The sequence below is a fragment of the Rhamphochromis sp. 'chilingali' genome (assembly GCF_963969265.1).
Source record: "Rhamphochromis sp. 'chilingali' genome assembly, chromosome: 8".
NCBI lineage: Eukaryota > Metazoa > Chordata > Actinopteri > Cichliformes > Cichlidae > Rhamphochromis > Rhamphochromis sp. 'chilingali'.
This window is the reverse complement of record NC_137935.1, coordinates 28,290,580-28,351,527: the sequence shown is the minus strand read 5'-3', so window position 1 is coordinate 28,351,527 and position 60,948 is coordinate 28,290,580. Positions and strand designations below refer to the sequence as shown.

Here is a 60,948-nt window from a genome sequence, read left to right as displayed (position 1 = left end):
TGTGTGTGTGTGTGTGTGTGTGTGTGTGTGTGTGTGTGTGTGTGTGTGTGTGTGTGTGTGTGTGTGTGTGTGTGTGTATGCCTTGTCCATGACGTTGTCCACCCCCTGGCACTGGAAGGGGTCTGAGGTCTGGGCACCATGGAAACTACCCACTGGGCCTCAGTGGGGAAGAACATCATGCACACACACGCTCTGTTTCTGTTGGACCGCCAAGCACGAATTCACTTATTTGTGGAAATGTTAAGAATTCAAGCAATGAAGCTTAGAAAATTGAACGTGAACCAAAAGAGCAAAAGACTTTCTGGGCTGTAGCAGTGAGGCTCACACTGGCAGCTCAGCGGGATGAGGATCTCAGTCCTGATCTGGTGCTCGATTCTCGGTTCAAATTTTTCTATATTTTTGTTACGCTGAATGGCGTGAAATTTGCCTAGAAGGAAGAAAAAGAAAAGATTTCAACCATTTAAAAACAGACTTTAATCCTAAAAATATAGACCTCACACCAGCTTTGAGTACGAGACAGCTCTCTTCCTTCTTCATTCTCTCCCTCATGGCTGGCTCTCGCTTTCCTTCAGCAGACAATGGCCTCTCTGTCTCTACTATTTAACCATTTTCTCACCTATCCCAAACACTCACACGCACACACACATAGAGGTGCGAATATAAACATCGCTCGGTGTAATTTTCATGTTTACGCCTTTTGAAGAACACGCACACATACGCACGCAGAGCCAAAAAAGGGGAAAAAGCAGCGATATCAGTGGTGTGATACCATCCCGAGGATGCCAGGGCAGAACTGAAGTGTGGCACATGCCTTTGATGTGAATCCAGAGCATGGGCATGTAACAAACGCAGATACCAAATTACACCCTGTCCTGCTTTGATCTCTAAAACCCCACACCTGCTTCTACAGAGGTAATAAGATTGTGTATGTGTGTGTATGTGTGTGTGGATCAGAGAGAGAGTGCGTGAAAGTCTTCTGTGGGATCTGTGCACATCTTCTTCTGCACAATCGGTGCTACAGATGCAGAAAGGTGCGTGCACCAGTGTGTATTTGCATGCCTGAGTGCAAATGTTTTATAGTACATGTTGTGTGTGTGTTGCAGAGTTGTTTGTGCTGTTTGTGAATTGGAGGGCAGCATTACAGCGCTGGGCCGTGGGGAACTAAACCCTGGCAGCAGCTTGTACGCGCCTGGTAAAAACATGTTCCTGGCGACCTTCTGCCGAGTTTGCCTTGTCGTCACGTCGTCCACAGTGGACTCCCCACTCTGCCTTCACAGCCACGATTTCCATCTTGAAGCACCCTCTAATCTTGTGACAGTGGAGCGTGAAGGGGGGGCCACTCCTCCGCCCTGTAAGGTTGCCTCTCCCCTGCCCGTGCAGGAATTAGCGCAACACATGTTTATGTGTCCCTCATTACCTAAACGTGCTGAGGGGTTTGTTTTTTGTTTTGGAGGGTTACGCTGACAGTGACAGATGAAGCAATCCGAATCAAATATTGAAGCAACATGATGTAACTGAAGACACAAGCTCTGTTTTTCAGATCGACACCGGGCTGCTTGGATAAATGATGACAGATGAGATCTGCAACCGTGAGATGAGCAACAAGAGGATAATCACAATGACTGCGTAGCTTTCGACCTGTAACTTCACATGTCATCGCTCTTGTGACTCACTTGTTTGCAGAAATCATCAGCGGCAGGAGGACAGGGAAATAACTTTATTTCACTCAAGCTTTTTGGAAATTTGCTTTTATTTTCTTTCATCACAGCTTGTTAAAAAAAAGGTTTGCCAGCATCAGTAGCAAAAAAGATGATCCATAAAATCCTTGCAAACCAAAATATGTTGTTGAAAGTACAAGAGCATATCATCTAAACTGCAAGAAAAGCACATTTCTGTGTTCAGAAATGCATTACAAAACATGATTGGCATTGTTTGGCACTAAGGTACGGTGGCCCTGAGAGGTCAAATGCACTGCAACTTAAGAAAACAGAAGCAGATAGAAAAACACAACGGAAATGTTTTCGGGGACAGAATAACGTGACAGATGAGCTGTGATGCGTGTCAATTTTAGTCACATGATTCATGTAATACTGTAGAAACATGTTTGGTATTAGCTATTTACTGTTAGCTTGTCACATCCGCGTCTGGTCCATCACCTTATTGTCTCCCCAAAAACTGTTCCGTTGTGCTTTGTGAAACTTTTTGTTTTGTTTTTGTTTAGTTATTGTGATGTTTTTTCTATTTGCTGGTGTGCGATACTGCAGTAGTAGTATGTACTGATCCAATACTAAGTATATACTAATACCAAGTACCAATACTTTTAACCTATAAAGCCAGCTTCTGTAGGGGAGCAGCGTGCCATTATTAATGAGAACAATCAGCATCAATTTGGAAATTCTGAGCACATTTTAATGACCACTAAATCACTGTGATTTTTACTTTCCACAATAATTATTTTACACAACAAAACACAACTTTTAGCTTTTTATGTATTTTAAATCTGAATGTTTTTGGAGACTGTCTTGTGCCTGTCTTTAAAGCAGTTTGGGTCAACTTCTGTTGGTTATTACATTCACAGACATTTTTGGAATTTATTTTTTCATTTTCAAAAACTAAAGTATCGATTCTATAGTGCCAGTATCGGTCGGATACCAATACCAGCATTGGTATCTAGAATATCGATATCTGGATCGATCTGCCCACCACTTTTCTTAAGTTGCAGTTGTTTAAAAGTTTATAAGTAAAAATAAGTCAAAAATAAGACACCTAGGGGATTCTGGTAGCCTAAAGGCCAAACCTGCCCCCCTGAAATCTGCTGTTTTCCAAGCAGAAGCTACAGTAGACTCTGCAACGATTGATTAGCAGTAACAGTCCGTTGATTTACTTCAACCTGAGTCTTCAGTCATGAATCAGAAGAAACTATGGATCCTCGTCTTCTCCACAACAATCTCTCTCTGAATGTGGAGAAGACGAAGGAGATTGTTGTGGACTTCAGGAGAATGCACACCCAACATGCTCCTCTGACCATTGACGGAGCGTCTGTGGAGAGAGTGAGCAGCACCAAGTTCTTGGGTGTGCACATCACAGAGGATCTCTCCTGGACGTACAACACCACAGCACTGGCCAAGAAATCACAGCAGCGTCTCTTCTTTCTCCGCAAACTAAGAAGAGCAGGAGCTCCAGCCCCCATCATGTACACTTTCTACAGAGGCACCATCGAGAGCATCCTGTCGAGCTGCATCACTGTGTGGTTTGGAGCCTGCAATGCGTCCTGCCATAGATCCCTCCAACGCATAGTGAGAGCTGCAGAGAGGATCATTGGTGTCTCTCTCCCCTCCCTCCAGGACATTTACAGCACCCGTCTCACTAAAAAAGCCCTTTGCATAGCGGCTGATCCCACGCACCCAATGCAAAGCTTCTTCAAGCTGCTGCCGTCAGGGAGGAGACTGCGGAGTCTCCAGGCCAGGACCAGCAGACTGAAGGACAGCTTCATCCATCAGGCTGTCAGGAAGCTAAACTCCCTCCCGATTCTGCCCCCCTCTCCCCTCTTCTCCACCACGGTCTCACTGAACTCTGTCACACACACACACACACTCACTCTCTGACGCACTCACTGGCCTGCTCCAGTCACTTTGTGGAGCATTGGACTGCTTAAGCATTGGACCTCATAAGCCTTTGTTGTTACACTATCTCTTACCGTACACTACTAAATCCCCATTTGCACTATTTGCCTATTTTGCACCACTATGCCTTCTTACTTGAATATTGTATATTGTATATTGCATAGCTTTTTTTTTGTTATACGTAAAATTGTATTGTATTTATTTAAATTTTTACTTTTTAATTATTTTATTTGCATTTTTCTAATCACTAGGGTTTGAGAGTAACGCAATTTCTATTCTGTGTATGTCCTGTACATGTGGCAGAATTGACAAATAAAGTTGACTTGACTTGACTTGACTTGACTTGACTTGACTTAAAGGCAACTTGTGTGTGAAAGGTTTTCTCAAACAGCCTACTTTTTGTTGTTGTTGTTGCTGTGCACTGAGCACAGTAACAAGGGGTTTGTGCATAAACAAAGGGTGATTTGAGGGGGCTGTAAAGGGGTTTGGCGTTGGCTCGATGGTGCCAGAAAATCTATGTTAACATGTTCTCAAGTGGAAAAAACTTTGTGCATGTACGACAATTTGTCTCCCTCGGTCGTTAAAATTAGTGAACGAGTCATCCAGTGCTTGTAAATACCAAAGCAGCGCGGGATAATGGGGATGATGATGATGAGTGCCGCGGGAGGTTGAGCGAACTCCGTGAGCGTCTGGCGGCGCTCAGTGGTGCGCTGAGAGACTTCATCAGCGCGACCCTGAGCAGGAGCTCATCAGAGGGGGAAAGAAGAAGGGCTCTTCAGAGGTCCCGTGTGAAACGTGGGCCACTAATAGAAAGGTGGCGCATTAGTGTGATGACACACAGCCATTATGGAGCTTGTTTACAAACACACGTAAACAGCTGCCTGCCAAAAATTGCCAAGTGATGTAATGGAAACTATGAAGGTGCTGGGATCTGCTGTCTCACCGGGAACAGAGGGCAAAGTATAAAGCCGCAGCTGCAGTACAATGTCAGCATGTTTTCCATCTGGGCATTAATACTGCAAGTTTATTTTACTGCAGCTACTAATGTCCTATTATGTTTGGCTGTGGCTGCATAATGAAATTATTTATGTGGGGAAATGTACTGAGGTTAAGGAAAAAGGGCACGCGTAAAAAGGTTTCCGAGGCACATAATTGAAGGCACTTCGATTTAAGGACATCTGTGCATATTCAAGTGTCCAAAATTCCTCCTGTGAGTGTGCTTAGAAAAGGACGCACAGCCTGGTTTTCCACGCAGTCTCTCGGTCGCGTTGGATGACCGCGGCGCTGTTCAGCTCGTCAAACACGCCGCTGTCAATCATCTCCTTCTGCCACTGCATGGACACTGCGCCCGTGCTGAACTCCCTGAAGAACTTCTCATCCTTGGTGTCAAACGTGACGTCCTTGATGTCAGAGTTGTCCTTGAACTCGTCCGCGTCTTTGGCGTAGACCACGTTGGGCTTTGGCACCCAGGGGGCCTCCAGCAGGCCCGCCTCCAGTCGGTGGAAGTTGATGCTGTTGAAGAACTCGTGGCTTCGTGGGTCATCGCCTCTAAAGGTGATGGATTAAGAGGAAGTGTTACTTTGAGGCATTCAGAGAAATGCCTTGTCCATTAACACAAAACATGTCAGAAATATGTGACGAGAAGTTATTGCCACGCATTCAGAATCATCTGCCTCGCTTCCCCTTCTGTTGATTTTTTATTTTTACACCCATATTCTACACCACTCCATCCAGCTTCAACCTTTCTGCACTTATCTTGACTCAGAGGTTATAATGAAGGTGACACATTACTGAGGAGTTTAAATAATTGAAATTATTGAAAACACGTAACTCCAGTGACCTAAAGTTTCACTGTCAATACAATAAACACATGTTCTTCTTGCATTTATGTAATTACAGAGCCGCTATGAAGCTATACCTATAAGCGGCTCTGTAAGTTTGTGCAAATGAAGCGAATTAAAAATAGCCTTCTTTGCTAACAAATAAAACTCAGAGCAGCTGAATGGCTTTAAAAATAGTAAAAGTAGAAAAATAAATGGGTCCAGCTGCAGATCAGCCAGCTGTGTTGGCAGGAAAAGCAAAAAAATCTGTTCGTGCTCTGTTGTTAACTTTTCTCATTGGCTCCTTGGGAAACTCAGGACTGACCATGAACGTTTATGCATCCAATATATAAATATAAACATATGAAATTTGTTTCATAGGCTACAAATTTTTATAATTGGAGAATGTAAAGAATCACACAAAGTACATTTTTGTCACATGGAGCTGCTGGAGAGGACCAAAAGCAGAGCTGATGGTCACAAAGTTCCTCTGAAAGGCTTCGAGGACACACCCTCCCTTTGTTGTGATGCTTGGAGAGAACTTAAGACGACAAGTTAAAAATATAAAAATAAACTGAAGCAGAGAAGTTTGAAAGTCACAAAATAAAAATCAAAGCACATTCAAGTCGGTGCCTTCGTTTTCGCTCAGGTAATAATTTCCTTTTTGAACAAATTTAGCGCCCCCTTGTGTTGGTGTGGTTGTAGTACTTCATCAGTGTTCACGTTGATGCTTTTTTCTATCATTTGTGGTCGAAATCGAGCAATCTCTACTCAGGATTGTCTTAAGTGCTTCTTATGAAGGCCCCTTTGGTTCGTGGAGATGTTTCACCTCTCATTCAAGAGACTTCCTCAGTTCTGTAAACTGACTGGATTTGGTGTTGGATAAGTGAGCGCAGGAAAATCTACAAGCAGGGGTTAAATATGTCGGACAGTTCTTAGAACTGAGGAAGCCTGTTTGATGAGAGGGGACAAAGCAAAAAGCAAAAAGAAATCCAGCTGCATTCGTTTCAAGCGCTTAAGACAAACATGAGCTGAGAACCCACACTACACTGTTTCTCCTCAGAATGCTGAAATATTTATTTCTGTTTATTAAAGACTTCCTGGTCCCATTTCTTGTAAAAACCACACCAAGAGCCATGGCATGTTTTCATAAGTAAAAAAAAAGGAAGTGAGACTTTTTCTGCTGCCGGGCGACTTCGCTCCATTACATCTAGACCATTCAAACTTTCAGTGTTTTTCTTACTGGCACCCAAAGCGACGCGCCACCCTCTTCTTGAGGAAGCGGCTGATAATATCTTTGGTGGGAGCATCGAAGGATTTGTGTTCAAACTTGCACTCGTCCTCCAGGGTGCGGCGAGTCACCTCATCGTTCTGCACCTTCTCCCTGAAGTCTCTGAAAGGCAAGCGGGCGGCCACCATCTCATAAATGCTGCATCCCAGGGACCACCAGTCCACAGAGTAGCGGTAGTTCTCCTGCTTCAGAACCTCAGGGGCCATGTAGCCAGTCGTACCAGCCTGACCACACACAGAGGGCACAAGAAGAGAATTTAGGTTTTCATTGTTTACAGGTTTTTGGGTTATTTTGTTGTGGCATTCAACTAAATTAAGCTCCAAAGAATTGTCAGTCATTTGCTGAGGTGTGTGAATGTAGTATGGGGTGGGAGAAATGGGGGGAAATGGATAATCACGGTAGGAAATTAACAAAAGGCGACAAAACATTGCTGCTTCCTTAGCAATTTATGATTCTGATAGGCACCTAAAGGCCCAAAGTGTACAAGCTGTTCAAGAGTGATTCAATATCAAAACATGACGTTGTTTCAATATTAAAAAAGGGTGCAAGAGTGACGTTCGGTCAACATCAGATTTCATCGTTGATTCAATGGAATCACCTGATATTGACTAAACATTGAAACCACGTCTCCTTGCTATCTGGGTTGATACAAGCCAGGATGGATCCAGGCTTCATGTCCTTCACACCAAAGTCTGTCGCAGCAGAACTCCACACTCATCAGACCAGGAAATGTTTTTCTCGTCTGATGCAAATTGTAGCCCCAGTTTCCTGGTCTCAGCTGACAGGAGGGGCACTCTGACATCATCAAAGTATTTTCACCCAGAGAACTGAGAACAGGATGTTTTCTCTTTTCAGACCATGCTCTGCAAACCCTGCAGATGTTTGAGTGGGGAAAATCCCAGCAGATCCAACAGCCTTTGAAACACTCAGACCAGCCTGTTTGGCACCAACAACCACACCACATTCAAATTTATTTACATCACCTCTCTTGTTCATTCTGGTGCTCAGTTTGAACTTCACTAGGTCACATTGACTCTCTCTCTGTGTCTAAATGCATTAATGATCGGCTAATGAGATATTTGCATCACTGACGGTCTTGTCAGGTGTTACAATTTTGTCAAAGGCTTCTGTGGGTCTGACTTCCTTTGCATACAGAGGAGTTGCCCCCTGCTGGCCATTGAACAGAATGCAGGTTTAGGGCACTTAAGTATTTATTATTTTGCTCAAGAGCTGGTTGTGGAGCTGACAGACAGCAGTCTCTGATAGCCAGAAATACTAAAGTCCGAGATCCAAAAGACACAACTGTTAACCCTTGTATGGTGTTCGGGTCTGTGAGACCCGTGTTCAGTTTTTTTCAAAAGAAAAATTAAACAATTAATTATTTTTTCACGTGTAAATGTGTTGTGTCTTTCCACTCACTCCACTTGATTATAACTGATTTATTTATAACATTTTATATAAAAGAAAAACGAGAAGCACATTAATTCATAAATGTGATCTAACAAAGGTAAAGGGAAAAAATTAACCATGTTTGCTGTTCATATGTCTTGTAATTGGGATGAAGTAAACATCTGTTGAGTAATTTAACATAAAATTGTTTGATAGTGTTAATTTGGAAAGCCAAAACTCTAGCGGGTCCACCAGACCCATGAACACTGGCTGAGTAACAAAAATACGAACACCACACAAGGGTTAAAAAAAGACCTTTTTCTGAAACCATTATAAAGCAGGGAATGAACGTCAACATGATAATCTACTCCAACAAATCATTTATAGTTTGAATAATTATTTCAGTTATCTGCAACAAGAAGAAGCTGGATAAGATATACAGCTTCTGTTTAATTGAATGTAACAAAAAACAATAAAACATCAAGATAAAAATGAAGATGCTAGAATGCACCAAAACAAGATAAAGAGAAAATGATGATCCTTTAAAGCGGGGGTGTCAAATGTAAGGCCCAAGGACCAGAATCGGCCTGGTAAACACTACAATCTGGCCCACTGGATGGCTTTGGAAAATTTGGAAAAAGGGTATAAATTTGCAATCTTTACTGCAGAAATGTAATTAAATAATCGATAAATAACTGAATTTCTGAATTTCCCGGAGGAACCCACCCGAGGGATTAATAAAGTTTCATCTAATCTAAATTATTAAATGACAGCTGTTTTTTCAATATCTGCTCTATAGATTGTAGTTTTTTTTTATTCAGTCCACAGTAAATAAAGAAAGAAAATGAGATTTTTTTTTGTAAATGAACTAAAGCTTTGAATTTTAAAATTACAAGACTGTCTGAAAAATTAAACAACCACACAGTTTTCTGTAATCTTACACATTTCTTACAAATTTAAGCCCAAAGAGAGATTTCATTTCCTACAGCAGCGTTTCTTTTTCAGGTAGAAAAACCAAGACATGTGATTGAAGTTGAACTTCTCTACTTATATTGAAACTAAATAAATAAACGAGTAGTTAAACTCTCTGGTCAGCAGATCGAATGCTTCTGATCAGACGACCCCACTCAGACGAGACCGGGTGTTCTCTTTGGTTGCTCCCAAACTGTGGAACAGCGTTCCCCTCACAGTCAAATCTGCTCCCTCCACTCAGTCCTTTAAAACTAGACCTAAAACCTCTTTTTACACACTGGCATTTGAGTCCTCCTGTACCTGCACCTGCCAACATATATTTCTTGCTTATTACTTTCCCTTTTTTTTTTCATTTTACATTTTGTACAACACAAGTTGTACACCTCAGATCAAAGTGGGCTGTATGTGACCATGCCTGCTTTAATAGGCACTTGTGAGACTCATCCAGTGAGTGGAGGCCTGCTCTACCTCTACCTTACATTTCTCAGGCTACGCAGCGTCCAACCGTGGATGAGGTCAGGCACCTTTTAATGAGATTCATTTGGGTTACACAGGGCTGTGCACTTATTCGTTGTTGGCCTGAGCAGGACTGGGAGTCAATAAATCTATTCCTGGTAAGCTCCTTGGAATGGCAGGTGAACACACTGTGAGAGAATTCAGTGTTAATGTCAGTGAGGATTTCCTTAGTGAAGCAGAAAAATAATACAAAGCATTGGGTGGCCATGCAGGACAATAAAACAAGAGATTCTCTGGTATGGAGAGTAGAATTTCTTACTCTTGCACAAACCACAGAGAGCCTCTGATCCTGCACATATCTGACACTGAAAGTCAAGGCTAATCTAGAGACACTCACCTTCTGGCAGATCATTTTGCCCTTGGACAGCTCCACAGCCAATCCGAGGTCTGACAGGCGACATTGTCCTTTACCATCCAGCAGCACATTTTCAGGCTTCATATCACGGTACACGATGCCCATGTTGTGCAAGTGCAGGAGGCCACTGGTTATCTGGGCTGTGTAGTAAACCACACGCTTCATCCGTATGCCTCTCTTCCCTAAGTCGTATATGTGGAACCTGAGGTCTCCTCCAGTCATCAGGTCCATTACCAGGCACAGGTGGTGTCTGCTGTTGTAAGCGTAAGCCAGGTTTACGATAAAAAGGCTGTTGACCTTTTCCAGAATCTGCTTCTCCACGAGAGCCATTCTCTCACCGCCTTTCTTCTTCAAACGCCTCTTATCCAGCTTCTTGCAGGCGTACATCTGGCCCGTGTGCTTCACCTGCACCGCGCACACCTGACGGACAAATTTATGACAAATCAATATGAAACATGTTTGAGCTACTTTCTGCTCTAAAGGACAAACTAGCCATGTTGCTATCACAACAGCCTAAAGGTGCTTTATGTTGCAAGATAAAGACAATATCATAGAGAAAACCAACAATCAGATGATTCCCTATGAGCAAGCACTTGGAGACAGTGGGAAGGAAAAACTCCCTCTTAACAGGAAGAAACCTCCAGAACAAGCCTCGGGGAGCGGCAGCCACCATTTAGGATTAAAGTGAGGAAGACAAGACAAAGGATACAATATAATACACAATAATAAATTGTACGACATAACATTATTCTGTAGAGGTGATTTAGGGGGATTATTTAAGTTAGTAGCCTGCCTCACTAATGTGAGTCGCACTTTCGTGCTATTGGGCTGTAGCAGGAAAATCCGTTGACTGTCCAAACACTTTTATTCTGACATTAATGTTTTTGGCACTCACCTCACCAAAGCCACCTTTTCCAAGAGTCCTGAACTCATAAAAGTATTTGTCAGTGATCTTCTGCCTCTCGTACTCCTTCCACTGCAGAAACCTGTAGAAGAACTGGCTTTTCAGGTACTCTGAGAAAGGTCTTCTCTTCAGGAACTCTCTAGTGGCTTCTCTCAGCTGGTCCAAAATCACCTCATCAAAGTTACTGTCTGATAAGTCCTTGCATGTTTCAGCATCCTCTTCGGTGAAGTAGGACAGGAATCCCGTAGACTGAGACTGGCAGAACTTGGCGAGGATCGTCTGTTTGGCTTTTTCTCTTTTTTCATCTTCGGCAAAGCTCCACTTGCTCAGCTCATCCAGAAACTCAGCAGCAGCCGCGTACTGGTCGTTAGAGGTCAGGAGAAACTGCTGGAACAGCTTGCTCCCGATAGGCTGTTGCTCGCAGAGTGACTCGTACATCTCTCCCTCTGCTGCCTGGAGAGCAGAGGTCTTCTTCAGCTTGGGCAGCGTCAGGGAGAGTCTCCGTTTCCTCAGCTCGTTGCGATCGATCTGCTGGGCCTTCAGGTAGGTGGTGTTGGCCACCAAGTTGTCCAATCCTAGCAGGTCACCCATGCTGGATGGATCCTGTGGCACACCAGCGGGCAGTGGATGAACTTAAAACGCTGACGTTAACCCATCTGCAAGTTCTACGCTCAACTGAGCACCTGCATCCTGAGCATCCCTCACTTCTTGGGCCATGCATGTTTGAGTCCTTAAAAGCACCACCGTCCTTAGGGATTTGTTGGTGGCTAAGGGTTTATTCGTATGTGGCACACGGGGAAAGCAACTTATGTGGTTTGAACTTAAGAGGCTTTATCCTGGTCTATTCATAGGAGTTACAAAGTGACTGTGTGCAGTAATTGGGCTGCCAGTATAACACGATGAGGTGGCTGATAAGGACCCTAACAAGTTATTGTAGAGTTAATGAACTCTTCATGAGAGTATAATGCCACTGACAAGGCTATATGTGCATGCAATTTGGTATGCACACTTGGTTTATTATAACTTTATTATAGTCTTCACTAAATGAGTCATAATTGGCTCAGTAGCAGCTCAGGAATTGATTTTTCCCAACAGCTAACAAAGCGTCTGAAGACTTAAACGCCACCTTGACTCACTTTAATATCTTTGCTTGTTTTAAAACAACCAACATGTGTACTAATTCTGAATATAATTTTTTTAAAACCTCAGATTATACATGACTGGATTTTCTGTTTCCTCTTTTACTTTATGGACAGAATAGCATGAAAAACTGGATGAATACAGTTTATAATTTATACCAAATTCTAACCCTACCATCTGAATGTTCGCAGCAGAAATTGAGACTCATCTGAACAGGGGACTTTTTTTCCCCCAACATTTTGTCATCACCCAGTTTGAACTGGAGCCTCAGCTTCCTGTTCTTAGCTGACAGAAGGTGGTGGTGGTCTTCTGCCGCTGTAGCCCATCTGCTTTAAGGTTCAGCACCTGCATTCAGAGATGCTCTTCTGCATACTCTGCAGTCTGACCAAACTCCTCTGACATCAAGAAATCTTCCCAGAATATTAGCATTTTGTGAAATACTCAGATTACCTTGTTTGCCACCAATAATCATGAGACATTCAAAATCACTTCACCTTTCTTCCTCATTCTGATGCTGTTTGAATTTCTGTAGATCACAGACTACACCTACATGCCTAGATATGATGATGATAACAAGCATCTAAACCTAATAAAGTGTTCAGTGAGTCATATCATATCATACAGAGTTTATTCAAACTTCTTACTGAAAACCCCCCACATATTACAGATCTTGTCTTTTTTTTTTTTTAAAAGAAGAGAAAAGGGTCACATATTCAAGGTGTGCCAAACACCACCACAGACACCAATGTAAAGCTAACAAGTGACCAAACAATTCAACATATTTCATCCATCTTCTTCAGGGCTCCATGAGTAACCAGTCTGTGCAGCTTTCATTTTGTCCTTCCTCTGGTACCGGGACTACTGAAAACATGCAATCAATAAGCAGGAGGACAACTGCGGTGTCAGCGGCTCCGCACAAGGCTCTGCAGTGATCACTGCCAAGTCTGTCACCGCTTTGGGGTGCACGCAGGTGTAATCCACCTGGATGTGCAGCTTATTTGCCGATTCTCTGAACCACCCAGTCCTGCTGGCAGAGGGGGCAGCGGTTGTTCTGCTTCACCCACAGGGACATGCAGCAGTTATGGAAGGAGTGGTTGCATTCTCCCCACACAACTGAAACACAAAGGCAGAGCATAAGTGGCACATATTGAAAAACCATTTACAATAAGCTAAAAACAAAACACGACAGTCCTATTCATTAAAGGCATTTACCATGCAAAAATAGCACCCCAAGGATTAGATTAGGTGCCCTTTGATACCTTATATTTATATCAAAATGCTAATAAATTGTCATATAAAATCTCTGCTTTATATTTTAAAAGAAAGAAGTAAAAGGTTATTATCTTGTATTTTGCCTGGCTCAACGAGTTTGTCTAACAGCTCCAACTAGCTACTGTTAGCTTCTTCTTTTTTTCCCCTTTTTTCTATAGATTAACCTGCCGAGTGTCTGTGCTGCTAATAAATATGTCAGTGCTGGCAGGGTCTTACCAACACAGTCCTCCTGTTTATTTTCCGCCTGGCATCGTAGACACGCATCTGAAAATGAAGAACAATGTTAGAGTACCTCCACACGCCGGGCCGTTCGGGTTTTAAAGGTACAAGTAGCCAAGTTAGCTCCGTTAGCTCCTTGGACTCACCCATTACTTGTACTCGGCAAATGGCACAAGTGTCACACTCAACGTCCCAGCTCCACATAGCTACAGCATTCCACTTCTTCAGGGAAAACATCTTGTCCCCACCCGACTTGGAGCCCGACGAAGTATTGTGAGAGAGGACTAAACCTGGCTCGTCGCCGTCATCCATCTCTGCCGCACTGTAAATACACGCAGCTTAGCTAGGCTAAACAAAATGGATGAAACAGCTGGGTGATGCTAGCGCCAATGCTAGCAGGTTTAGCATGTGTCTTGTCTCCATAGAGACAGAAGAGGGCACTGTTTACCAGGAATTATCCACGTCCCAAAGGAACCGCACACTGACTAGTCTCTGCTTCACTTTCTCATTTTGCAGGAAAAAGTTTAATCTTTGAAATACTGAATGTCCTCAATACTTTATGGTAACATAAAATAATTAAATCTTAAGAAGTATATTTAAAATACTGTGTAAAAGTCTTGAGGCGCTCCCATTTTTTATATTTCTCAAGAAAATACATTTGGAAAAAACAGCATATAAGACAAAAACAGAATTAGTACAGTTCTAGCGAGTTTAAAAGTCAACCTTTATTTCTCAACACATTCTGAACTCTCTTAGGCAAACTTTCTTTTAATTTCTTTAAGCAGTCTTCAGGAATAGTTCTGCAGGCTTCTTGAAGGACATTCAAATCTCTTCTTTGGATGTTGGCTGCCTGTGTGTAGTGTTCTCGGTTAAAATGATCCCACATTGCCTCAATAATGTTGAGGTTCGGGCTCTGGGGAGGCCCATCCATGACTGATGGTCTTACAATGAGTGAGTCCAATATGTTTTTTGTCAACTAGATGTTTTCCACGTGGTACTGAATAGTGGATCAAAACATGATGGTATTTTCTGAGTTCATAATTACACCTATTTTGGTGAGATTACCAACACTACTGGCTGAAATGCAACCCCAGTTCAACAGTCGTAAACACTCACTGTTATGCCTCTCTCCTGACCTCCCTGTTTCACTTCCTTAACAATGGCTTCCTGACAGCCATTGTTAAGGCACACACACATTGGCAAGCTACATTGTAGCCACAGCTGCCCTGGGGCGCACTGACAGAGGCAAGGCTGCCGGACACTGGCGCCACCGGGCCCTCTGACCACCACCGGTAGGCAAACATGGGGTTAGTATCTTGCCCAAGGATATTTGGCATGCAGCCAGGAGGCAGCCTGGGATCGAACCACCGACCTTCTGCCACCTGAGCTACAGCCACCCCACTGTAGCTCACCCCACTACCCAACAGTAGGATCAGCTGAAGGGCCAGTTGTCAGGTCTTGGTTGAATTTCATTGTTTATACATTTAACTAAAGACGTGTTTAAAAATGTTCAGGTACCAGGATTGGACTAAAAATAAATAAATAAATAAATAAATAAATAAATAAATAAATAAATAAATAAATAAGGGATAAGCAAGAAGCTGTTTGATATTTTTGCTAAACTGTGTTTGTGATTGTTTTTTTTTATAGATCTCTGCAATAACCAAGAAGAAACTATAAAAATCTGTAGCCTACATATTCCGGGAGCTTTGAACCTTCCATTTAGACCCATATACTGATCAGTAAAGTGTATACTTAGGTCACAGAGCAACAATTTCAAGGATCATTTTGTGCAGCAAGGTGTGCAGAAACTGTCAGTTTTTCACCAAGAGATTAAATACACACCAATCAGGTCATTATGACCACTGTCATGAATTACACTAATCATCTCTTCAACACGGCACCTGACGGTGGTTGGGATAGATCAGTGAGTAAACACTTTGTCTTCAAAGTTGATGTGTTGGAAGAAGGAAAAATGGGCGAGTGTAAGGATTTGAGCGAGTTTGACAAGGGCCAAATTGTGGGAGCTAGACAACTACGTGAGAGCATCCCCATAACTGCAGCTCTTGTGGGGTGTTCCCGGTCTGCAGTGCTAAGTATCCTTCAAAAGTGGTCCAAGGAAAGGATAGTGGTGAACCATCGACAGGGTCGCCCGAACCAACAGATAACCTACTGCTAAACTGCTGAAAAAGTTAATGCTGGTTTTGATGGAACACAGTCAGAATACACATTTTGTTGTGTAGTGGGCTGTGTAGCTTCAGACCGGTCAGGATGCCCATACTGACTCCTTTCTACTGCCAAAAGCATGAACAATGAGCCTGTGAGAATCAGAACTGGACCAAGGAGGAGTGGAAGAAGGTGGTCTGGTCTAATGAATCACGTTTTCCTTTACTTTACGTGGATGGCTGGTGCATGTGTTGCTCACCTGGAGATCACCTGGCACCAGGATGCGCTATGGGAAAAAAGCAAGAGCCAGTGTGATGCTTCAAGCACAGTTTTGCTAGGAAACCTCAGGACCTGCCATCCATGTGGATGATAACTTGACACACACCACCAATATTGTTGCAGACTGCGTACACTGATTCATGGAAACGGTACTCCCTGATAGCTGTGGCCTCTAGAAGCACAACAATGAGTTTGAGGTGTTGACTTGGCCTCCAAATTCCACAGTTCCTCAATGCAATCGAGGAACTGTGGGATGTGATGGAAAAACAAGTCTGATCTGTGGAGGCCTCACCTCATGACTTACAGAACTTAAAGGTTCTGTTGTTAACATCTTGGTGCCAGATACCACAGCACGCCTTCAGTGGAGTCCATGCCTCAATGGCTCAGTGCTGTTTTGGCAGCAAAATGGGGGCTGCCACAATATTAGGCAGGCGCTTATAATGCTATAAATGATTGGTGTATATACCTCTGTCAGAAAGATTTTTCTGTGTTCTGAATGCATGTTTTATAGCTGCAAATGCCTTTCACAAGCCTCCAACAACTAAACACAGATAACGTTTACCAAACAAAGATGGACTATGTTTAACATATGACTATACAACCTCCAATACACCAGTGCAAACACGCAAATGAAGAGAAGCAGTGAAATCATATAGTTCCTTTCCCATCCTCTTCTCAACTCAAAATTTAAAAGCAAGCAGACAAATGCTCCTGAAGGATTACATGTTTAAAGAATTTGAGGTGAAGCTGGAGCTTTGTCTGATGTCAACACTAGAAGGTCTTTAAATCACTTAAGATACTGCTTTTACCTCCTTATGTCACCTCATGTGACATCTCCATAAAATACGTTTGTTTCCTATATCCAGCTAACTGCTGGGATTTCTTTAACCACCGCTAATCAAACTCAGGTCGGTGGGGGACTGGAGCCTATCCCAGGCGTTACTAGGTGAGAGGCGGGGTACATTCTGGACAACTCAGCAGTCTATTATGAGCTAACAAGGAGAGGCAATCAGTCATGCTCACACTTACAAGTATGACCAACTTATAATCAGCAATTAACCTAACATGCATGTCTTTAGACTGTGGCAGGAAGTCGGGGTACTCGGGGAGAACCTGTGCAGACACAGAGGGAAGTATGCAAACTCCACACAGAAGTATCTGAACTGAAGACATCATAATGAGGTCAAGGGAGAGTGTGCTATCTGTGAGGTTCAATAGGACCCCAAGTATGAGACTGCTGCTCATCAGAGTGAGTAAAAACTCTGCAATCACAATTAGTGCATATACATACAGAGATTCCTTGATTTGTCAGTCAGATGTCACCTTGTTTGTGCTCATTTTTTTTGAAAGTTAGTTTAGGATTATGAACCTGAAAGGACCACATCAGCAGACAGGTCAGGCTCTTTATTGGTTCAGCAGCAAATCTACTGTCCTGTCTTGAAGAGGAATCCCCAGTTAAAATCTAGTATTAAAAGCTTATTGGCCTAATTAAAAGACAAACTGTTGTTCATTGAAGTAATCTTTCCTCCAGGGCTATGACTCAAAACGGGTAACTTCTGATTTTAAGTAGAACTTTTTATATATATATATATATTTTAAGATACAGAGATCAATAAATTTAGAAATACGAATTAATTACCTTGTATTTAAACCATGGATTTTAAACACTGATTCCACACTCTGTGGTTGTATTTAAATGGCTGTATGATTGATATGATTAAAAAAGACCATAAGCCCCCCACATCTTTTAAAAGACCCGCAGTCTTTCTGTGCAAGATTTTCCAACAGGTACCCTGCGCAATAGTGAGCACGCCACTGTAAACGTGAGAACAAAACTGAACCACATCGATATCAAACTCACTCTGAACTGCTCTTCATTTTAAATCCTGATGCATGCTCGATCATCCATTCAGCACCAAGCTAGCCAGCGCATGGCTTTAGCTTGCTATTTAAAAGCAGATGATAGATTTTAAAGGACTAATAATGTGTGACTTTTTAATACAACAACACATATAATTGCTCTGATCTATAAAAATGACAAAATACCTCCTCACCTCAAAGTTTTTTGACCGCGGTAAAGTGAGCCGTCATTTGTGAGCCGCGGTCAAGCCAGCCGCCTCCTATCCGCCGCATAAATTTCCTTGCGCTTTTACACCAGTCTTTACGGTAGCGCCTTTTCGCTTTATGTGCCGATTGAAAGCCTATACCCGCGCACACGTGCACGCATGCGCGCGCACAAATTACAATGTAACTGCCCGAGCAGGTGGGAGGTCAGCTTCACTCTGCTAACGGCCCGATACAGTCAATACAATTATGGAAATGTCAGAAATTCATTAAAAATCATCCTGAGTAGTTGATGTACAACTTTCAACACATCCCCCCTCTGGGACACCTACTGTACCTGTGTGCCAATTTTCATCCAGATTTACTGTAGAATTCCTCAGAAATTAAAGGAAACTTATATTCAATTCAGTACAGTCAATACAATAGAATTATGTCAATTTTCAGAAATTCATTAAAAATCATCCTGAGTAGTTGATGTACAACTTTCAACACATCCCCCCTCTGGGACACCTACTGTACCTGTGTGCCAGGTTTCAGCCAGATTTACTGTAGAATTCCTCAGAAATTAATGGGTACTTGTATCCAATGCAGTCGGCCAATACAGTAGAATTATGTCAATTTTCAAAAATTCATTAAAAATCATCCTGAGTAGTTGATGTCCAACTTTCAACACATCTCCCCTCTGGGACACCTACTGTACCTGTGTGCCAAGTTTCATCCAAATTTACTGTAGAATTCCTCAGAAATTAATGGAAACATTTATTCAATCTAATACAGCCAATACACTACAATTGTGTCAATTTTCAAAAATTCATTAAAAATCATCCTGAGTAGTTGATGTCCAACTTTCAACACATCCCCCCTCTGGGACACCTACTGTACCTGTGTGCCAAGTTTCATCCAGATTTACTGTAGAACTCCTCAGAAATGAATGGAAACATTTATTCAATTCAATACAGTCAATACACTACAATTATGGAAATTTCAAAAATTCATTAAAAATCACCCATAATAGTTGAGGTCCAACTTTCAACACTTTCTTACTCTGGGCGTCCTACCGTACCTCTGGGCCAAGTTACATCTCAATTCACTGTAATCTTTATCAAAAATTGAAAGAACAATTATATGTCAATGCTGGATGTGTGTCCTTTCAAAGTGACACTAAATAACAGAACTCAGGCACATCAGGGAATAATCCAAAAGGCGGATTTATTAAACAAAAACAACATACAAAATATCTCTAACCCATACTACATAACCTAAAAAGAAACAAAGGGACACTTAGAAGCACAAGGAAACAATACTGAAAGGGCAAGAGACACAGCCCAAACACAATCCACAACTAAAATGCCAAAAGAACAAGTCATCCCACATAGCAGACGGGTCTTGCCTGGATCTGGTGTCAAGCCGGCACTGCTGGCTGACTTCTGGCATGGTAAGATGGCACTGTTTATGTGATGGCATGCCACATTTGGCCTGATTGGGTGAATGTGACATGTTGTATAGAGCACTTTGAGTAATATGGGTGAGTAAAAAAGTGCTGTATAAGAATCAGTCCATTCACTGTCTGAACAGAGTTTCGTCATGTTACTTTTGCACTATTATGTTCCAGCACATGTTGTTATTACATGGCTTACATGGCTAAGGTACACATTAGGCTGACATCTGGGGCCAGAGCTGAAACTGTTCTGGGCCAGCACAGGGCCAGCAGTGTGTCTGCAACTGGCCTTGTGCTGGCTCATGTGTGGGCCACCTCTGGTAAACCAGATCTGGGCCACCATAGGGCCGTCATTCTTTGCAGTACGCAGGCCATGTGTAAGCACATTGTGTGGGACAGATCCAGGCCATACCAATTTTGCTATGTGGGAGGAATTATGTAAAAATAGAAACATCATAAAAATGAAAATGAACATAAAGTAAAATGTACTGAAAAGAACATCAGTATGGCCATCATTATTTGCTTGGAAAGTCTAAAGTTCCATGGCTTTGAACAGCCAGAGAACGCAATGCCCAGCTTAGAGTGACTAAAAGTAACTTCTTTTAACATTCTGTCATTCTGCTTCTATATCAAAAATCCACTAAAAATAGTCATTTGAAAAAAAATATTCGCCACTTTTCATCAGTTTGGGTTCCTCTGTTTATAGCAATTTTTAGAAAAGAACCCAATACCTTTGTCACTATACAGTTGTACAGTGAGATACAGAGCATCTCCTACTCATTGCAAACATGCTGGGAGGGTGGCTCTATCCGCCTTAGTGCAGCTGCTGTACCATACTGTGATGCAGTAAGTTAGTAGGCTCTCAATGGGCGAGTGGTGGAAGGGTGAGCTGTAGTCCACAAAGAGCATTCTGGCGTAGCTCTGCCGCTGTTCTAGGTGACTCAGCACCGAGTGGAGGGTGATGGCATCTTCTGTGAATCTGTTTGCACGGTATGCAAACTGGTGGGGGTCGAATTCTGGGGGGAGGTAATCCTTGGTGTGCTGAAGGACTAGTTTCATGATTACCGGTGTGAGGGCCACAGGGCAATAATAGTTCAGGCTGGTGATGGGAGACTTCTTTGGTACTGGGATGATTGTGGCTGATTTTAGACAGGATGGGATGGCTGCTTCATCCAGTGAGAGGTTGAAGATTCTGGTGGAGATGAGGGTGAGCTGGTGGGCACATGGTCTTAGCACTTTACCACGTATTCCGTCTGGACGCCTTCCTGGGGTTCACTGCTAGGAACACTCATCTGACATCGTGCTCCGTTACAGTGACTGGAGCGGTGCAGGAACCAGGTGAGGATGAGGATGGGAGCAGGGCTGAGGCAGATGAATGCTGCTGTTGTGGTGTTTCAAAGCGGGCAAAGAAGCTGTTTATGTCCTCTGCTAGCTGCACACTCAGGTTTTCTGTTTTCACAGTTCTGCCTCTGTGGTTTATGATGTCTATTATTCCATGCCATGTGTTGTTGCTGGACAGGTGGGACCCCTTTTCAGGTCAGCTCGAGCAGACCTGTACAGAGCTCTGTCAACAGACCTACAGGGAGTGCAGAATTATTAGGCAAGTTGTATTTTTGAGGAATAATTTTATTATTGAACAACAACCATGTTCTCAATGAACCCAAAAGACTCATTAATATCAAAGCTGAATGTTTTTGGAAGTAGTTTTTTTTTTTTTTTTTTTTTTTTTTTAGTTATTTTAGGGGGATATCTGTGTGTGCAGGTGACTATTACTGTGCATAATTATTAGGCAACTTCACAAAAAACAAATATATACCCATTTCAATTATTTATTTTTACCAGTGAAACCAATATAACATCTCCACATTCACAAATATACATCTCAGAATCAGAATCAGAATCAGAATCGTGTTTATTGGCCAAGTACAGTGGGGCAAAAAAGTATTTAGTCAGCCACCGATTGTGCAAGTTCCCCCACCTAAAATGATGACAGAGGTCAGTAATTTGCACCAGAGGTACACTTCAACTGTGAGAGACAGAATGTGGAAAAAAAAAATCCATGAATCCACATGGTAGGATTTGTAAAGAATTTATTTGTAAATCAGGGTGGAAAATAAGTATTTGGTCAATAACAAAAATACAACTCAATACTTTGTAATATAACCTTTGTTGGCAATAACAGAGGTCAAACGTTTACTATAGGTCTTTACCAGGTTTGCACACACAGTAGCTGGTATTTTGGCCCATTCCTCCATGCAGATCTTCTCGAGAGCAGTGATGTTTTGGGGCTGTCGCCGAGCAACACGGACTTTCAACTCCCGCCACAGATTTTCTATGGGGTTGAGGTCTGGAGACTGGCTAGGCCACTCCAGGACTTTCAAATGCTTCTTACGGAGCCACTCCTTTGTTGCCCGGGCGGTGTGTTTTGGATCATTGTCATGTTGGAAGACCCAGCCTCGTTTCATCTTCAAAGTTCTCACTGATGGAAGGAGGTTTTGGCTCAAAATCTCACGATACATGGCCCCATTCATTCTGTCCTTAACACGGATCAGTCGTCCTGTCCCCTTGGCAGAAAAACAGCCCCATAGCATGATGTTTCCACCCCCATGCTTCACAGTAGGTATGGTGTTCTTGGGATGCAACTCAGTATTCTTCTTCCTCCAAACACGACGAGTTGAGTTTATACCAAAAAGTTCTACTTTGGTTTCATCTGACCACATGACATTCTCCCAATCCTCTGCTGTATCATCCATGTGCTCTCTGGCAAACTTCAGACGGGCCTGGACATGCACTGGCTTCAGCAGCGGAACACGTCTGGCACTGCGGGATTTGATTCCCTGCCGTTGTAGTGTGTTACTGATGGTGACCTTTGTTACTTTGGTCCCAGCTCTCTGCAGGTCATTCACCAGGTCCCCCCGTGTGGTTCTGGGATCTTTGCTCACCGTTCTCATGATCATTTTGACCCCACGGGATGAGATCTTGCGTGGAGCCCCAGATCGAGGGAGATTATCAGTGGTCTTGTATGTCTTCCATTTTCTGATGATTGCTCCCACAGTTGATTTTTTCACACCAAGCTGCTTGCCTATTGTAGATTCACTCTTCCCAGTCTGGTGCAGGTCTACAATACTTTTCCTGGTGTCCTTCGAAAGCTCTTTGGTCTTGGCCATGGCGGAGTTTGGAGTCTGACTGTTTGAGGCTGTGGACAGGTGTCTTTTATACAGATGATGAGTTCAAATAGGTGCCATTCATACAGGTAACGAGTGGGGGACAGAAAAGCTTCTTACAGAAGACGTTTCAGGTCTGTGAGAGCCAGAGATTTTCCTTGTTTGAGGTGACCAAATACTTATTTTCCACCCTGATTTACGAATAAATTCTTTACAAATCCTACCATGTGGATTCATGGATTTTTTTTTCACATTCTGTCTCTCACAGTTGAAGTGTACCTCTGGTGCAAATTACTGACCTCTGTCATCATTTTAAGTGGGGGAACTTGCACAATCGGTGGCTGACTAAATACTTTTTTGCCCCACTGTATATGTGCAGACACATACAGGGGATTTGGTTCCGGTAGATGGTGGCTCTCAAGCACAGCAATGTAAATCTCACACACACACACACACACACACACACACACACACACACACACACACACACACACACACACACACACACACACACACACACACACACAAGTGTCTATATATACACATTACACATACATACACAAAGCTATGTAAACCAACTATAAATAACGAATCTAACCTTATATACATAAAATACAGAAATGAATGAGGTGGAATGAATACTACAAAATGTACATAAGGTGCAGTTGCAGTCTGGCAGTGGGAGCAGTGTGACAGGTCAACTGTTAAGAAGGGAGATGGCGAGGGGAAAGAAACTGTTCCTGTGTCGGGTGGTCCTGGTCTGCAGGCTTCTGTACCGTCTGCCAGAGGGCAGCAGATCAAAAAGTCTGTGTGCAGGGTGTGAGGGGTCTGCGATGATTTTCCCTGCCCGTTTCCTGGTTCTTGAGAGGTACAGATCCTGGATGGAGGGCAGGGGGGGGCGCTGATGATCCTTTCTGCTGCCCGTACAGTCCGCTGCAGTCTGCGCCTGTCCTGTTTAGTGGCTGCTCCATACCAGACTGTGATGGAGGAGCACAGGACAGACTCAATGACCGCAGTGTAGAACTGGATCAGCAGCTCCTGTGGAAGACTGTACTTCCCCAGTTGTCTCAGGAAGTACATCCTCTGCTGGGTCTTTTTGAGGATGGAGTTGATGTTGGTCTCCCACTTCAGGTCCTGGGAGATGGTTGTACCCAGGAACTTGAAGATCTTCACAGTCGACACAGGGCTGTCTGATATGGTGAGGGGGAGCAGAGTTGAGGGATGTCTCCTGAAGTCCACTGTCATCTCTACAGTCTTAAGAGTGTTCAGCTCCAGATTGTGCTGACTGCACCAGAGTACCAGCCGCTCAACTTCCTGCCGGTATGCAGACTCATCACCATCTTGAATGAGGCCAATGACAGTGGTGTCATCTGCAAACTTTAGGAGTTTGACAGCAGAGTTATTGGAGGTGCAGTCGTTAGTGTAGAGGGAGAACAGTAGTGGTGAGAGGACACATCCTTGAGGGCACCAATACTGAGGGACCGGGTTTCAGAGGTGATCTCCCCCAGCCTCACTTGTTGCTTTCTGTCTGTCAGGAAGCTGGTGATCCACTGACAGGTAGCTGGTGACACGCTGAGCTGGGAGAGTTTGGAGGAAAGAAGTTCAGGCACAATGGTGTTAAAAGCCGAACTAAAGTCCACAAACAGGACCCTGGCATAAGTTCCCGGGCAGTCAAGGTGTTGCAGGATGTAATGCAGCCCCGTGTTCACTGCATCATCCACTGACCTGTTTGCCCGGTAGGCAAACTGCAGAGGGTCCAGCTGGTGGCCTGTAATGTCTTTCAGATGGGCTAACACCAGTCGTTCGAAGGATTTCATGACCACAGACGTCAAGGCGACAGGTCTGTAGTCATTCAGTCCTGTGATGGTGGGTTTCTTGGGAACAGGGATGATGGTGGAGCATTTGAAGCAGGAGGGAACTTCACACAGCTCCAGGGATCTGTTGAAGATGCGAGTAAAGATGGGAGCCAGCTGTTCAGCACAGGTTTTGAGGCAGGAGGGTGAGACGCCATCTGGTCCGGGGGCTTTCCTGGGCTTCTGTTTCTGGAATAGTCGGCTCACATCCTGAGTGTGTATTCTTAGTTTCAGGGAGGAGGAAAGGGGGGTGAGAGGTGTGGTGGAGGTCGTTGAGTCTGGGTTGGAGAGGGTGGTGGTGGTCGTTGAGTCTGGATTGGGGAGGGTGGGGGTGGTCGTTGAGTCTTGATTGGGGAGGGGCAGGGTGAAGGGGGGAGAGGTGGAAGGTGTGTTGGGGGTCAATGTCTGAAGCAATGTCCCTGGGGAGGGGAGGGTGGGGCATGGGAGTCTGTCCGTCTCAAACCTGCAATAGAAAGTGTTTAACTCGTTGGCCAGGTCTTTGTTTGCTTCAATAGTGGGTGGGGGGCGTCTGTAGCTGGTGATTTCCTGCAGGCCCCTCCACACTGACGCAGGGTCGTTGGCTGAGAGCCGTTCTTCCAGCTTCTGGGAGTAGATCCTTTTAGCTGCTTTGATCTCCTTGGTCAGTGTGTTCCTGGCTTGCTTGTACAGGACCCTGTCACCACTTCTGTAAGCGTCCTCCTTGGCCTTGCGAAGATGTTGGAGTTTAGGAGTGAACCATGGTTTATTGTTGTTGTATGTGCAAAAGGTCTTTGTTGGCACACACACGTCTTCACAGAAACTGATGTATGATGTCACAGTGTCCGTGAGCTCATCTAGGTTCTCAGATGCAGCTTCAAAAACAGTCCAATCAGTGGAGTCAAAACAGTCCTGCAGTTCCTGCTTTGCTGCGTTAGTCCACTTCTTCACAGTTTTGACTACAGGCTTGGCACGTTTGAGTTTTTGCCTATAAACTGGAATAAGATGGACCATGCAGTGATCAGAATGTCCCAAAGCTGCCCGGGGCACAGAGCGATAGGCATCTTTTAGAGCGGTGTAGCAGTGATCCAGTATGATGTTGTCCCTGGTGGGGCAGTCTATATGCTGTCTGTATTTAGGGAGTTCGTAGTTTAGGTTTGCTCTGTTAAAATCCCCAAGAATAATTGTAAAGGAATCCGGGAATTTCCTCTCCAGGGTAGTAATCTGGTCAGCCAGCTCGCACAGTGCGTTGTTCGCGTTGGCCTGTGGAGGGATGTAAACTCCGACCAGCATGAAGGAAGAAAACTCCCGCGGTGAATAAAAAGGTTTACAGTTGATGAGAAAACTTTCCAAGTGTGGGCTGCAGTGTTTCTGTAACACTGTGACATCAGTACACCAACCTTCATTAATGTAGAAGCAGACTCCACCACCCTTTGTTTTCCCTGAGAGCTCTGTTTCGCGGTCCGCCCGGTGAAGTTGGAAGCCCGGCAGATTTAAGACAGCGTCTGGGACTCGCTCACTGAGCCAGGTTTCAGTGAAGCAGAGGGCAGCAGAGCGTGCAAAGTCCTTGTTAGTCCGGTTTAAGAGCAGTAATTCGTCGACTTTGTTTGGAAGAGAGCGGAGATTCGCGAGGTGAATGGAGGGGAGTGCCGTGCGGAATCCTCGCCGACATTCAAAAACAAAACAACAACAAATCAGCGACCAATATAGCCACCTTTCTTTGCAAGGACACTCAAAAGCCTGCCATCCATGGATTCTGTCAGTGTTTTGATCTGTTCACCATCAACATTGCGTGCAGCAGCAACCACAGCCTCCCAGACACTGTTCAGAGAGGTGTACTGTTTTCCCTCCTTGTAAATCTCACATTTGATGATGGACCACAGGTTCTCAATGGGGTTCAGATCAGGTGAACAAGGAGGCCATGTCATTAGTTTTTCTTCTTTTATACCCTTTCTTGCCAGCCACGCTGTGGAGTACTTGGACGCGTGTGATGGAGCATTGTCCTGCATGAAAATCATGTTTTTCTTGAAGGATGCAGACTTCTTCCTGTACCACTGCTTGAAGAAGGTGTCTTCGAGAAACTGGCAGTAGGACTGGGAGTTGAGCTTGACTCCATCCTCAACCCGAAAAGGCCCCACAAGCTCATCTTTAATGATACCAGCCCAAACCAGTACTCCACCTCCACCTTGCTGGCGTCTGAGTCAGACTGGAGCTCTCTGCCCTTTACCAATCCAGCCACGGGCCCATCCATCTGGCCCATCAAGACTCACTCTCATTTCATCAGTCCATAAAACCTTAGAAAAATCAGTCTTGAGATATTTCTTGGCCCAGTCTTGACGTTTCAGCTTGTGTGTCTTGTTCAGTGGTGGTCGTCTTTCAGCCTTTCTTGCACTGAACATAAGTTCCCTGCAATTTCTGAAGAATATTACAGTAAATCTGGCTGAAACTTGGCCCAGACGTACAGTAGGTGTCCCAGAGGGGGGATGTGTTGAAAGTTGGACCTCAACTACTCAGGATGATTTTTAATGAATTTCTGAAATTTCCATAATTGTAGTGTATTGGCCGACTGCATTGGATACAAGTACCCATTAATTTCTGAGGAATTCTACAGTAAATCTGGATGAAACCTGGCACACAGGTACAGTAGGTGTCCCAGAGGGGGGATGTGTTGAAAGTTGTACATCAACTACTCAGGATGATTTTTAATGAATTTTTGAAAATTGACATAATTAAATTGTATTGGCCGACTGCATTGGATACAAGTACCCTTTAATTTCTGAGGAATTCTACAGTAAATCTGGCTGAAACCTGGCACACAGGTACAGTAGGTGTCCCAGAGGGGGGATGTGTTGAAAGTTGTACATCAACTACTCAGGATGATTTTTCATGAATTTTTGAAAATTGACACAATTGTAGTGTATTGGCTGTATTAGATTGAATAAATGTTTCCATTAATTTCTGAGGAATTCTACAGTAAATCTGGCTGAAACCTGGCACACAGGTACAGTAGGTGTCCCAGAGGGGGGATGTGTTGAAAGTTGTACATCAACTACTCAGGATGATTTTTCATGAATTTTTGAAAATTGACATAATTCTATTGTATTGACTGTATTGAATTGAATAAAGTACCCTTTAATTTCTGAGGAATTCTACAGTAAATCGGGCTGAAACCTGGCACACAGGTACAGTAGGTGTCCCAGAGGAGGGATGTGTTGAAAGTTGTACATCAACTACTCAGGATGATTTTTAACGAATTTTTGAAAATTGACATAATTCTATTGTATTGACTGTATTGAATTGAATATAAGTTTCCTTTAATTTCTGATGAATTCTACAGTAAATCGGGCTGAAACCTGGCACACAGGTACAGTAGGTGTCCCAGAGGGGGGATGTGTTGAAAGTTGGACATCAACTACTCAGGATGATTTTTAATGAATTTTTGAAAATTGACATAATTCTACTGTATTGGCCGACTGCATTGGATACAAGTACCCTTTAATTTCTGAGGAATTCTACAGTAAATCTGGCTGAAACCTGGCACACAGGTACAGTAGGTGTCCCAGAGGAGGGATGTGTTGAAAGTTGGACCTCAACTATTCAGGATGACTTTTAATGAATTTTTGAAATAAACATAATTGTAGTGCATTGACTGTATTGCACTGAATATGAGTTTACTGTGATTTCTGAGTAATATTACAGTAAATCTGGGTAAAAACTGGCCCAGAGGTAAAGTAGGTGTCCGAGAAGAGGATTGTGTTGAAAGCTTGGCATCAACTTTTAAGAATGATTTTTAATGAATTTTTGAATATGCAACCAGACTGTCACGATGGCTGTATTGGGCTGTTCCATTGTAATTTGTGTGCGCGCGTGCGTGTTACTGTTCACGCGCGTGCATGTGTGCGCGAGTCTAGGCTTTCAATCAGGATATAAAGCGAAAAGGCGCTACCGTAAAGACTGGTGTAAAAGCGCAAGGAAATTTATGCGGCGGATAGGAGGCGGCTGGCTTGACCGCGGCTCACAAATGACGGCTCACTTTACCGCAGTAAGTTTTGTATGAGCGCAAAATGTACACATAGTTAATAAAACCACGCCTACGCGTGCAAAGAAAATATGTGACATTAATACATTAGACATGCACCAGCTCTCGGGCAGCCACGTGCTTTTATTTGATTTACAACTCGGGATTGTAAAGGGTCCCAGTGTTATTACCTAATTTAACTGTCAAGTGACTTTCCAGCTGAAGTTCACGGTTCCGACCGTGCTTGAACGCATCGGACGCAGGAGCTCTCCTCTCTCACTGAAGTTGAGCTGCTACACTCATGCAGCTGATGCTTGTGCAGCTCAAACGACTGTTCAAGTGAACGGCTGTTTGCATTCATCAGAAGCTGTCGGAGGGAAATCTGTGTTTCAAAGGAGGATTTATGGTCTGGATTCAGGGAACAGCACCGGGTCGGGACAAACGGAGCCCACAGAGCCGAGCAACAGGTAAGAGAGCGGTGGTGGCATCACAGCTGGATGGGACAGGAGTATTAAACTTGACTGATCATAATAATTCAAATCCCCTTGGATCCAGTTTACTTAATTGTTTTGTTGCTTTTAATCCAATCACGTTTTTGATAAGGCAGGTGAAGTGTTATTTGTTGCAGCACAGTTTGGGGTTTTCACAGAAGCTCAGTGATAAAGGCTGTCAGTAAAACTGATGGTGGTGTTGTAATCATGTCCATAAAGTGTGAAGGTCACGGGAGGAGATGAATCTCACTGCTCCTGTGCTTTTAATGTCACATAAACAAGGAAAGAGACAGGAAGCTACATGAACCCTTTCTGCTGTGTTTGTGTGAGCTTTAACTTTTGTCAGTAAACTTCACTAAAGTTTATCTTTCCTGCTTCCTTATAAGAGCTAAAAGATGCTGAACTTTGCATTGTTACACGTTCTAATGTTGTGCTCCAGTGTAACCCTGATATTGTTCCCTAAATTGTGTTTTAAAGTGCACAGATGTTTCCTTTGTTGGCTGCCACTGATATTGTGCGCGCTTTCATGGTTTCTTTGTCCAGTGTTCAGAAACCGTGGATTCAAGTCCATTTCCATGCCTCATTTTATTGAGCTGTAAATATTTCATGGCATGTGAACTAAACAAGATGGGTGTCTGTGGTTGGGTAATAGTTTTCGCAATAAAAGTCAAATAAATGAAATCCAGATAAACAAAATAAACTAAGTTGGGCAGCTGTTGAGATTTGAACCGGCACTGTAACGTTTTAATATGACTGAAACTATGTTTATTTCTTTGTTTGCTGGCTGGCAGACATCATGGTGAAGGTCAGGCGAGCTCTACGGCTGGTGCTGGGCATGCTCAGTCTGTCCCTGCTGCTAGTGGTGCTGGGGGTCTACACAACGACCCGAACAGAGAGCCTGAATGTGACTGGCTATGCATCTGGAGTTATTGTAAGCTGTTTTTAAAAAAAAAAAATCATATTTGATTTTATTTAGTGAGACATCTGGTTGATACGACTAAAGAAATGTAAAAAGTTGTCAGGAGGAACAGGAAAGCATCTCAAGCTGCAGTAGCCAAAGGTTTTGCCTCACTCGGTGCAGATTTGGTAACCTTCATCTGAGTGTGAAATTAATTATGGACGGCTGTATTGATTTATATATATTGATTGATCATTTTAAACTCTTTGCATCTGTTTGGTTTGTAACAAACCGTATGCTTTTAAATTTGGTCCTTTGGATGATTTCTTCAGCTCACCCTTGGATCCTTCCTGGGACTTCTGGGACTCTGGCTGGAAGAAAACCGCAGGCAGCTGGTATGTTCAGCCCTCCCTGCGTCTCTTTAATAGGAATAAATGCAACACGTACATTAAAACAAAAAGCTCTGAAGACGTCTCACTAGTGACAGCACATTATTTTACAGTAACAATGTAACCAATTATAAGACACTGTCATTGGGCTGTTTTCAGTAAGTAAAAAGAAAAAAAATGTATTTTTTTAGGAAAGCGGCACTGATCTGCCTTTATCCAATGGGTGTAGAGTGAGCTAATCCTGGTTTTGTCTGCAGTTATTTGAACTTGTGTGTGTTTCTCTGATAGAAATTCTAATATAAAAAATCCTAAACTGTGAAAAACACCATTAAAAAACTGAGTGTAGCACAAAAGTTGGTTTAAAAAAAGGCAAAATAATGTGAATATCGTCACATGACCTAGACTTTACTACTCAAATGAGGAGAAATAATGTGAAACAGACAATAGATGTTTTTCTGGTTTCTTTCAGTTTAAGTATTCATCACCCACACTTTACGATATATCAAAGGAAGCTTTCAAAACACTTCTAGGTTATGTGAAAACCAGCAGCTTATCCTGTCAACAAAGAGAAAAAAGGCGTTGACGACTTTCACTCTGCTTGGATTTGGTCCAGTTTGGATTTTGATCATATCATCTTAGCTGGTGAGCCGCCACAGAAACAGAAACATCATTTGATCCTATTTTGCGTTGAATCGGTGAAAAATGCCAAAGATAAACACAGTTTGACAGCCTTAAACAGACAAGTGGAGGACAAAAGAAGAAGTGGCAGGTCTAAAAACAACTATCTGAAAATCGTGTTTTTAAGAAATAGGGAAAAGAAAATCCAGCAAAGAGCTGACACATGACCTGAGAGACCTTAAGCTGATCCGTCCACTGTTCACTGAAGCCTTGGCAGTAATGATCTCAGTGGAAGTTTGAAATTTCTGGTCCAAATCATCTTCAAGAAAAAGTCAGAAGAGGTACAAAAGTGAGTGTCTACAGCCATCTGTTAAACATGGTGGAGAAAATAGTAAAATCATACTTGGATAGAAAAAGCACACAGTGGAACACCATCAGTCATGGACTGGCCTCCACAGAACCCACAGCTCAACATCACTGAAGCAGAGTGGGATCATCTTGACAGAGAACAGAACAAAAGGCTGCCAACATCCAAAGAAGAGCTTTGAATGTCCTTCAACAAGCCTGGAGAACTGTTCCTGAAGACTGCTTAAAGAAATGACAAGAAAGCTGCCTGAGAGAGTTCAGCCTGTGTTAAGAATAAAGGTGGTCATACCAAAGACTGACTTCAAAAGCTCATTGGAATTATCCACATGCTGTTTTTGCCTCATATGCTGTATTTCCACGTCTGTTTCCAAATGTTTCAGTAAATCGATGCAGCTATTTCCCATTTTCCTGGCAAAATATAAAGAAATTAAGTTTGGCTCAAGACTTTTGCACAGTACTGTTTATATAATTAACAGGTTCCACCTTTAAAAAAATGTCTTTCATAATATTTTACGCCTCTCAAAGTTCGGTTTTTCAAAAAACACGGTTTTAAGTGCTTTGTGAGGAAACCTATTAGCTTCACACCTACGATACATGATCCACATGAAAAAACGCTTATGTGTTGGAGAGAAAGAAAAAAACTTTTCCTCAGCTTTTCTCTGCATTCCTGTCAGGCTTCCCTCCAGCCTTTCATCTGGCACAAATCTTACATTATAGCGCTCTCATTTGTGTTTTCACCTTTGCTTCTCCTCCAGCTGACCGCTGCCATTGTCTTTCTCAGTTTCGGGATCGTCGTCTCTTCTGTGTGCTTGGTGATCGACGGCGTCTGCATTGCCTTAAATATGGTGAGATACCTACACTTGCTTGTAACCTCAGCAGATGGCTGCACAGTTAACTGAAGACTGTGAAGCAATAATAAAGGACCATGCTGACCTCGTGTTACAGTTTCAAATCGGACTGAGTGAATTTTGGAAGAGACCGTTTTATTCGACTTCAAACTTACCACTGTTTGCACCGAATAAAGATTGATTTGAATGGTTCTGGGTGAAATGTTGTGGATTGTTTCTCATGTTAACTTTTGCCAGGACATGCGGCCACTGAAAGCAGGGAGATGTCAGTATTACAGCAGCGGCAACTGCTACATCTATGAGAATTTCTACACTTCTGTGAGTAGAGACACGCTGAAGGAAAACATTATCCTGTGACTAATTCAGATACATAGTCACAACCAGTCTGGATAGATTCGAATGTGCAGGATAAACCTCCAGTTGTGTTGTCTGTATGTTTGTGAGCTTGTGGTTCGCTGCCCAGGTGTCGTGTTGGAGTCTAAAGGAGTCTTGTACCATGACGGTAAGAAGTGGAACCTGTTACTGCTGCGACCTGTATGACTGCGCCAAGTGAGACATTTAATCATTAGTATTCAGTAATCTATGTCATATGTGATCACAGATTGAACAAAATGATAGACACGTTCATATACATCCATACGTTTTGGGGCAAAAACACCTTTTTTTGCATTTTCTCTGTTCACCATCACAGTGGACTTTAAATCAAACTATTAAAGTGTAAATTTGCAGCTTTAATTCAAGGGGTTTAACCAAAGTACTGCATTAACTCTTTATGCATTATAGTCGTTTTTGTACAGTCCCCATTGTGAAATGCCCAAAAGTAATCACATAGTTGTGTGACGAGCAGGTTTATGGTCAGGTGAAGCCTGTTTCCTTATTAATTCATGACAAAATCAGCAAACATCTGAAGTTGATTCCAATTCTTGAAATTGCATTTGGTTGCTGTTCAGTGGAGAGCTCGACATCCAATGAGTTGTCAGCAGAGATAAGTTAGGTCATCATTAAAAAACTAAATAAACCTACAAGACAGAGAGATGGGAGTGACCAAATCATTGTTAAAATGAATTGGATTGGATTGAGCAGCTCAGCGACACCATAAGGCTTTAACCCCTTCAGTTAAAGCTGAAAGTCTGAACTTCAGTCACAAATATCCTGATCATCCGACTTTTATGTGTTTTGTCTTACAAATCATTGGAACTAACCTGCTCTGTGGCTTTGTTATGCAGTGGAGGCTACCTCAGCAACTACTATGAATTTGTTGGAGTAGAAAGCTGTGAGGAAGTCTTTACAGTGTACATTTTAATTTGGACCCTCGCCGGCCTCAACCTCGTGGCCTTCTTCACAGGAATACTCACCACAGCAGTGCTGGGCAGCATTAGAGAGTTGGTAAGACATTCACAGCAACCTGTGTGTCATCTACATAACAGTGAACCTAAATGTTATATTTCCTGAAAATACTGCAGAGAGGAAGGAGAAAGAAAATAAAGAGCAGAGGTCCCGGGACTGAACCCTGTGGCACACCACAATTAATTGTAGTAGATTGTGATCTGTGTGGATGTATTTACACAAACTACCTTGAACAAAAAAGTGCAACAACACAAAATGTGGTGGATTTTAAAGCTGCACTAGTTGATTTATGACCTGTAGAGCAGGTAGCAAACTGACATCAGACGTCAAACTCACCTTTTTGCACCACGGACCGGTTTATGTCCGACATGACCGGCCTTTAAGGTGTCACGGATAAATACAACAAAATAAAGCCAGTACCGGTACCCAAAAAATTACGATTTATTCATCACACACGGGAAAAGACCCAGGGAAACCAAGTTAATGATAAAAACGATTTTAAAAAATAACAACCGTCAAAATTTCACACCCGTGTGACTTTCTCACAGATTGTTGTTTCAACTACAGGTGGACACATAATGACACCTACATTCATTGAGGAGACCTTGATTCAAATAAAACGTCTAAAAAAAAGTGTTGCCTGCAAGGTGTGGGGAGGGGTGTCTAAATAAAGTTAAGGGAGAAATTTGCCCATTATGTCCTCCTTCGAAGATGGCGGTTGATTGCTAGCAGATATTTCAGGCTAAGGTAACCCTCTAATGTATTTATTACTCTGTCATATCTCAGCCAATGTTGTCCTGTCGCTTCAGTTGCTCTGCTCAGATTTTTAAAAATGTTTAATTTTTAAATTTTCCATTTGGAAACATAAAACAGCCAGCAACAGTTGCAAGACTTTAGCGTAAATAGCACGATAGCAGGCATGTATACTGTAGGGGAGAGATTAATGTTTCGTCTTTACCCCTCACCAGTGCAGAGAGAGCAAAACAGAAAGGAAAAAGGATAACAGGAGAAGGAAAACACTGGAAAGCGAGCGTGGATCATGGCACCATCTGCTCTCACGTTCCTGCTGCACAGTATGCAGTAGCCTATGGAACGCCAGGACTGCCATAATGAATTAATTAAATACACCATTAAATAATTAATTAAATGTGGCAATAATTAATTAAAATTGGAATTAATTAATTAAATAAATAGTTATGACACATGTAATTAATTAATTATTGACACATTTAATTAATTATTTATGTATTTCACATTTTAATTAATTATTGACACATTTAATTAATTAATTATTGACACATTTAATTAATTATTTATGTATTTCACATTTTAATTAATTATTGACACATTTAATTAATTATTGACACATTTAATTAATTATTTATGTATTTCACATTCTAATTAATTATTGACACATTTAATTAATTATTGACACATTTAATTAATTATTTAATGATATATTTATTTATTTCATTTTGGCAGTCCTGGCGCCTGGCTCTCGTCATGAAATAATTTTATCTGTCAGCCTCACCCATCAAACTCAGGGGGCGGGGTTAACGCTGCCCATGCAGCTTCTCTAACATTTGATTGGTTGCCGTGCAAAGTAAGTCAAAACAGGTCGATCCTAGATAATCGATTGCTTGTGTAGACTTGGGGCAGCCAGGTATCCCAGAATGCAGATCAAATCACAGGCAGCAATGGTGGTGGTGTAGTTTTAAAATACCCCGTTTTTCTGTCACCAGCTACACTTTTAACAGTGTTTTAGCCGCGAATGTCGCGCCGTATGTCTGGTCAGGTTGTCAACATAGAACATGTTTGCAAAAGTGCTCAGATGTTTTCAGAGATTTCACTAGCTCTGCTAACAGTTAGCATGCAGAGTGCACCGAGGGGGTACATTAACCGGTTTGTTTACATATTCCACTCTCCGTGTTCCACATGTTGCATTCGCAGATTCTCATTTTCACCGAACGATCGTCTCTTTCCGCCTGGTCTTGTGTCTCTGTGCTTCTGTAACATAAAGAACGAGCTGACATTTTTCTCACGAAACCAGCGATCAGCTCAACAGACCCTCAGTTTACCTGCATGCATCCTCCTCCTCATCTGTCAGCTGTTTAACACCTGCTGCTAATTCAAGAAACACGCCTACATTACCTGGTGATAGTCACAGTTTAACTGGGCAGCCGGTGCTCGATATAACGCAATGTCAGCGCATTTTTCTGCACAAGATAAGTAAATATAGTGTTTTCCCCGAGCGCAGAGCTGCTGGAGCTTGTTTCCTTACAGAGCACTTTATAGGCGAACAGCTTTATCAGCGGCTGATGTCCAATCACCAGCACACAGCTTTCAAACCTCAGCTGAGTTTTAGCTCTCAGTGGTTAAACGCTGGACTTCATTCACTCAGGTTCTGTCTGTCGGGTCACGTTTACTTCGCTGTTTTATTTACAACTGAGCAAATCGGTTTGGCTGAGGTTAAAGTTACGTTTCATAACTGCATAGTTTCACAGACGTTTAATGGTTCACTGGCACATGTGTTAGACTGAACTATCATCTAAATATCATCTGTTTTTTAATAGTTATTCAACTGTATTCTAAGCACCAGCTGTCTGTTAGAATGTGATTTTTTTTCTCTCTCTGTTGGCAGAGGTATAAAAATGCGCAGGAAAATCTGACGTGCATGGCGAACTTCACCGACGATATTTAGGGAGGAATAAACACACATCAAACATAAATGAACCATTTGTCTGTCTCCATAATTGAGAGCATTTTCTCTTCTTATGTCAACACTCTCTCTCTCGCTCTCTCTCTCTCTTTTTTTTTTTCTTTTTTTTTTTGCTTTTTCGGTCATGTTATGTTTACCTGTCAAAGGCTTGTTACAAACTATGAAACACATTGTGCAGACTTCTGGATGTTAGAAGAAAACGAATACTGCTCATGAAGGAGACTAAAGGCAGGAAGGTGTCCTTTAAAACTAAACATGTTAATAGGACCTCCCTGTTTATATCATAGTTTAAGATATAGCACGTGTATTTCAGTAATAGCCTGCTGAGGCCACTATACGTGCTGGCCTCATATCAAATGTGAAGGCAGACTGAGTCTATGTTTGACGTTTGTTTATATCTAATCTTCCTTTTCAAACATTTAAACAGCAGCGAGTCTGCAGCTGAGGGAATACAAATTCAAATTGTCGGAACAGGTTTGCTCGTTTCTTGGATTCATTTGGTGATTTATTAAATGTATAACTGTTATTCTAATCTGCTGCTGAGTCTCTTACACTTTTCTTTATGCTGTATATTTTCACGTCTCTGGAATAGTTGGCAGTTAGATAGTCAGCTGGGAAACTTTGTGTTAACTCATGGAGCTGAGGATATCGTGGATATGCTGACCTCGCTGCGTGGTGTACAGAGCGAGGTCAGCATGATTAATATTCACAATAAAAATATTAGCCGAACATCATGAAGTCTGTATGTGTTTCATAGTGTCGAACAACCTTTGTACAGTTAAAGCCAGCAGTTACTACATGACGGAAACACCAACGTTATCTCTTTTATGTGTTTATACACAGGTCACGCTGATTACTGAACAAAAACCCAAAGATCAGATGTTAAACAGATTTATTTGCTCTCTCTCCTCCTTAAACATGTTTTTAATGTTAGTTATAATTCAGAATTGGCGACTGAAACACGTAGGACACATAAGAACATCAGGAAATAAAACATCGATAAATATAACCTCAGTAAAAGAAGTCAGCGGGGGTTACTACAGCTGTGTACCGGGGCCTGCGCTTTGTCGGTGGGATTGCTTGCGAGGCGAGCGGGTCTATCCCACGCTTTGCCGTGAGACTGGGACGACATCTCCGAAATCATCGAAACACTTTTGCAAAGAGGCTGTATCTTGACAAACCGACCAGACACATGAAGATTAAACCACTACATTCTCGGCTAAAAAAATATTAAAACGGTATTTGGTAACACACAAACAGGGTTTTTCAAAGCTCAGTTCTGTTAGCTTCCACATGCCGGTTGTTGTGTGCTAGAAACAATGGCCACCAGGCCAAAGCAATGGTTTTGACTCGATCAGCGTTAACCCCGCCCCCTGAGTTTGATGGGTGAGGCTGACAGATAAAATTATTTCATGATGAGAGCCAGGCGTCAGGACTGCCAAAATGAAATAAATAAATATATCATTAAATAATTAATTAAATGTGTCAATAATTAATGAAATGTGTCAATAATTAATTAAAATGTGAAATACATAAATAATTAATTAAATATGTCAATAATTAATTAATTAAATGTGTCAATAATTAATTAAAACGTGAAATACATAAATAATTAATTAAATGTGTCAATAATTAATTAATTACATATATCATAACTATTTATTTAATTAATTAATTCCAATTTTAATTAATTATTGCCACATTTAATTAATTATTTAATGGTGTATTTAATTAATTCATTATGGCAGTCCTGGCGTTCCATAGTAGCCTAGTGCAGTTGTTCAAAAGGCCAAAAATGATTCCCTCCCAAATATAAAATAAAACCGTCTCACTTTTACAAATTCCCTAGATACTGGTCATTCAACACTGAGTCAGACTAAACTCAACACTGTGAAAATGGAAAAATAATTCTGACTGCATGAAGTGCAGCATCTTAAAGCCAAGCCAAACAGCCATAAAGTCTGTCTCTCATCTCTTTGCGTGCCTTGACTGTAAGAAGTGATTACATCCAACCACAGAATACAGCCTTCCCACTCCTGACCTCCCTACCTCACTTTCTGTACACGGATAAAAAGATCCCAATAAAATAAATAAGTGTCAAAAAGTATGTTATTAATGATGAAAGGTGGTTTGATATTATGGTTTTTCTAATATTAAAAAAAGAAAATCACACAAATCATGCAGACTCCATCACATTTTGAATCACGGGCAGCACATTGTAATACTCACATGTGCTCCTCGCTTCAAGATCATTCTCTCCTGTTTAAAAGAGAAAAACTCTCGCACTGGCTTTACTCATTCATAAGTAGTTTCGTCATCTTATTGTAGCTGCATTTCTTTTTCTTTGTTGAAGTTTCCACTGGAGCGTGCCAGCTTTGTGGTGACTCATGCTCTTCCCTGTTGTGTGGGCAGTGAGATCAGGCTGACCCCAGATGACAGCCTTATTTATTGTTGTAACAACCTCTGCATTAAAGAAAAACTTTAGGAAATGTGTCTGAATTGCAGCGCTAACTGTTGAAAACTAGAACCAATCAAAATTTGGGACGTGCGGGATGAGAGGCAAGAAATAAAAGTGCTAGATAAGATAAGATAAGATAACCTTTATTAGTCCCACACATGGGAAATTTGTTTTGTCACAGCAGGAAGTGGACAGTGCAAAAGTTATGACGCAAAAATTAGAATACAATAAGAACAAATACAGTACACAGCTGTACAGAATAGAATAAAATAATATACTATATACAGTAGAATAAAATAGAATAAAAATATACAATAAGATAAAAATAGAATACGAATGCTATATACAACTGAGTAAAAATACAACGATGCCAGAAAAGATTATTGCACTTAGTGTTATTGCACATGTGTGGATGTGTGTGTTTGTTCAGTTAAAGTCTTTGTTGTGGAGTCTGACAGCAGTGGGGAGGAAAGACCTGCGAAATCTCTCCGTCCCACACCGTGGGTGCCGCAGTCTCCCACTGAAGGAGCTGCTCAGTGCTGTCACAGTCTGCTGCATGGGGTGGGAGACGTTGTCCATCAGGGATGACAGCTTAGCCGCCATTCTCCTGTCACTCACCACCTCCACTGGGTCCAGAGGGCATCCTAGAACAGAGCTGGCCCTTCGGATCACCCTGTTCAGTCTCTTCCTGTCCCCAGCAGAGATGCTGCCGCCCCAGCAGACCACACCATAAAAGATAGCAGAAGCCACCACAGAGTCATAGAAGGTCTTCAGGAGTGGGCCCTCCACTCCAAACGACCTGAGTCTCCGCAGCAGGTACAGCCTGCTCTGCCCTTTCCTGTAGAGGGCGTCTGAGTTATGAGTCCAGTCCAGTCTGTTGTTCAGATGAACACCAAGGTACCTGTAGCTGTCCACAGCCTCAATGTCCATACCCTGGATGTTCAGTGGTTGCAGTGGAGAATGCTTGTGCCTGCGGAAGTCTACCACCAGCTCCTTGGTTTTACTGGCGTTGATCTGGAGGTAGTTCAGCTGGCACCAGTCCACAAAGTCTTGAGTCAGTCCTCTGTACTCCTTGTCGTCCCCATCAGTGATGAGGCCGACTATTGCAGAGTCATCAGAGAACTTCTGCAGGAAGCACTGGGTGGAATTGTGGGAGAAGTCTGCAGTGTAGATGGTGAAGAGGAACGGAGCCAGAACCGTTCCCTGTGGGGCCCCCGTACTGCAGACGACCCTGTCCGACACACAGCCCTGAGTCCTCACATACTGTGGTCGGTCGGTGAGGTAGTCCAGGATCCAGGTAGTGAGGTGATGGTCCACTCCAGAGTTCTCCAGCTTGTCCTTCAGAACCGAGGGAAGAATAGTGTTGAAGGCACTGGAGAAATCAAAGAACATGATTCTCACAGTGCTTCCAGCGGTCTCCAGGTGAGCGAGGGAACGATGTAGGAGGTGAATGACGGCATCATCCGCTCCAATGCCAGGCTGGTAGGCAAACTGAAGTGGGTCCAGTGATGAGCTTGTTAGGCGCCGAAGCTGAGCCAGGACCAACCGCTCCAGGGTCTTCATCAGGTGGGATGTCAGAGCCACCGGCCTGTAGCTGTTGAGGTCCTTGGGGCGTGAAGTCTTTGGCACTGGTACAACACAGGAGGTTTTCCAGAGCTGTGGGACTCTTCCCAACCTCAGGCTCAGGTTGAAGAGGTGCTCCATCACCCCACACAGTTGGTCCGCGCAGGACCTGACGACTGAGTCCCGCATGAAGCGGACACCTGATTGCTGTGCAGCCAGAAAATTGTAGTCAGACCACGTGTTGCATTGACACTGTGGTGTACAAGAGCATTGATTTGTCTGCATAATAAACTCTCCCTTACCTCTCATGCATGTCTTGAATGGTCTCTCATAAAAGTTAAATACAAGGAGAGTGATGCAATAACAATGTTCCTGAGACTGCTTGGCAGGCGGTTCTATCAGCAGAGGCTGACAGAGCTGTCTCTGATCCGCTAAACCTCAGTCCATCGGTAACGTTTATCAGAAACATACCTTCACTTTTCCTCCTGCTGCTTCCACTCAAACTGTCACAGACGCAGAGTTCAAAAGACTTTTCCCACCAAACTAAAATCAAAGCTTAGAAAAAAAAAACAATTTTCAGAAGCGTTATGTTGCAGCTTCATCACATCGGTGTTGTTTTCACTTTGAGAGATAAGAACAAGAACAAATCAAAGACAAATGTTTTTCACTTCCTTCAATATATCATGTTCAGTGACAGTTTCCACAGAAGACATTGTTGATGCATAAGATAAGATGCAGTCAGTCTGATGTCAGTTTGCTAATGAATGGGGTCAAGTTGGCAATTATATGCAATCTGTTTCCAATAATAGAACAGTTCCCTGAGATAAATCATCAAAAATCACATATCTGCTGTCCTGCTACCCTGAAACCAGAATACGGCCGCTGAGTCAAGCAACCTTGACAGCCAGAGATAGAGATTTTGTAGAGACCCGACACACTGTTCCCGTGTTGCTTAATCGTTTTTATTGATTTTGCACACGAACACTGTTTCCCTGGTTCGGCACAAGCGTCCGCTAGCGTTCCAGCTGTCTCGCGCTATCCCGTCTCTGATCTCCAACCTCACTATAAAAAGGGGGAAACCTGATTAGTTAGATCATGTCCACCTGTCGCTCCAACCTCCCTGGCACTGCTCCTTGAGCTCACTGTACCACCCCTCCCCTGCAGCTGACCCAGGGACCACACCTCCGCCACAGTCAAGATAAGTGTGCCCAGTGTTGGATGGTTTATCAGTTTAGTGGATTTACTGTAAGTTATCTCAGGATGGTGTACGTGTTCGTACTATTCCCAGTATATTTTAATTTATTTAATAAAATATCAATATTTGGTGTCCCAATATCAACTGATTTTTTCCCCTTCTTTGCACTTACCTAATATCATGTGTGTGTGTTTCCCTTTCTTTGCCTCAGTGGAGCAGCAGCCCTGTGGCTGATCCCTCTGAGAAAACAGCATCTTCCCCAACAGCTCCTCTGCTGATGGACGCCAATATACACACAGCACACCAGCTCCACCCAGTCAATGTGAGGTCAACACCGTCTCTCTCACACACACACACGCCAACACACAGAGATACAATTACAAATATATAGTGGCTGTGTGAAGTCTAAACTGTTTCTCGTGTAAACTTCTCGACTGGCCAGCAAACCTCTCTGTTTCCTCCCTATATTAAAAATTCCTTTAAAGCTAATTGTGGTTTCAAAGTGTCACACAAAATGATTTCATGCAGAATTTTTCAGTGTTTCTTTATGATGGACTTTGGAGACCATGGTGTAACTTATCAGCCACAATACTAAAACACTCATAGGTGAAGTGATTTTCTTGTCATGATAGTACCTGTTAGGGGGTGAGATATACATCAGTCAGCAAAGGAATAAATTTAGAAGGTGAGGTGGTAGAAGCTGGAAAATTGGGAAAATGTAAGGATCTAAGAGACTTTTCCAGGGGGAGTCAGAGGACGTCAAAAATGGCAGGCCTTGTGGAGTATTGTGGATATGATGAGCAAAAGTGGATCCAGAAGGACAGCCGGTGAACCAACGAGGGCATCAGAGGAAGTGTGATGATCTGGGCAAACAGATTCTGCCAGGAAACCATGCTTGTCCTGGCCTTCATGTGGATGTTACACTATATTCCAAAAGTATTTGCTTATCTGCCTTCAAACGCATATGAACTCGAGTGACGTCTATAACAGCTTCAACTCTTCTGGGAAGACTTTCCACAAGGTTTCAGAGTGTGTTTGTGGGAGTTTTTGACCATTTAAGGTCAGACACTGATGTCGGAGGCCTGGATCACAGTCTAAGCTCTAATTCATCCCGAAGGTGCTCTACTGGGTTGAGGTCAGGACTCACCAAACTCGCTCATCCACGTCTTTATGGACCTTGCTTTGCGCACTGGTGTGCAGTCATATTGGAACAGGAAGGGACCATCCCCAAACTTTTCTCACAAACTTGGGAAAATGAAATTCTCCAAAATGTCTTGGACCATTCTCATGGCAACTGCCAAAGCCAGGCTCATCCATCAGATTGCCAGGCAGAGAAGCACGAATCGTCACTCCAGAGAACACATCTCCACTGCTCTGGAGTCCAGTGGTAGTGTTGCTTGCTTTGAGGAAAAAGAAAAAAGTCAGAGGAAATTCTTTACATCTCAATCCAACCAAACATCTGACAGATGTGTCACAAAAACAAGTTGAAGATTTTACAGGATCGGCTGCTGAGATATCAAAGACCGCTTTTAAACTTTTACCTGAAAAACTATTCTTACAGTCATTCACAGATCTGCATCCTTCACTGAGGCCCAGTGCAGGCAGTAGTGTTTCTTGTTTCTTTGCATGTTGGCATTCGTTCATTGTGGCTACAGCAATAAATTCCTGTTCAGTATGAATGTTTTTTAAAGGTCATGCTGTGATTTTCACTACAGATACAAGTTTGTTTTGAATGTAGTGTACCCCGAAAGAGCTCAAAGATCATGGCTAAGATGATGTAATAATAGCATCTAGTTCTGGTTCTGACAGGAACACACTCAGAGGTGAACCTGCAAGTGTTTAGTGACAACCACAGTAATGTCACATCGTTTCCAGCAGCACATTTCAAAAAGAAGTGTGCTTTGATTTGCATGAGTTGTGGTTCTGATCGATCCAAATCCAGATGCAAATCTTGTTTGTTCACATTTAAAACACAGCACTGCGTTCAGTTTTTTTAGTACCCCGTGGGGTTTCGGTCTGTTAATTATGCTTGGAGAAGTGTTAGTTAGCTAGTATGAAGGAGATTATAAGTTTAAAATAAATGAGGAAATTCTTTTTTTTTTTTTTTTTGAGAAGGCCACACACAAGTGTTTAGGTGGAAAACAATCAGGGGAAGCCAAAGCTCTGTTTTAAATCTTCACGGGCCCTTTCTAATCCAGAAACCTAGTGTTTTCCACGAACCGCAGCTCTGTTGACCACCCACATCGGAGCAATTTATTGGCTGCATCTTAATAAAATAAACCCACGTGTTTACAACCAATAATGCTGAATGTTCCATCAGAACAATTAACAAGGCTTCTGCAGGTTTGATCTTAAACAACAGTTCGACTGAAACAACGAGCTGTCTGTGAAGGCCCGTGAAAAAGGGGGCCTCGAGTCGGGGTTTTAAACTCAAATGCATCAAAAGGGACCGGGTAGGCTCTACAGTGCTTCAGCTGTTTTCTTTTTTATAACATAACGGGTTATAAAACTAATAATTTATTTGAAAAGTGTGAGTTTTCACTCAGAAGCTGTGAACTCTGTGGTTAATGTCTCTTTTCCCTTGTCCTGCTCTCCCAGGGAGGATCGTCGTTTTGCTCTTCAGCAGAGAAGGCCAACCCGCCTCCCTTCGCCCCACTGGCCGGCGTGCCGCCTTGCAGAGCCCACGGCATGTCTGTGTGAGCAGCAGATTCACGGGACGATGCCTCGTTATTGTTGGGTGCATTTTAAACAGCAGATGCAGCTTAAAGCGGACGTGCAGAAGTTTAATGGAAAGCGTCTGCAGCTACTTTACATTATATGCAAAGAAGAAAACAGCTTACCTAAAGCCTTTGAGTGTAAAATGTTTGCAAATGCAGTGCTTTGTCCTATAAATCTTTTCATTGTGGACTTTGTGCGTAAAAGGCTTCCTTTTTCCCCTGACACCAGGCAGAGTTAAAACTTTGCATGACCTAAATGTCTCATAGAAGATATATCGCTGATATTACTCGATGATGAATAAACAGATTGAAACAGATCAGTGTGGTTTATTTAAATTACAACAGACAGTTTTTCACCCTCTCTGTGGTGTAGCTGGAGCAGGAGATGCACACGTAAGAAGCGCAACACATAGAAAGACTGCACACGCACTTCAGGGACCACAAAGCAGCATCCTGTATGATCTGTGTATTTAACCTTAAACTCCTGTCTGAGTGTGTGTCTACCTTCCCAGATGGAGCTCTTTGTAAGGTGAGGACGTCTCATGCTGTGGTATAAATTCAATCCTCTAAACCCAAATATTTTTCCACCCAGAGACATTCAAAACTTGCCCCCTCCCCACCAGAGGAGCGAAAACATGTCTTTCATGTTTGATGTTTATTATCTTTTACTGGTTATTAGCTCTTACCCTTAGCGACCTTGGCAAAAATCACACCAGCTTATCAAGATCTCGCAGATGTGCGCTGAGCACAGGCAGCACAGGCAAGTAAGCATGCCTTACTTGTATGGTAAACAGGTTAAACTGATATCTGGACTTAGACCAAAGTAATAAAAGTCCTGCTACCAACACTTTTAAAGTGTTTCTAGGCAGCCAAGCTAGTTTCCATCTTTTATGCTAAGATCTACATTTCCAACTGTACAAACGTCAAGCTCGCTCATCACAGTTTGCCACAAAGCCAGCTTAGCCTCGCTCTGAAAACTAACTTTCTACAGTTAGAGGGCATGAGATGATACCTGCAGCCTATTCAGGTTGCACAGGTAGTCCAAGAAGGTTTTTGCTGCATCTTCCTCAAAGTCTCAAGAGTGTGGAGGAGATACCAGGGCGCAAGCTGTGGCATAGGGCTTTAGACGGGTATCAACCCAGCAGCAGGACAGGTAAACGCTCCTTTGTGCGAGGAAAAACAGCATGAGCACGCTGTTAGACACAGGGTGGCGAGAGGGTCCAACATATTTTTGAGTCGGGATGAGAAATTAATTCAGCAGAATTTAGTTTGTCTTATTGGTGCAGCCCATCTATGCAATCCCTCCTTGCTAGCCAACAGTATCCTGACTGCTGTTATTATGGAGATAATAATCTCGACTGTCAGACTTTAAGTTGGCACAGTGAGCCCTGGGTCGCTCCTGGTGCACGGCCTAATGAGCCCAGTCCGTTGGTGGTTCCTTCACGTTGAAAACATTGGTGCCATTGGCTGGCCCTCAATCTGCTATAGACCTGAATCCAATTGCAAACCTTTAGCAAGTTATACGCAAAATTAGACAACTTGTTTCTTTGTCTGAATCGTGGAGGACACTGTACGCAGGTCACATCAGCGCAGTAGGAAAACAGACACCTAACAAACAGAAGAGGCACTGGCAAAGTGTTTTTATTATGAAGAGACACAGAATAGACCATTTATGGAAAAATAAAATGTTTAATGTGTATAAAAATAACAGACATTCAGAAGAAACGAGCTGGAGATGTGACAATAACATCGAACTGCTCACCGTTTACTGGACAAGAAGAGACTTTAGCTTTAAAAAAAAAAAAGAAAGAAAAAAAAATTCTACAAAGCCTTCAGACGGTCATCTGCACTCACACTTTGCTTTGACACAGAACAATCTGATTGGCAGGAGAAAAAAAAAAAAAAAAAAAAAAGATTGTTTCAGATACACCTGCAAAAACAAACTGCAGTGATATCAGATTTTGGTCCTTCTTAAGAGCCATATCAGATCTGCATGTTGGCTAATACCTTAATTTCCCCTGTGTTCACCTGATAGATCAAAGCACATATGGACATTTCCCTTCCTGTTTGGTAATCTTATGAAATGAAGCTGGCTGTAGTCCAACAGGAAAGTCACATGTTTCCACATAGAGATCGTTTATAACAACAAACAAATGAAGAAACTTCCCCTATTAAAATCAGACAGATTAAAACCCCACCCCGTTCACGTTTTATGAAAATAAGCACACATACACCACCCTCTAGTTTACTGGCCTTATTAAAACTAGCAATGGAGTTAGCATGCAAGCTTATGCGATACAACAACAATTGATTCTACGCTAGCTTTCCGATTCAGATGTCGAAGTTTGACATCAGAGATTTGTTTTTATTCAGCGTCACTCAAATCATAAGCAAAGTCCATTAACCGAATCGGCGTGAAATCACTTTACAGTTTTATTTTGGCTCCGATCAGGCACGTTGTTCACTACTGACGTGCACGTGAACACGCGACATTCACCGCAGTAACACTGTGTTAATCAGCTTCAACGAGAGGGAGTTTTGAGGGAGTTATGGCCACGAGGAGCCAATAAGGAGTGCGGACGGGCATAGAAAACACACACAAAACAACAACAACAAAAAAAAACAAAAAAACAGAAAGCATCCAGCCTTGACGAAGTCGACAGACTGAGAACAAAAGTACCAGCTGAGTAATACATTAAAATCAGTGTTTAAAAGAGAGGAAAAAAAAAAAAGGTACAAAACATTTTCCTAGAAAAATATATTGTTAAATGTACAAGACATGCAAGTTAGAAATAGATAATGGACCAAAGACACAACTCATGAAAACAATCACAGACAAATAAAAGAAAAGACACAGTTAACCCTGTAATATCAGCATTCAATGTTTAAACTTTAGATGTTCAAAGGAGACCCGTTATGATCTTTCACTGCTCCATGTTTGTATTTCTTCTCATTTGATCGTCTACCTAAAATAACCTGTTTGAGCGTTTGTCTCTTTAAGGCTTTGTGAAATCCTTCCTTCTGATTGGATGCCCTAGATATCCCCCTATATGGAGCTGAGATGACCATATAAGGGGATATCCACTCTCTGACATCATCACCATCCATGAGTAGAAAAAACACAACAAAACAACCTCTGAAACAGTGAATGTAGAGCAGTGTGAACTTTTAACTCTGCATACACTTGTTTATATGAGCACCCACAATTAAACCTGTAAGTATATGAGAGAATTTAGAAGCATAACAGGTCCACTTTAATTTTGTCTCTATTCAACACTTCATCGTTCAAATGGGAAGCAGACTCAAAACCACAGGAAGGAACAAAAAAAGAACTCAAAAATCAAGACTGAATCAAAGTGATTGTTCACTGGTTCTTTCAGAGGGAAAAAATGAACAAAAATCCCCCCCCCCAAAAAAAAACAAAACAATCCTCCGACTGATAATCAAAATCAGCCTAACTGGGGGGAAATTTTGCTGGTTACCACTTAAAAAATAAAATTGAGGAGCTGGTTTGTGTCAGTTACAAACAAACTGAATTCAATTAAAATGGAGTAAGACCCACAAAGTAAATTTGATAATCTCTATTTTACGCAATCAATCTTGATTATTTGCTATTGCTTTGTTCATCTGATGCAACCCTACTCCTGCAGGACATGCATGCTAGAATATGAGTAACTTTAAGAGTCTGACAGTTTGTAATAACATCATATTTTTCCCTTTACTACACAGACGTTTCTCTACTGGTCATTGCAGCAGAGTGCTGTGGCAAACAGCTGTGCCACATTTCAAGAAGACGATGAAACAAAACAGCTGGAGCCGCGATAGTAAAGAAGGAGGACATAACGTGCGCACTGGCGGAGATTGTCTGGACTAAAGCGTGAAAGACAGGGGCGATTTTGTTATTCCAATTGGTTCCTCTCTGCAGGTTGAACATCATTTCTTACATAAGCCACTGTTAGTAAGGTTTCAAGGCTCTCAACACGACAGCACAGATCTGACGCACACCGTACCGATACGATTCACAATCACAGGGAAATACAACTCTTCACTACAGTCGTGCTATCAGGATTCAAAACTGAACGCATGCAAACTGCTTGCCTTAAGTCACTAAAAAGTAAAGGATATGTTAGCAAAAACGTACACATAAACCAAACATATATATATTTATATATATTCATCTTATTTATCTCCATTTTTAAACCATTTGTATTCAAAATACATTAATTTCTTCAAGTTCATGTTCAAACCTATGAAATCGTCTTTGGTCAAGAAAAATATCTTAAAATCTACAGGCTATAAATGTTATTGTACAGGAATGAAACAAAGGATCATGTAACTGATCAAAATGGGGAAAGCTGATACCAAGTATCCAATCATTTTCTATTTGGAGTGCTCCAAATATTTAAAGTGCTTTTGCATTATTCCCTCAGCATTTGATGTGAAAGAAACATCCGTCAAAGTAAGGCAGACCGGTTTAAATGTTCTTTGAAAATATACATTTACATTTGTTCAGGAGGAGGAGAAAAGACTGAAGTTTACGGGGGGGAGGGGCCTCCAGATTGGTGATTAGGAATCAACTGTAAAGACAGATGTTCACAGATGAGAGGAGAGCATCATTACAGCTGTTCGTATAAAACTCTGTGAATAAAAGAAAAAATTAGCAGCCTATTCACACACCATCTAATGATGCCCATTTCACACAGCTGTACGTAAAAAGGGGGACATAAGTTAAGACACGGATAGAATCTGTGACCTTCACTGCAGAGGACGGGGAGGAGATGAGGCAACATACTTCAAAAAAAAGAAAAAAAGAAAAAACACCTAAGGGTTCATTCCTTTCGAGGATGAAGGTGCGATCCTGGTCAAGCTCACAAGCTTGTTCTGGCTCCCCTTCTCGGGCTGTCACTGCTGTAGTGGACTCATGACATGTGGAGGTCAGGTGGCGTATCATTCACCTGGTCGCACCTTTTCTCACTGGCACAGCTCCTGGGGCTTCTAATGGACAACGTAGGCGCTTTGTTGTGATGCAGGCGTGGCTGCTTTTGGACCAGATCGCCCCAGCCAGGTTAAGAGGTTTTTCCCACTATGGGGTTGTCACTGAAACGGGAAGGAAGACAAAGATAATGAGTAAGTGATCTTTCTGAGAGTCCTGGGCCACAGCTGTAATAAAACATTAAAGTTAGGGCGTTAGTCCCTTTAAGTCAAACTTTCTTTTGTTATTTCTGCAAGCTTCCCAGCTTTACTTTTAGTGTCCAAAACTTTTGAACTGATCCTCAGGTGTAGCGGAGATCCAGGTGTTCGTCCTGGATCATCATTATCATTATAGGGCAGGGATAGAGGGGCCATAGTCAGAGCTAGGATTAAGGTTTGGCTTTGCTGTGTGACGTGATTGTGTTTCCATGTCGAAAAACTATGACATCACAACAGTATTAATGGTCCCTTGCAGTATTAAAACCTGGACCAACATCGATGATGATGATGATCCAGGGACAACAACAACATGGGGATATCAGATGCTGCCCTGTGCACCTGTGATGTCCTTTGCAGGGCTTTAGATCACAACTTTAGCGTCTTATTTTGAAAATTTCCCATTTTTCTTTGCCATCGTGTTCTGCACTTCCTCTACCAATTTAGATCACATAGTCCTACTTTCAGCATCCACACTGCAGAATGTGTTTTAGTATTATTAATAAGATTTCCACATCATTTACCGTCACTGCATTATATACTCATACTGCGTAAAACTGGTGTATTGTAATAATGTAACATGGAGACTTACAGGCTGCCGTACTGCCGTACGTCATTCCTGCTATTGTGCTGCCGCTGCAGCTCCTCCATGATGTTTCGGAGCTGTTTCAGTGTGTGAAAGGTCTCTTTGGGTTCCTGAATGGTGAACTTTGAGTATTCCTCCGGCTCTCGCTGGGGGCCCTGATACACTGCCAAACTGGCACAGGCATCTGTGGAGAGGACAAACATTACAAAGTGCAACTTCAAGTGCTCGGAAGTGAGATGGTGAACACGAAGACGGCAGGAAACAAGTTTTTATCTACGCGACGATATAGTGAAGTAACAGCTTCATTAGCAGTATGTGCAAAACAGTTTACCCTCGCTCTTTTACACAGACACCAGAGTGAAAGTAGAAAAACTGAGATGGCAGACTGGGTGTCCGAGGTGTTCAGCCCAATGGGGAAAACCATGTGATACAAAAAAAGGAGGCGTGTTTAATAGTTTGTATGAAACGTGGATGCAAACAGTGGCCCTGAGAGGTCAAATGCACTGCAAGAAAACACCAGTACATAGAAAAACTCCTGCAAAAGCACATAAAACACAAGAAAAATAATAATAATAAAATTACAAAACAAAACGGAAGTGTTTTCCTCCTGTAAGCGCGTCCCAGTGCAGTCCGGTGCATGTTTTGGTTTCTGTCACTTCCACAGCTCGTCTGTCCTGTTATTGTCTCCCTAGAAACACTTTGTTGTGTTTTGTGAGATTTTCCTGCTACTTTCTTATCTTGCAATCCATTTGTCCTCTCAGAGCCACCGTAGATTTAGCTTTAAGGTCAGATGAATGAAGCCTGTGTAAAAGTGCCCTAAGTTGGCCACCAGATGGCGATAGCTGTGTCTGTTAAAGGACTTCTGTTACTAGACAAGTCTGTGGGAAAATGTTTATTGAGATAACCAAACAGATTCCCGATGACTTTATGGGCTTAGTCACTCGTTTTGGGTCACACTGAATAATAAATTAAATCTATGTTGTAAAGTTTGGCGATACTGTGTTTGAGGAGGATTATCTGAGGGATGGTTACCAAATGCTCAGCAACAGATGATGTCACAGTAGCTACGTGACCATTTATACTGTCTGTGGTTTTGATTTAAGATGTTGGTGCTCTAGTGGTCCTGAATTAGACCAACTTCACCTCTAAATCACCAGATGAAGGCTGAAAATGAGTTGTCCCGCCACACTGGAAATTAAAAGTTTTGCCCTCAGTGGTTCGTGTGAAACACACCATAGTGTGGAGAATGAATGAATTTAAAACCTGACATCTTCATACGTTGATTGCTTTGATGGCTGATCCCACAAAGGACAGCTGCTGGTGTTTAAAAAAAAAAAAAAAAAAGCTCGCAAATGTCTGAGAGACAAACACCAGCTGATCTGACCTCACTCTGCACAACACTGGGCCTAATGTATACATAAGGCTTGTAGTTTTATACGATTAAATACCCTAAACTGAACGTCATATCATGAGTCAGCTGCATTTATATGAACCATACCCTGCTCTCTCTAATGAAGCATTTCTGAAAACGATACTGATACTGACCCTCCATGCTCTGAAGCTTTGTGTCGTTTGCTGAGAGGAGTGAGAAAATTCTCTCTGCTTCTCGGTCACAGTCTATATCCAGCTGCAGGTTGGCCAGCATGGTGCTGAAACAGGAGAGAACACAAGTGTAGAGAAATCTTTGCAGGAAAAAGCAGCAAAAAAAGGAAACTCACAAACTAAGAAAAACAACGTAAATACATGCATCTCTCCACACTCGCACACATCACTTACACTACAGACGTTAGCATGAAAGTGCACCATCTGACTCATCTTTGTAAACTTGCTAAACATCTACAGAGGCGGTGAAGAAGATCGACAACATCAGAGCAGCTAAATGACAGTCCTCAAAGTCAGTAGCTGATAAATGAAATCAAACACTTCTCAATTAAAGCTCAGTTTAGTCCCTACAAAGCCTCTTCCTTATTGAAAACTTCAAACTTAACCTGCTTTGATGCCACGCTGAAAAGACTTTTCTTTTTTAACATCATATAAAAATCAGCACACCTGAAAAATCCTGCTTTAGAAGTTTTCTATTTTCCATTTGAAATGTCCTCATAACAAGAGATAATGATTAAAAGGTTAAGGTTTGCTCGTGAGCACCTACACAGTCAGTCAAACTTAAGACCAGCAGGCAGTTTTATTAAGCGTTTATTGTGATCTGCAACACACGCCCCACGTATGGCAGCGAGGGTACTGAACCATTCCCCCCCGCCCCGCCCCTCGCGGTGGTGTTGATGTGGAGGAAAAACTCACGTTGTGCAGGGCTTGCAGCCTGGAGCGTTGCTACTCAGGCTTTGGCAGCACTGCCAGGCCCCGCTGGTGTAGTTTGACGGGTGGAAAGTGGCCAGGCGTCCCTCGTTGCAACGACTGACCTGGCTCAGGACCTCCAGCCACTCGCTGGCTTCCACACAGTTTCCAGCCTGGACGTAAAGAGGCTTCTCAGAGTGGACCACCTGAAACATCTGACGCAAGAGAAACAAAGTAGTTAAACTATGATGTGACCGTTTCGTTCCCATAAAGGTCATTCTGAGCGCAAGAAACAAAGCGCCCCTCTACACCAGCAACAACAACATTGTCATTTCTGTACTTCATTTGAAAGTGAACGTGCCCATGAGACCAACAATGCGCCGTTTTCACTGTTAATAACAACAGGAGGAAGTGACACTGGCACTGACGTTTCCATTTTAAACGGGTAATACATGAGAAGTGATGACGGGGCCATGTGAGAGGGGGAACTGGCTTACATTTTTGCGGTTAAAGGCACTTTCATCCACTTTCTCCACCGCCCGGATATTTTTGACATTAATGGTGCGGTCGGCATCTTTCCCTGGGGAGAACAAGTCATTCTGTTAGGTTTACGCACAAACAGCCTCCAGTCTCAACAACATTACCGTTTAGCTTAAATAATGAGCAGAAGAAAATAAAACATTTTAACTTCTCCTATGAAAGTAAAAGCTGCAGTTTTTGAACAGATTTTTTGGGAAATTCCTTGAAGACTTGAAGTTTTATATTCCTATCAACTGGCTCCAATGATTGATGATCAATCTTGTTTATTATCACACCCTCTCTCTCTGACAATTTACTGAGCACTCGAAACTTTCCTTAAGTATCACAGAAAGGCAGTATTTACTCTGCAAAGCCCTCAAAACATGCATTTCATTAATCAGCTGATGCAAAGTCAACACGCAAGTAATCAACACAGGAAACTACAAAAACAAATCAGGTCATTGTATATGCTTATTGTCCAGTACTTTAAAAGGCATAAACAGAAAAAAAGTGCTTGTATGAATGGGTGAATGAGGCAAGTATAAAGTGCTTTGAATACTCAGTAGAAATGCACTATATAAAAGAACCAGTCCATTTAATCTCTTAATTTTATAAGTAATATACAAGTAATTACTTTAGCTCCATCTAGTGCTAGTATCGGGAACTTAGCATTGCGTGTAACCCGTGCATACGTGTTTGTCTCATTAGTTTTCATCACATTCGAGTATGAGATTACAGTAAACTGGTCTCACCTTTATGTTTGTGGTAGGAGAGCTCCCTGTTGGTCAGTCTGAGCCACCTCTTCTTAAACGTTTTCATTCCAGGGGGTTTTCTCCCCTGAGCACGTTTCTGTACTTCCCTATAAAAGGACAGGCTAAGGGTTCAAATCTGAGCTGATTTACTTAAGGCAAAAAAAACATAAGTACAATTTATTACTTCAGAGTAATCTTTATGCTCAAATGATGTAATTAGAGTCTTCTAACAGGACATAGTGAACGCCCTCAAACGGTTATCGTGTCATAAAATTCACTTGTTGTTTTATGCCTACTCTCAAGGCTTCTTTATTACCAAGTGAGAGTTCTCAGTTCTGCCCAGACTTGAACTGAACACTCACCCCTCCTTGAGAACGACAGCGTCTTCCAGCCCACTGGACTCCTTACTGACGTTGGAGGAGATTTCATCCAGAAACTGGAAACAAAATGATAACAGCCATTAGAAATGATGAATCCTTTTATAGACCTTTATGTGAGTATGTGAGGGGGGAAAAATACCTTTTTAACTTTTTCGATACACTTCTCTTCCTGGAATGATTTGAAGAAGTCATACATATAGGTTTCTTTAAAACTGGACTAGAAAGAGAAAAAACAAAGTGGGTTTAATTAGCATAACAGGAAAAAAAATGCATTTGGAAAGTGCCTCTGTTTGTCAATTACTATAAAGTGGACAACACGTAGTTCACACTAGAATTTCAGCAATATAAATCTTACCAGCTTTTTTGACAAGCTACCCCAGCTGCCGAGAGTCTGAATGGTTTTTGAGATGAGTGTGAGCGTCCGGGAAATCTCGGGATCCTGCAGTTACAGAAAATGTACAACGGCACCGAGGTTAACCGACTGAGAACGTAAACTGCAAACGCTCACTGGTCATTAGCGCTGAGAGTGGGTGACGTGTACTTACAGGATGATGGGAACGCAGTTGAAAGGAGTGAGGAGAGAGAACAGCGACAGCAAAAAAGCGCAGAAACACAAAGCTGCTGACGGCTGAGTACTGAACATGTGGGTCGCCTGTGGAGAGGAGAAAGAAACACCTGAGAAACCAGCAAATTCAATTCAATCGGCAAAAAAAAAATGGCGTATAAAATAGAGATATTTTATATGAGAAAAGCTCAAAACTGTCAAAATAGACCAAAACCTCAGGAATGTATCGAGCACCTTGCTGAATCTATGCCATGAAGAATTAAGTTAGCTCATAAGGCAAAGCAAAGGTCCAACCCAGTAAAATCAAGGTGTATGCAAAGAAAAGACTGGTGAGTGTATATATATAAATATACCAAATATCATTTGGTTTAATATACTGCTGTGGACTACTAAGGCATTTAGCCAGCAGCAACATCGCAATCTGCTAAAAGCCCGGCATAATGACATTTACGTCACAATTTACACACCTGCTGTGGGTGTGCATATAACCTTTTGTCACAGCAGTTTTTCTTTTTAACACTGGCTCTACGTTTTACCTGGAAAGCGTTTGCAGGCCAAATGCCTCAGAGACCTGAAGACGTCACACATTAGTGGTGGGCAGTTAGAACTTGACTGGGTGATGGAGGAGAAGACTTTCTGGACGTAACCCTGCAGGTTTTCCTGCACAGGTAAAGTAAAAAACTCACAACAACTTAGCATCACTTTAAAATGTTTTAAACAGAAGCTAAAAAGTGGATAAACACTTTTTTTCGCAGTTTTACGACAAGCAAAGCTTCAATTAATCCTGTTACAAGACTGATAAATCTAGTGAGATGGGTGCACTTACCTTGTTGACCTCTACATTGTCACCTTCCTTTAGTTTAATAGGGTCTATCTCACAGGTTTTGTTGGATTCACAAATCTGTTAAAGATACGAGGGGGAAAAAAAAAAAAATCAAGCAAGCAAACAAAGAACAATTAGTACAAACCAAATCTTTAAATTTCAAGTGAACAAGAACTGAGATTTGCTGCTGTGTGGAGCTGCACGTTTATTCAGATTTTCTTGAAATTGGAGGGACACCAGCTGGACACGGTGAGTGAGAGGAGGGACTGAAGGCATTTTCAACACCAGCTGTGTCTTTTTGCTTTATGTCGAAGAACTCAAATTAACTAGCAATTGTAAGTCACAGATAAAAGAAAAGACCAAATACACAATAATGCACACTCTGTAGATACAGTTGCAAGAAACTGTGGTAATTACAGTGGCCTTCAACCTGTACATCTAGACCAGTGTCAACAAGCCAGACAGGATTAAAAAAAAAATTACAGTTTTAAAACCGTTTAAAGGAAAATACCCTGCGCCTATCCAAACCCTCCAATTACATCTGCACATCTGCAGACTGAGGCTGAAGGGCAGATGTTTAAGTGGATTTTTCCATTCTAACCCCAGTGATTCATGACTATTCTGGCATCGACACAGGATGTGTGTGTGTGTGTGTGTGTGTGTCTCCTTTTTACTCATACCTCATCTATTACAGGCTTCAAGGTGACAGATAGGTAATTCTTTCCCACAATCTTCATCATGTCATCGATGCAGCGCGTTGCCAGCGAGTTGCCACGGAATATAGTGTTAGCCTCCCTGTATGGACACAGATATTCCACAGACACCAATTAGACTTTATTTTGTGACTAGAATTTTTATGAAGTTTCAGAATCAGACCGTCTGAGTCAAGACGAGTAATTAAAACCACATTCACTCTTGAAGCTCTATTGTATTTTAGAGCTGCTTCCTGTTTTATTGCATTAGTCATAGCCAGAAAGTTGAACTGTTTGTTAGGGAAAACACAGCGTGACTGCAGTGCAGTAACATCTGTTTGCATGTTTCTATCCGGTGTATCTACTTGGCTTGGTGTAAAAAGGTATGTGCCAGAGGAGTACTCACTGAGTGTTGTCCAGCTCCAGTGCTGCCACAGCAGAGACAAAAGGCACGAAGCGATTGTTGTGGAGCAGCAGTCGGACCATCGGCAGAACGACCTCGTATCGCTCTCTGCAAATGTCCCCCAGGATGTGTGCTGCTGATGCTGAGATGGGCTGAAGAAGGGTGAGAAAAAAAAAGTGAAAAGAGAAAAGACAACAATATCGATCTCTGCATCGTCTCAGTGTGGAATTTTCTCATCAGGATTTGCTTCGACTTAAAGCGTCTGTCTCACCTTCACATCTGGGGATTTGAGCAGCAGGGTGCAGAGTGGCGTGTAGCAGGCAGATGGCAGCACTGTGTCTTCTATGTAGGTCAGCTTCAAACGCAAGGATCCTAAATCATCAGACTTGGATTTGTTGCCGTTCCCTTTTGGCTGAAGGAGATACCTTATGGGTGACAATAAGAGAAACAACACATTACTGTGCTGTGACTAATGAGTCATCCTCTGAACACATGGAACCTGCGACTTATCACATAACCAAGACAGAAACCAGATAACTGAGAACATGTGTGTCAGTCACAGACAGCCTGGACACTTTCATAAAGTATTAACTCTACAACACAACCCACCTAAGATTACACATAATTTAAAAAAAAAAAAAAAAAAAAAAAAGCTGATCCTGCTTGTTTGATACCAACTGTTTAACACATCACAGACCAACTGTACCAGAAAAAAAGCAGCAAAACGAACACTGAAGCTTCCAAAAACACTTTGCAGGACAGAAGAAAGCATCTTCATTTGTCAAAATGTGCTTTTATCCAATGTCTTACCTAAATATATGATGAGTTGTGCACATATACTCATGCAGAATACAGTTGTCTGAGTCAAACACAGAGTTTAAACCTGCAATATTTTTTTTCACCCCTCCACAGCCAATTGAGGAAAGTGGAAACAAATTTTGAACAAAACAGCTGACATGTTATTATCTTCGATGCAGATAAAGATCGAGAGCTGCTTATTTGAGCACGCAGCGGTTTACATCTGGTGTGCATCCATCCAGTTAACTTAAGACTTCTTAGCTCTTTGTTTTAATGCACAAACTTCTAGTAGAGATGCCAGATTGTTGTACATGTACTACAAAATTGTGGGAGCGCCACACCATCTGAGCATGGTATGAAAACATAACTAGCAGGACAGCAGGAATAAATAACAGACATGAGGAGTATATACACAAAACAGGAGGAAGGGGCACAATACAAAGTCACACATTAGAGGACAGGGTTGAGAAAGTGACGAGGGTTACATAGGCCATGACTGATATTGGTGGGTGTGTGGGTGGCAGGGATAGGGTGCGGTGTGGTGGAGGTGGGAGTGCTTGTTTATAGTGGGGGTGGTCCAGGCAAAGAAGCAGCTTATGACCACTAATAATTAATAATTAACAACTAACACACTCTCCCATTTTCATAAATCAGTAACAGCCAGTTGAAACAGCAGATGAAGTAACAACAGAGATGCATGAGATCCTCAAAGTGGGAAAATATTAAAAAGACAAACAAAAAAAACGCAACATTGAATCAACCAGGAACTGCAATCAGCCGATTCCCAGTGTACTCAGCTCGCACCAGTGACCCTCTGACAGCCTCACGTCTGATTACAAGACACTATATCTCATAAATACATAACATGTGCACAGTGGTATATTCACAGCCACAAGCTTACACGGTGTTAGCACAGATGGTCTCAGCTCTGAGTTCGGCGACAAAGTTCTCCAAAGTAAACTGCGGGGGGACCACCACGAAAACGATCCTAACAACAAACCTAACCAGACACTTAAATCGACCTAACTTAAGTGAACAAGGACAAGTTTAAGAAGGTAACAAAAGAAAAGTGGTTGAACCTATCCAGAGGTCAGAGCCAGCCAAGAGTCGGCAGCTTCGGTATGAGCAGAACGATTAAAGCAGTTAGGAGAAAAATTATGGAGACGGGAGAAAAAGAGACGAGAGTTGATCTCCGGTTATCTAGTGAAGTTATAAATATATTGGAAAATTATGGAAGTACCTGACATTTATTTTGTTCTATAAATCTACTAGACCCTGCTTTTGTCTAGAAAGATTATACATGTCAGGTACAGAAACTTATTTTCACCTCTTTGCAGTAGCAGAAAACTTTATACTCAGTTGTTTCAGCAAAAGAAGATCCTGTAACTTACTGCAGAAACTGTAAAGGTTTTATAGTTTCTTTTACTATTTAAGAAAAAAACAAATCAGTGAATAAAAGCTGATTAGCTTGTATGTGCTGGTTTTAGAAAGAATATCGAAAGTGGAAAATGCTGGTATCGGAAAAAGGGAAATTTGAAATAAGCCAAAAAAGTTCAATGGATGCATCTTTAGAAAATATGTATACTATAAACATGAAATAGAGTAAGTATCAGGAATAGTGCAGTAAATATGCAGCATCACAAAGGATTTAAGTCCACTTTACAAAGGTTTTAAGTAATGAGCATAAAATCTTGAAAATCATAAAACCATGATAAATAGATTGCAAAGCAAGACGATAAACTAGAGGATATTTTACAGCAACAACTGAGAAAAACCAAAAAAAGGTTTCTAAATGCTGCTCAGTACAGATACCTGTTTATCACAGTATATCAACTAAACAGCCGTCTTTGCTACGCTGCCAATTCTTTCCTGCTGCTCTAACAGCTTTCACTTAAAATAAGAGGAATTCAATCATTAGGCTTGTTTAACAGCATATAGGGGTGTAAACCAAAGCACACAAATATTTCAGCTTTATCTCGACATAGGCATTTAAAATGTTCAGAAAATGCTTCTGTCTTTATTACAGGTATATGCCTAAACGAGGGATGATTTAACTTTGAACCCCTTTTTCAAAACAAGGGGAAAGAAAATCTAAATTTGTGAGGCTGTTCAACCGCTAATCGGCGTTTTTTTGACATTTAAATTAAGAAAGAAAAGATCAAAATGACCAAAAATCTGGACATGGGAGGAAAAGTCTTTTTATAATATCCATTTAGACGAGGGGTGGGGGAACTCCAGGCCTCAAAGGCTGGTGTCCTGCAGGTTTCAGAGGAGTCCTTGATCCAAAACAGGTTTTAAATTACTTCCTCAACATGTCTTGAAGTTCTCCAGAGGCCTGGTAATGAACTAATTCAGGTTCATTCATTTGATTCAGGTGTGTTGACCCAGGGCGAGATCTAAAACCTGCAGGACACGGCCCTTAAGGCTTGGAGTTCCCCCACCCTTGATTCAGAACATATTAGTCAGCCTAGTGATCAATAAATCTTCCTCCCATAGTGCCTGCACATCTCTCCATAAGCCAACAGGTGGGGTAAAACAACATTATACATGTCGAGTTGGCCTGCAGTCACTGCAGGTTTGCCCGTAATCCCCTTGATCTGTAATCACTGCACACAGACAGAGACACTTTAACAGATCACCTGTACCCAACACTTTTTATGAATGCAACATGGACGACTTCCAGCATAAACACAGGACATGAGGTACTGCCACCATGCATAAGCCACCCACGCACTCGACTCAAAGCCCTCATCTACTAACAAATCAAATCAAATCAAATCACTTTTTATTGTCACATCACATGTGCAGGCACACTGGCACAGCACATGCGAGTGAAATTCTTGTGTGCGAGCCCCACAAGCAACAGAGATGTGCAAACACAACAACACAAACGAGCAAAATACAAGAATGGCCAACCTGAAACTAATAAATATATGTACAATATATAATAGTGTATGCATTTCTGGATGTGTATACTAAATATTTTCCTACGTGTGTGTGTGTGTGTGTGTGTGTGTGTATACACATTTTTACAAATTAAATAGTAAAAAAATAAAATAAAATAATAATAATAATAATAAAATATATAAAATATACAGAGTTGAATATGTGCAAAACAAGTGGCATTTATATACAGTGTGGAGTGCATAATGTTGAACAAACTGCTATCTGGCGTAATCCCACATCTCCTACTCTGACGCAAAGCAAGGAAAACACCCACACAGTGGAAAAACTGCTGAACTCTGAGAAATCTAGGAAGAGTTTTAAGATCACCTTGTAAAAGCAAGAAAATGCAACAGTGCAAACAGACATGCAAGACTGGGTTCCTGAACAGTGAAATACCAAAGGCAGCGGCTCCACCTTCCAGTGTTTAAATAAATAAAAAATAAAAAAAAACCCTGTTTGGTAAAGAGGAAGGTAATCAGGCCATGACAGATTAATGATCATGTTTTTTGTTTTTTCCCCCCCCCGTAGTAAATTTTTAAAGGCACAGACACATCAGACTGTGCTGGATTTAGTCGAGCACATATAGGTAAAACTGACCCTTCTGAATCTATTTTGGAAAATCTTTTAGGAGTTATGTAAACAGGAGGTAATAGGGGTGTAAACCAAAGCTCATGAACATTTCAGTTTTATCTCAGTATTGCCATTTAAAATGGGAAGAAAATGCTCTGTCTTTATTACAGGCATGTGCCTGAAGGGGGGAGGATTCCACTTTAAACCCATTTTCAAAACAAGGGGACAGAAAATCTAAATTTGTCAGCCTAGTGCTCAATAAGTATGCATAAATACGTTTAAAGATAGCGAGATACTTCCGTCTGCTCCTTACCAGGCTTTGTGAATGTGGTCGCTTTGTAGGATCTTGACAGGAACCCGTGTTTCC

General features: G+C 42.1%; 4 protein-coding genes across 4 annotated transcripts in view; 1 reads left to right on the top strand and 3 right to left on the bottom strand.

Moving 5' to 3' along the window:
- Positions 1-1,778: 1,778 nt before the first annotated feature.
- On the bottom strand, positions 1,779-12,470 carry grk7b (G protein-coupled receptor kinase 7b). The gene is made up of 4 exons (XM_080888208.1): positions 10,862-12,470; positions 9,949-10,386; positions 6,687-6,958; positions 1,779-5,171 (listed from the first exon to the last, which is right to left on the bottom strand). The coding sequence occupies exons 1-4, from the start codon at positions 11,459-11,461 to the stop codon at positions 4,844-4,846; spliced, it is 1,638 nt and encodes a 545-aa protein (XP_080744334.1). The 5' UTR covers positions 11,462-12,470; the 3' UTR covers positions 1,779-4,843.
- Positions 12,471-12,621: 151 nt separating this feature from the next.
- On the bottom strand, positions 12,622-13,863 carry rnf7 (ring finger protein 7). The gene is made up of 3 exons (XM_080888209.1): positions 13,648-13,863; positions 13,499-13,546; positions 12,622-13,123 (listed from the first exon to the last, which is right to left on the bottom strand). Exons 1-3 carry the CDS (start codon positions 13,811-13,813, stop codon positions 13,005-13,007), a joined length of 333 nt encoding a protein of 110 aa, XP_080744335.1. The 5' UTR covers positions 13,814-13,863; the 3' UTR covers positions 12,622-13,004.
- A 14,578-nt stretch (positions 13,864-28,441) lies between these two features.
- LOC308400956 (transmembrane protein 255B) lies at positions 28,442-44,297 on the top strand. Its single transcript, XM_080889022.1, has 10 exons — positions 28,442-28,483; positions 28,824-28,926; positions 29,742-29,881; positions 30,181-30,243; positions 31,977-32,066; positions 32,307-32,387; positions 32,533-32,618; positions 33,296-33,455; positions 41,563-41,673; positions 43,950-44,297. The coding sequence occupies exons 1-10, from the start codon at positions 28,463-28,465 to the stop codon at positions 44,049-44,051; spliced, it is 957 nt and encodes a 318-aa protein (XP_080745148.1). The 5' UTR covers positions 28,442-28,462; the 3' UTR covers positions 44,052-44,297.
- A 3,559-nt stretch (positions 44,298-47,856) lies between these two features.
- rasa2 (RAS p21 protein activator 2) overlaps positions 47,857-60,948 on the bottom strand; it is a 30,452-nt gene continuing 17,360 nt past the window's right edge. Inside the window, exons 9-24 of the mRNA XM_080888689.1 lie at positions 60,895-60,948; positions 56,539-56,692; positions 56,271-56,419; positions 55,853-55,967; positions 55,176-55,250; positions 54,886-55,009; positions 54,330-54,436; positions 54,140-54,223; positions 53,924-54,001; positions 53,767-53,840; positions 53,405-53,511; positions 52,631-52,713; positions 52,140-52,348; positions 51,387-51,490; positions 49,848-50,025; positions 47,857-49,165 (exon numbers count right to left, since the gene is read on the bottom strand). The exon at positions 60,895-60,948 is cut by the window's right edge and continues 48 nt beyond it. Coding sequence (XP_080744815.1) covers positions 49,135-49,165; positions 49,848-50,025; positions 51,387-51,490; positions 52,140-52,348; positions 52,631-52,713; positions 53,405-53,511; positions 53,767-53,840; positions 53,924-54,001; positions 54,140-54,223; positions 54,330-54,436; positions 54,886-55,009; positions 55,176-55,250; positions 55,853-55,967; positions 56,271-56,419; positions 56,539-56,692; positions 60,895-60,948 — 1,726 coding nt within the window. The 3' untranslated portion in view covers positions 47,857-49,134. The remainder of the gene's footprint in view (positions 49,166-49,847; positions 50,026-51,386; positions 51,491-52,139; positions 52,349-52,630; positions 52,714-53,404; positions 53,512-53,766; positions 53,841-53,923; positions 54,002-54,139; positions 54,224-54,329; positions 54,437-54,885; positions 55,010-55,175; positions 55,251-55,852; positions 55,968-56,270; positions 56,420-56,538; positions 56,693-60,894) is intronic.

Bases quoted from the DNA above. Each gene is read 5' to 3' on its own strand.
- LOC308400956 (XM_080889022.1), top strand. From the start codon at position 28,463: ATGACGGCTCACTTTACCGCA. The intron at 28,484-28,823 runs GTAAGTTTTGTA...TGCATTCATCAG, and splicing joins TGACGGCTCACTTTACCGCA to AAGCTGTCGGAGGGAAATCT. The intron at 30,244-31,976 runs GTATGTTCAGCC...CTTCTCCTCCAG, and splicing joins AAGAAAACCGCAGGCAGCTG to CTGACCGCTGCCATTGTCTT.
- rnf7 (XM_080888209.1), bottom strand. From the start codon at position 13,813: ATGGATGACGGCGACGAGCCAGGTTTAGTCCTCTCTCACAATACTTCG. The intron at 13,547-13,647 runs GTGAGTCCAAGG...CTTCATTTTCAG, and splicing joins TTGCCGAGTACAAGTAATGG to ATGCGTGTCTACGATGCCAG. The intron at 13,124-13,498 runs GTAAGACCCTGC...TTTGTGTTTCAG, and splicing joins TAAACAGGAGGACTGTGTTG to TTGTGTGGGGAGAATGCAAC.
- grk7b (XM_080888208.1), bottom strand. From the start codon at position 11,461: ATGGGTGACCTGCTAGGATTGGACAACTTGGTGGCCAACACCACCTAC. The intron at 10,387-10,861 runs GTGAGTGCCAAA...TTTGTCCGTCAG, and splicing joins GAAAAGGTGGCTTTGGTGAG to GTGTGCGCGGTGCAGGTGAA. The intron at 6,959-9,948 runs GTGAGTGTCTCT...GTGTGTGGTCAG, and splicing joins GCAAAATGATCTGCCAGAAG to GCTGGTACGACTGGCTACAT.